Below are 70,793 nucleotides of genomic sequence, written 5' to 3' on the forward strand. Positions count from 1 at the left end.
GTTTGGGAGCTGCCGATGCCAGCAGGTACAACAGCAGGGAAAAGCCACCTCCCAAAAACACTCAGCATCCTGACTGCTGAAACAAGAAACGTGGCGGCAAGCTGATAGGGGCAAACAAAGAGCTCTCTGTGTGCCTGCTCAGGGCATCTGCAGCCTCCCCAGGTACAAGCCATCGTAGCTGCAGGGAGTGTTTTAGCCCAGGAAGGCAGCTGAAAAAACAGCATTGCAACCACAGCCTGGGAATTCACATTCACTCTTTAAAAGATGTTTTTAGCCGAGGTTGGATTTCTTTCTCTCCTGCTCCGCTTGAAGAAATTGCACAGCCTGCACTTATTTATTATGGTTCATATATAAAGCCCTGTTTTTCTTCTGCCTGGTGATGTTTCACAGCTATTTGCCACACTGCCAGAGCAGTGAGCTTGCTCCAAGGCTGTCACCAAAAGAGGGAGGTTTGTGGTGAGGAAGGTCCCCTGCCCACAGGGAGGAGGGTGGGCCACCGTTGCCTTCTCCACCTGCCACACCCACCTTCCTTCTCCACCAGCTTTGCAGGGCTCCCCTTGGTGCCCAATCTCCCTCCTTGCCTGGGGACGTGGTTCACCCTCTAGGTCACTTCCCAGCAACCGGGACTGGCAAGTCCAGTTCTCCAGGACTCTTCCACCATCCCTGTCCCCAGGCCCATGGCAGGAGCACCCCAGGTCTAGCCCACCCCCCAGCATCCTCAGTGATGTCTACAGTGCTTCGAAACCACCAGGGAATGCCAAGGATTGTTTTATGGCTCCCGGGACTTGTAGACAAGAAGGGAAAGGCTGGCGGTGGCCATACTTCATCCCTTGTACCATGCTGGCATGGTCTTTCTCAAATTTCATGGCTCTGAATTGGGTGAATTCCACAACCTCTTTTGTCCAAGTCTTTCAATGACTGTAACTCCTATATAATTCCCCCCCCCTTTTTTTTCCTTCTTTATTATTAGTGTCATCATTATCATACTCTGCTAAGGAATAAGTCTGTAAGAAGATAAATTAAGGAAATCACTTCAGACTCTTTGTAAATTAAAATCACAACCAAAGGGAGAGAACACCCTCCTCCTTGAGAGCTCCCAGTATTGTTCTGAACCAGCGGGGAAGAAGTACAAGCTGTTTCTCAAGGCTCAACGTAGTCTGGTCTACAGGCATGTTCGCATCCAGGCCGGGTGTCGCCACAGGCCTTTGAACAAGTCACCTTTTTGTTTCACGTCCTATCTGACTCCTCAGAGGCTTATTCATTCAAATGGAAGAGCAGGCTGTGCTCATATGGCACAACTGAGCTCTATCAAGGCTAAAGCTCAGAAATGCCACATTGAAGTAATAGCCAGTAACAAATGCTGCAAGAAGAGGAGGAGAAGGCTGTATTGCATCCTCCCACGCACCTTTGCCTTCATCCCAGATTTTGCTCATATAACAGGTCCATCCTCTTGCCACTGATGGCCTCCTTTCTCCCCATGCCAACATGGCTCCCCATGCCAACAAGGCTGCGTCCTTGGGGAGATACCTGGCTTTTCAGCAGCCAAACCCCAGCAACCAGAGTTCATTACAGCATCACAGACTCCACCAAAGAGCCTCAGCATTTCTCTGAAGAGCTAAAAAAACAAAATGCAAGGAGCTCGGAGGAAATTAGACAAGTTGAAAGTCTAACGATAATAAAAAAATGTTTCTATAAATATATTAGCAGCAAAAGGAGAGCCAAGGAGAATCTCCATCCTTTATTGGATGCGGGGGGAAGTATAGTGACAAAGGATGAGGAAAAGGCTAAGGTATTTAATGCCTTCTTTGTCTCAGTAAGATCAGTTCTTCTTGGGGTACCCAGTCCCTGAGCTGCAAAGACAGGAACAGGGAGCAGAATGAAGCCTTCATAATCCAAAGTAAAAAGGTCAGTGATTTTCTACACAACTTGGACATACACAAGTGTATGGGACCAGGTGGGATATTCCCAATGGGGCTAAGGGAGCTAGCAGAAGTTCTCACCAAGCCACTTTCCACCATGTATCAATGGTCCTGGCTAACCAGGGCGATCCCAGTTGACTGAAGGTTAGCAAATGTAATGCTCATCTAAAACAAGGGCCAGAAGAAGGCTCTGGGGAACTTCAGGCCTGTCAGTCAGACCTCAGTGCCAGGGAACGTTATGGAGCAGATCATCCTGACTGCCATCACGTGGCACATACAGGACAACCAGGTGACCAGGCCCAGTCAGCTTGGGTTTATGAAAGGCAGGTCCTGCTTGACTAACCTGATCTCCTTCTATGACAAGGTGACCCGCTTAGTGGATGAGGGAACAGCTGTGGACGTTGTCTACCTAGACTTCAGTAAAGCCTTTGACACCATTTCTCTCAGCATTCTCCTGGAGAAATTGGCTGCTCATGGCTTGGATGGGTGCACTCTTTGCTGGGTAAAAAAACTGGCTGGACGGCCGAGCCCAGAGTGGTGAATGGAGTTAGCTCCAGCTGGTGGCTGGTCACAAGTGGTGCTCCCCAGGCTCAGTGTTGGGGCCAGTTCTGTTTAATATCTTTGTCAATGATCTGGACAAGGGGGTTGCGTGAACCCTCAGTAAGTCTGCAGAGAGCACCAAGTTGGGCGGAGTGTTGATCTGCTCGATGGCAGGAAGGCTCTGCAGATCTGGATGGGCTGGATCGATGGGCTGAGGTCAACTGTATGAGGTTTAACAAGGCCAAGTGCCGGGTCCTGCCCTTGGGTCACACCAACCCCAGGCAACGCTCCAGGCCTGGGGCAGAGGGGCTGGGAAGTGCCCGGCGGAGAAGGCCCTGGGGGTGCGGGCTGACAGCCGGCTGGGCATGAGCCAGCAGTGCCCAGGGGGCCAAGGAGGCCACCAGCCCCCGGGCTTGTGTCAGCACTGGGGTGGCCAGCAGGAGCCGGGCAGGGATGGGGCCCCTGTGCTCGGCCCTGGGGAGGCCCCACCTCGAATGCTGGGCTCAGGTTTGGGCCCCTCGGGACAAGAAGGCCCTTGAGGGGCTGGAGCGTGTCCAGAGAAGGGCAGCGGGGCTGGGGCAGGGTCTGGAGCACAAGTGTGCTGGGGGGCGGCTGGGGGGGTTTAGCCTGGAGAAGAGGGGGCTGAGGGGAGCCCTTCTCGCTCTCTGCAGCTGCCTGAGAGGGGCTGGAGTGAGGGGGGGGCTGGTCTCTGCTCCCAAGTCACCAGTGACAGGACGGGAGGAAACGGCCTCAAGCTGCATCAGGGGAGGTTTAGGCTGGATATTAGGAAAAATCACTTCACCCAAAGGGTTGTCAAGCACTGGAACAGGCTGCCCACCTGTTCAAGTGGTTGAGTCACCATCCCTGGAGGTGTTTGAAAGATGTGTAGATGCAATGCGTGGGGACATGGTTTAGTGGTGGACTTGGCAGCATTAGTTTAACAGTTGGGCTTGATGATATTAAAGGTCTTTTCCAACCTAAATGATTCTATGATTCTATGAAAGCTTGAGGCTTTCCTTTCAAAGCTTGAGAAATTATTTACCATGTGGGTTTAGTTTCCTTAATACTCTTTGAGATGCATGGCACACATTTCTGGTAAGACCTCTTTACTTACAGAGTAACCACCGGCCATTTGATTACATGTAAATTACCATATAGTGATAAGATGATCACATGATTAGCAGTGGGATAATGAAGCCTGGAAAGTACAATGTAATTGGCAGCTAAACACAGTGTAATTTTTTTATTCTTTAACTCAAATTGCAATTTACTCAGTCATTAAGCTTGGACAACTCTATATTCTGGAGGAACAGCATGTGATTTACTGAGCAATGCAATATTTGAGTAACTCCCTAGGGTGGCTCCACAAAGACAAACAGCTTTGCATAAAACTTGAGGTCCCAGCCTTACTCACAGAAGAGTTACATGATGCCTACATCTCCTCCTGCCTGCAACCGCGGCCGATACCCAGCGTGAGCTCCCAGGGTAGCACCGCATCCCATTTTGGCTGTGTCTAACCCAGTATTCATGAAACTCAGTTCTTGCAAGCAGAAGACAATAAAAGCAGAGACAGCTGAAGGAAGGACACTGCGTTGCAGACAGCACTGGGGTAGCCGCAGCAGATACCATCCCCCGGGTCCCACCAGCCGTGGGACGGCTAGTTGGGAGCATCACCTGTGAAGGGACTCTACTAATCCTACTCACATTCTGCCCCTTTGCAGGTGTCCCTAGCTCTCTGGTGCACAGGAGGCCACCAACGCTGCCAGCCACGCGTTGGCAGTGCCGCTGCTGCAGCCAGATGAGCGGCTGCTGGTGAGGCGGTCAGGGGATACCTCCTCAGTTCGTGCCCAGGACCTGGCCATGTTGCTCCCTGGGGTGGCCACGGCTCACCAGCCACACGGAGGAGACCTTTCTGCTGGCCTTCCCAGATGCAATCTCTTTATTTCGCTGGAGCTGATTTATCCATCTTGTTTCCAGTCTGCAAAGCATCCGCATCCTCCCCTCCTTCGCTGAGACTGGGACACGGCCCCGCACCTCTCCTGGGCCAGACATCCCCCACCGACCCCATCTGCGTGGGAACGGGGGGGCAGCTCCACCTCCACGAGGGCCATCCGGTGCCACCCCAGCACCCCCCTGCGTTCCCAAGGTCGCTTCTAAATCTGCCTCAATGAGAAAGTGGCCCCAAGAGAGCATCTCCCTTGGAGACGGGTCGGGTGGGAAGGACCTGGGGGACCCAGAGAGTTCTGTAGCAGAGAAGTACACAGTCCCAGGCACAGCCGTCTCAAGCTCAGCCCATCACCACCACACAGCCTCCCCCATTGGGATGTTGTACCTCCTGTGGTACACCATAAATAAATTAAATCAAATTTATGGACATCAAGCAGAAAGAACAAAAAAAAACCAACCCCAAAATCAAAAATAAAATTTTTAAAAAGGTGGGGGGGTCCCTTGCCATTGAGGCCATGTGGTACTTATTAGACATAAATCGGCACACAAGAATAGGAAAGCATAGCTGGGTAGGGATTATTTTTTTCTTCTTAGCGACACAGCTTTGGACACCTACCTATAATCCCTCCCACACGCATACCGGCATTCCCACACATTCACACCCACATTCTCAGTTGCTGACACACAGGTATACCTCTTTTTTTTTAATTAGAATTACTTTTAATTAAAAATATATGTAAATTATATAGAGTGTGCACAGCTTGGAGAGGGGAAAAAAAAAAAAAAAAAAGAAGAAAAGAAAGCAAACTTCCGTTTCCATAAAAATTTTAACCCCTTTGAATCAGCTGCTTTGCTGGCTTTGTGACATGCTATGAGTTATTTGAACTCCCATGTATAAATAAATAGTACCAGGAAATTTTACACCTGAAAAATTCTGCAGTGGACATTTTTACTTACAGACATTTGCTTTTCCTTCTCTTCTCGCCTCCCCCACTCCCAGCCTCCCATGATCGTTTTCTGCTCCTTTTAAACACATTTACTTAATATCTCACTTAACACACCCAGACCAGTATCCCTCTTTCTTTTTTTTTTTTTTGAGAGAGAGGAAGAAAAAGAACGCACAATAAAATGAAAGTCTAGGATTGCAAACAAGCGTCATCATCATTTTTATGAGCAAAGATTTTCCTTTCACTGTCTGCATCCTCTCCCCCCACCCCTCCTCCCCTCGCAGCTGGCTCAGAGCCTCGCTTTCCACATGCTGGTAAAAATTCAGCAGGAGACAAGCTGTGGATGTTTTCAAGTTTGAAAGGTACCCCACGCTTCCATCAGAGACAGCTGATGGACCGGGAAAGACTGGGAGATGGGAAGGAAAGAAGAGCTAGAGAAATACACGCAAGTGGGAAAGGAGATGAGTTTATGGGGCTTGTTCCTGCAGAGATGTGTTTTGGGGCATTTGTAAGGAAACACGGCACCCTGCAGGGAGCGGTTTCACTCTGGGCGAGGTAGGTACCTGCTTTTCTTATCTGTGGGTTCATAATACCTCTTTCCATTGAAAAGTAACAACAATAATACTAATTAAAAAAAAAAAGAAACACCACTCCAAAATCCACCCTTGGTAAAAAAGGGTTGGTGTCTTTTTTTTTTTTTTTTTTGAGAAAATTGAAAGAAAATATATATATTATTATTTATTATATAACATCGTCAACATCAACACCACAAAAAAAGTAACATCCTAGTTGTTTTCGTTCAAGCACTCTGTCTGTGTTGAGAAAGGCAGCAGGAGGTTCGTGTCCCCTGGAGATCAAAAAGAGCAGGAGGGCAGCGGGGGGACGAGGGCTCGGGGCTGGCGGTGGCAGCAACACAAACTGGGTCGGGACTGTGGCGGGGCAGAAGTGTGCCGATCTGCTGATTTTTCTTTCGAAACAAAAGAAAAAGGGGGGAGCAAGTCACACCAAGGCCGATGACTATTTCATCTGTGGTTTCAACCAGTGTCCATCCCTCTCGAGTGCTATCAGTGAACATTCAGTTAAAGGAGTCTTGCAAAATACTCTCGCTTTTATTATCGACACGGTATTTTTTCCTTTTCCTTTTCCCTTTTTTTTTATTTTTTCATGGCTAATGCTCTTGCACGTTTCTGACCACCTTGTTAGCTGTTCTCGCTCCACTCTGGCACCATGCCCACGCCATGGACCGAGTGGTACTGGTGGGGCGAAAGGGTTCGAGGCACGCCGTGGGAATACAGGAACTCTGTGGGCTGCAAGCTGCTGGGGGGGGACTGGATGCCGGTTTGAGGTCCACACTGCCGGACGATGGGTTGGTGAGAAACCGAGGTTTGGTGCTGAAACATGCTATGGGTATCTCCTATTTGGGGGGAGGTATGGTTGGCCACACTGCTGAGCCGGGGCATAAGCGGCCCCGAGGTGAAGTGGGCAGAGAAATGCTGGTAGGGTAACCTGTCCATTGGCTGCATGGCAGACACTGTGCAACTGCTGTAGGATGGCACGCTCGGCCACGTGTTACAGCTGATGTCTTCTAGGCTGGGCACGGGGTCCGTGGGGGGAGCAGAGCTGGCATACATACATGCTTGGCGCTGGGCTGATTCAGTCCTGTACGAAGTGTTCAGTCCCTGCTGCTGGGGGTAACTGGACCTGTAGAAAGGATCCTCTTCTGCCGGAGAAGTTTCCATGTAGGGCTTCTTGTAGGGATGCTCAGTGGTGGAACATTCCTCATCTGTTGGGAGAGAAAACTCCTGGTAGCGAACAACAATACTATGCCCTCGGCTGAACCTCCCTCTCCACGATCTTTGTTTTACCGAGGACACAGTCTGCACAGAGCTGATCTGGGCACTTCTCGTGGTTATGCCAGTGTAAATCCAGATCCCTCCCTTGGAACTGATCTGAATCGATTCTGCTGAAACCAAGTCTTGCACTTGGCCCTGTCTGCTGGGCTGGGGAAGGCATTAGCTAGGAGCTCTGGGAGGAAAACCAAGGCTATAAGATGCTGGAGGGATCCTGGGGCTTAGCTTGCTTGCTGATATCCACTGCACACCCCCACACCACCAACACCCTCCTGTCCTTTCTGCTGCCGGTGCTTTGAGAGAGGAGGAACATCTGCCTGCAGATACAGTGCACCTAACAGAGGTCCCCACTCCCAACACAGAGGCTCAGGGCTAATGCTCTTAACTAAAAGCCTTTACAGTGATATACTTTCACGATAAATGAGACAAAAATGGAGATCACAATAAAAATCCTTCTGGGAGAGCATCAGCGATGGCACAGTTGAGACAATCAGATTTGGAGTTTTACGGCCCCGTTCTTTAGCTGTGCCAAGGCAGCTGGGCACATAAATCCAGGCAGGGCTGTGTGCTCTGTGCTGGAGCCAAGTGTAACAAAGAAAAGTAAATTTCACAGCTAGAAACAAAGCACAGCTTGCAGAGCCTTTTGTTCCCTGCAGCACTCCGAGCCAACAGAGGGAAGGAGATAAACAATTTAGGTGAAATCTCTAGGGTGAATCAAAATGAATAAATGAATATGCACTTATTTATTCGTTTGCAGGGTCATCAAATGAAATCCAGCTCTGCTGGAATGGATGGCAAAGTTCCCAGGGATGAGCACTTCACCAAGAGATTTTAAGGACAGTGAGGCAAGGGAAGGGGAGCTTTTTCTGACCCAGATTAACTTTGCTGCTGCTTCAAGAACAAGATTCCTGGTGCAGGCAGAAAAACATCCCACTTTGCTTAAAGTGCTCTTGGCTGCACCCTTTCAAAGGGTAAAATTTGAAAGAATACTGCAAGAAATGGCCCTTTTCAAATTTTCTCAACCAACATGTTTCGACCTGCAATTTTTTTCAACCCCAGAATACAAAGGAAAAAAAAAATAAAACAGGTCCACGGAAAAGAGGACTAAAAGCATCTGGCCCCCAAGAAGAACTTGCAAAAACACAGGTGTTGCTGCTCCAATGCCAGTGCCCACGTCTCGCCTTCAGGAGGTGCAGATGGGCAGTGCAGGCACCTTTTGTTTCTCGTAAACGTGCACACGTGCGTACCCTTATTACTATAAAAAGCCATGTGCTTTCTTCTAGAAGCTGAACCCACCCTGCTTGTAAAATAACCCATTACTCCCACTCAGGTGTCTACCAGGTCTAGCTGAAACAACTGCTGTTGTTGGTCTTCTTCACCTGACAACCCCAGAAAACATCAGGTACTGAAGTACACACCATGGGGACTTTCCCCTTGGTGTCCTTTGACTTTGTAACAGCAGCTGCCCATAAATTCAGCTGGAGAGGCAGAGTTCCGTTTCATGTTTTCTTCCTGGCAAGAGCAGAACCTGGCTCCTCAGTCCCAGCAGTGCAGAGGCCTGATAATCAAGTTCTCCTCCTCCTCCTCTGCCTTCTCTTAAATGGGGACAGAAAGTAGGATGGGATAAGCAAGCGATGCAATCACATCTTTAAAACAGCTGAAACAGCCGACGGAGGCAAAAGTGCAGCACTCTCCTTCATCCTGATCAGGTTCATTTTATACGGGGGAGGTGGAGAGAACGTAGCCCCCTGAAAGACAAAAGCTGGAAGCACAGGTCTAAGCTTCCCCCTGGGCACGGGTCTAACACAGGAGGTACATCTGGAAGAACAGCCTGAGCTCTAGCTTTTACAGACAGCCTAAAAGTTTTGGATCCCTAATCCACCACTGAGTAATAAGAACACTAGGGTGGAAAAACAATGTCTTGTAAAATGAAGCATTGTTCTACTAATAAAGTTTTCAGCATTAAACCGCATTACTCTGCTGGCACTAGGAATCATTGGCTTGGGGTTTGACTGTTTACTTTATATTTATTTTTTTCAATATACAACACAAAACAGTCAAACTCTGTTTTTCCGTTGTGTAAAAAAATGCCCCTGACTTACAACCTGAGGTTGTTGATTTTTCCATTTAGCCCAGACATTTCACTGCCTGTCACAGCCCAGCCAAGTAGAGCCGCAGTTACGGATCCGCTTCCAGAATTGATTGCAGGTGAAGAGAGAAAAACAGAAACAATCGGCATTTCAGTGGAAACTCTATAGGTGCCACCTCTCCTTCTGTCAGCTCTCGCAATCGCTCTGCTGGCCTCTACAGCCAGGCTCACTGGGGGTGTGTGTGGAAAGGGCACCATCATGCCAGGTTTTAGATGTGGAAGGACACCGTACCCATCTCCAAAGAGGACATAGTCACTAACAAAGGATTACAGCCTGCCCTAATGGCTCCTGCCTGCCCTCTGGCCCCTCTTCCTGATGATTTTGCCATCTATGTAACCTCAAAGTGCTGGAGAGGGAAGAAAGCAGTCAATCTTCATCATCAGATGGGATGATGCAGCCCAGAGATCCTCAGCTGGTGCCAGCTGATGAATTTACACTGGTCCAGGCTCTCTAGTCTGATCTGGCATTGCCCCATCACGCCTCGGAGAGGAGACCAGAGAGCACAGAGCAGGTGAAGTGCATCCCCACGGTGCGCAAAACAGATCTGGGGGCGGGAAGGGGACATCTTCAAGTAAGAAAATGGCAAAAGGAGGACATGTCAGACAGAGATCTCACACAGTCCTGAAGGCTGCAGTGTGAAGTCATCCCCACCTGCTCTGGAGCCTGGACAGCATGTCCCAAGGCCATAAACCTCTTTCTGAGGGTCCTCTCACCTCTTCAGCATCAGCATAAGGAGAACATAGGAGGTAACCATCTGGTCTGCTCTGGGTTTGATTCTTGATGTTGGTTCCTGATAAGCACTTCATTGTCCTTTCCCTGTTGTCACTGAGCCTTAGGAGGTTCTGGGCACCTCTGGGAGGTGCTGACCATCCTCCACGTTTGTTGCTGTTCTTGGAAGCCAAAAGTAGCGATCAACTCTTGTGACCAGCCCCTCAATACTGAGCAAACCTCAAAAAGCAAGAAGTTCTGCCAAGCGAGGGAAGCTGCCAGCACTTGGGAGAAGCTGCTCCGAAGTGGATCCAAGGAAAACGGAGCCTGCAGAATGGGGTGGAAACTGGCTCCCTCACAAGGAATTTGATGATCTATCTAATGAAGGAGCTTGAGTGAGAGCATAAGCAGTTCCAAGATTTCCGGTATTTACTACTTCCAGCTGGGTTGTAAATACCACACAAATGGCTTTTTAAATGGAATTTTCCCAATTCCAAGATTAGGGCCATCCAGAATGAAATGCAAACATGTACAATCTCCGGATTTCAGGGCGCACTGGGCTCACCTCTGCCCCTGGTGTAAATCAGGAAAGCTCCTTTCCAATTCATTACAATCAGCTCCCCAAGGCAATGAAGAACAGGACCCAACTGTTTTAGTTTTTAAAGCTCACCCACACTTCCAGGGCATTGCAATAGGTTCATCCTGACTTTGTGAGGAAGACACAATGGGTGATTATTACCAACACTGTTGTTTTATCCAGTCTGGTTTCTAGTACAAATTTAACATGAGCTTGAACAGCTAATCACAGCGTGCAAAACTGACGAGGGTTGTCAAAGGAGAAAAGAAAAAGGCAGGTTCAATCAAAACGAGCATCCCTAAAGCAGATGTACATCTTAGGACATGAAACCTAAGACATGCTAGTTATTTCAGCAATCGCAGAGTTTGCAGTATGGCTGTGTTACATTGCAGGGGAACACAACAGAAAGGGTTGTGGGCCAGAGACAACCCAACACCAAAAGCTGGAACCTCTTCCAGAGGCAGGGAGTTTCCAGCACTGCCTGCGGAGGCACAGGAGGCACCTTCTGATGGGAGAGCAGGATGCTTATATGAAGCTGCTGAAACTACAGTGCCACAAGCAGTGTGGCTGCACAGCAAAATCTGGGTGCACACCAGCCTCCCGAGTATCTCCCCACCATGCAGGCAGGATCTTCTTCACCATCAGTGCCCCAGCAGCCACCTTGCTCTGGGTTCCACTACATCTGCCCAAGCTGCAAACACCCCCAGCTGCAGCATAGCTCAAGCCTTGGCCAACCCATTACATCTCCTAACATCAGCAGGATGAGCAGCACGTCCTCTGAGAAGACATCCCATGTTTGACTTTTGTCCTACAGATTCTTTGAGTGAAACAAAAGCTGGGTGGGATGAGGGAGAAATCGGTTCAATTGACAAAGAGGTCTACCCACCCTAAGAGCACCTGTTCTTGTGGAGAAGGGGGAAAGGCATTGCTGTATCTCCGTATCTCCACTGACCCCAGCAGAGCAGGAAGGAGATGAAAGACACATTCTTCCCCACAGGCAGGGTCATGTCCAAGTTAGGTGGCTGAAGGATATGATCCTCACTGGTTGGAGTCGGTGGATTTTGCCACGTCCCTCTTCTCCCTCTGAGTGCCAACATGACAACTTTTACAATCTCCCCAGGGAGAGGCTGTTCCAGTTGCCTCCTGTTCAGTATCACAGGCATCCCAGAAATCTGCCAAGTGGTCGAGATTGTGTAAGGCTGGGAGGAGCAGAGGGGTAGAGGGATGGCTTTTCAGTTCACAGGAAGTCTGAGAGAGGAGGATAACACAAGGGAAAACAAGCCCCAATGCCCTAACTGGGATGTGGAGCTAGAATGAAAGACAGAAATTAAGCTGCCTGCTGGTAAGTCCTTTTGGGCTTCTCCAAGCACAAAAATGAGAGAGGGAAAGGTGGACAACAACCAGAAAAAAGGCAAAGCTCTAACTGGTCTTTGTTGAGGCCTAAAAATCCACATCAAGAACAGAGGCCACTTCTTGGTAGGATACAGGATTGGAGTTAATCCACCCTGTCAAGACCAATGTCTTTGTGAAATACCACAAGCAATCTCAGTGTGGAGCTGGGATACAACGCAGGATGATTCTTGCCTTGAGGACTGCCATTCCCCAGCCTTCAGCATGTTCAGAAGGTGCCTGGAGCAGCGACCCCATTGCACCACGCTGGGGCCATTCCCAATGCTGTGACCCTGCACTGCTGCCCAGGCATCAGGAATTGCCAGGTTTGGGACTCTGAGATGTGTCCTCCCTTCCTTCCCCACCCAGAAGAGCATCAGCTCCCTGAAACAGAGGAGCCTTCAGAGATAACATTCCCTTGCAGGCCGGCTGCTCTCCCCTAATGTAACTCCATATCAGATCTCCAGAGTGAATCCATCTTGACTTGACAGCTAAGAACAACACTGTCAACCACAGAACTAAATCTTTGTCTTAGGTCACCAAGGAAGTAGAAGTTGAATAAGGTGCCTTTGAGTTGTTCAAATAGAGACCTATTCTTAACTGAGCCTAAACCAAGACTTGACCTCCTGATTAAAAAGGATGCAGAGAAACATCACAAGATGTGAAAGCTGGAAGGAGCCATATCTGAGGGACCATCTTGGAAAAGAGTGGTGGTATTTGCTACAGAAGATACAGACACCAGCTGGTCTCAAACGCAGTCAAATTGCCCTCTGCCCCTGTGAGCACTTATCCATAACTGCAGCCTTGAGAAAAGGAAATAATCCATTTGAGATAAACCCTACACTGACTGAGAAGGAGTCAATGTTTGAGGAGTTGATGATCCCACTAAATCAATAATACTTCCAGTCCAGAAAACAGACAGAGGTGCATTAGGAGTGAGCATGCTCTTGCTTTTATGTTTTCTTAGATGCTGAGGCTTGTTAAAAGTTATGCAGAGAAGTAGGAAAGCAGCAAAGCTGTGAGGGGAAGCTTAATATTTCACTCAGAAAGGAGAGAAAAGGAAGAAAAAGAGGGATATTCTAGGTAAGGTTGTTTTCCCAAGTTCAGTAAAGATCCTTGGTTGGTGCTAGAAGGAAGTGCCATGCTCAGTCTGAGTCTGAGATGAAACCTTGGGTCACATTCTGATTTATCTGAACAGAATTGCTCATCTCTAGTGACTTTTTTTTAATTAATTTCACTTTGCAAAGAGCTGCTTGGCAGCTTATGGTGGCTCTCTGTTTCCCATTAACTTTGTGTTTCTTTTCTTTAAGCCCTGGTGGCTGTTTTCGATTTACTAGATGCATGGGGAGGGGGTAAAAGGCACAGGGAGGAAAGCAGAGATTCAGGCTCCCGAGACGTACAGCTTCACGGAAGAAGCCGGTGGTATCGGACAGGACACTGCTTCTCTTTGATTAAAGCATTTGGCGGCTTTGATAAAAGACCCTTAACTGCTTGTGCCACTCAAGCCATCATAGAGATAATGAGGGGCCATCAGCCGTACAGACAAGGACTTGCTTTGCCAGTCTCCTGCACTTTCGCAAGGGCCACGCAGGCCAAAAGGGGCCGGGGAGCTTATTACAGGGTAGATAGTCGTCTCTCTTGTGACAATAAGAGGAAGTGAGATAATTGGGGGATTGAGGGAAACCACCCATGGAGACACCACTTAGCGGGAATCCCAAAACTGGAAGGAAACCTCTGTTGATTCCTTATCACATTACAATGTGGAGGCGAATGATGAATTGCCCTCCAGTGCGGGGACGCGCAAGCGGTCAGAGATTGTCCAAAGGGTTTGTTGCCATTTGGGCAGGCTTGTTTTGGTTAGTTTTTGCAAAGGGGAAGAGGAGCAGTGAAAGCTCTGCTCCCAGGGCAAAGGGGCACCGAGGACGACTCGCAGGCTGAGGAATGCCAAGGGCGAACAGTACCTGCCTCGCCATCGCCAACAGCGGGGCTTTGGAGCAACCCAGCTGTGTCCCAAAACCTCACAGCCACAGTCCCACACCAGCACGGGGGTAGCAATGGTCACACACCCCATCTCTGACTGTAGGGAACAATCTGGGAGGCCACTGCAACTCCTTATTCCCCACCTTACAGCTAGCAGCCAGTCTAGCATCACTATTTCCAATCACAGCTTTACTGCGCTCTGTACGAGCACGAGGGTTGCCTGGTCACAGCTGGAACGGTCAGAAAATGACGCCACTGTTTTCTGCTGTTTGGCTCAACCTCACATCAGGATTTATCAACTTTTTTTGTTCCGCTTATATACCTGTACATAGCACACATGATGTTACAACATTCAGGGGATTCACCAAGGATGCAAGAGGTCTCTCCACTGCCCTCCTGCCTCATCTGCCAGCACTTCCCAGCTTCCGCTACCTTAGACTGTGTGTCTACACTGCACATCCCAGAGCCCCAGGGGTTCCTTTACTAAAAATAATGACATACAGCTGACTGATAGGACCATGCAGGGAAGCAGGAGGGACCTGCTGTGGGGAGAGTTTACTGGGCTGAGGAAATTCTTGGTGCATTCAAATACCATGGTGCATGCTGATTCCTGTTAGCTTTTCCTATGCAATGTAGACTAAATCCTGAGAAAAGGGAAGAGGGGTAGGAAGTAAAAATCTCCTGCCCACCCTAGGGGGTTGCCTTCAGCCCCAGAAATTCCTTATTTTCTTCTAAGTGTCTGGGGTGGAGCTGATCTGAGGTTATTGCTACCTGAGTCCTACAAGTGTTTCTGCACCTCATCATTCCCATTGCTTTGGGAGAGGAAGGGAGAGACTGCAAACTGCTCACTCCCACCTGAGAACAATTATCCCATCAATATCATGGGGCTCTTCGCACCAGGACGAGCTGAACTGTCAGTGTAAAGTCCTCACAGTTTTATCCCTCAAGCTCTGTCAAAGCAGGTCAGTCACACCAGAGGGGAACGAACATGGATATCGTGATTTTCAATCCCACACCCTGTTCATCAGACTGAGCATTTAGGTGGAATTGCTTTCTGCATACAGACAACTGTCTCCCAAATGTGAGACTCTCAGTTAAAAACTGCAAAATCCAAGCTGTCAAGGTGTCTCCACTTGGAGATTAACCCTGTCTGTGGGGCTATGGAGACAGATAAGTCATCTTTATCTCCAGAACCAGTTATCTTTCTGAATGTGGATTCAATTTGGGTGGAAGGTACTGCCACCTCTCCAAACAGCTCTCTCCCAGCCTGGCAGCAGAGATGGGGTTTTAAGCTGAGGTGAGAGGAGTTTCCCAGCCCAGCCTGGGGGAACCGCCCACATCCAGCACAAAACCCTCATCCCTTGCTCATCCTCAAGTGTCACCATAAAGCAGGCTGGGGTTGTCCAGCCTGTGGGCAAGGGGAAACATCAGAAAACAACGCTGACAGTCATGTTAGGAAGGGGAAAGCCACGTAGCAAGCACTGAGCGGGGAGCAGCCAAGGCCTGACCTTTTCTCTTGGTGCAGTGGTAGATCTGGCTGTGCTCCTGGGAGATCGGGTAGGGGTTGGCAGGCGGTAGCAGGTCCTGGGAGGTGCTCGACACCCCGTTCTCACACTGGTACTGGGAGCCCAGGTTGGAGGAGGCAGAAAGGACCCTGGTCTCGCCACTGAAGGGGCTGTGATTCGAGGACACTTTTTGTCTCACTGTGCTCCTGGGAACAACCGGGTACTCTTTACTAAAAGCAAAGGAACAAAAAAAAACACACAAGACAGAAAAGCAATCAATTAATAAATAGATCAGTGAATTAATAAATGAAGGCAGCACATTAGTGTCATGGTGTTTGTTTAGACTTTCAGGGAAACAGAGACTTCCCTCCCAGGAGGCTGCAGCCCTGTCACTCTTTATCGGTGCTGCACTCTTTCACTTTCCTTTTAGTATCTTTCCCTTTAGATTCGTGCCTCTTCCACCACAACTGCTATTTTACACCCATACATCAAACAGATATATGCAGTTATAGCAAAATACATAAGATTTATATTTACTTATCATGATAGCATTTATTAATTATATCCTATTTATACTGCATATCCGGATGTGCATTCGCATGCAAATAAAAACCTCATTTCTGCCAAGCTGACTTGGAGATGGATTAAATATTTAGGTCTACATTTTCCCCTTATGGTAGTTGTCCCCATTCCTTTTCCCCAGGGTCTGCCACCCTGCTTGTCCTGGATGGGGGATCCCTGAACCAGAGAGCAAGCTCCACTCCAGAGTGCTCAGAAAAGAGAAATAAATAACTTTCTCTTTAGAGAAAGACCTGATGCACACCAGAGCCGCGCGCCTCAGCAGAGCCAGGCTGGGAGGGTGAGCACTGATGGAAAGCCTGGTTTGTTCCCTTGCTCTGAAATCTGGTCTGACGCAGGGATGCTTTGCCAACACGGACTGGAAAACCCCTCTCCTACAAGACCGTACAGTCTGTTTTGGAGACATTTCTCCAAGCACATCAGCAATGTGGCCAGACAAGATGATTCCTGCTCTGCAGGGGGGAGAATGGAAGCGTAGTAGGGGGTCTCGGAGATTTCAGGCGAGGTGCAAGCCTCCTCCTGGGCTGTCTCCAAGAAAGGGAGCTGGGTGCTCCCTGAACCCAAGGAGTTGCTAAAAGAGCATAAAGTTGCATAAAGAGCAGGTAGTACAGCAGCACCTCACAAAGTGCCACCAGGCTGAGAGCCCCCACGATCCGGAGCCCAGGTTCCAACACAAGCTTGTTTCTTTGAGGCTATAACCATTGGAGCAAGCTGGCTTTGAGGTATCCTACTCACCTTCCCAAAATCATTATGCTGGAGCAAGGACAGCTCCTTAAACCTCACCAACAAGCTCACCTGGCCACTTACACATGGAGGAGGGGCACTGAATCTCCAATTACGCCCCTTAGAGAGGATCTATCACTGTAGCAACTCATAACTTATTTATGAAATTTAACAATACCAATTATATAAACCTACTCACAGCAGGGAGCTTTCATCCAAACCATCGCTCTGGTGGCTGCCAGAAACATCAGCAACCAAGCTGTAATGGAGGCAAAACTCACCCAGGAGCTGAAAACCAAGTAAATGTGTCTCTCACTGTGCCACAAAAGCTTTCCACACCCTGGGCACTGGTAGCTTGCCAAGCAGAGCCTATTCCAAAGGTGGGGTTTCTTCCCCTGGAAGCCCGGCAGCTCCTCCCTGCAGGGCCAGCAGGAGCATGGCTTTCCACCTACTTGGGCTGGCTGACCCCAAGTTTCCCAGAACTGAAGTCCAGAATGTGCATGAGAAAAAAAAGAGAGCAGGACTGGGAGGAAGCAGAGACTTATCCCTCAGATGCACAAGACAGCAATGGACACTAGGGTAGGTGGTGAGCTTCAGAGGACCTCTCTACCTGTGGACACCCAGCATGAGCCTTTCCACCCCAGGAGCTCTTGCTGGAGGGCAGCTTTGGTGGCTTTTCAGGAACATCAAAAGCTATGGCCTTCAAACCTTCTAAGTTCTAGGGGGACTCCCAGCCCTACCAGGTCCCAGTTTTGAGCTGCCTGCTCCTGCCACGCTCCACCTTCACACAGGGATTGTTATGGAAATAGTACCAGCATGACACCCCAAAGCTGCATCCCCACCATGTTTCCCTTCCAAGGAGACAAGCCACAGGGAGGTGACACATGGAACTTGCCCTTAGCTCTCCTCCCTAGTGAGAGGCTGCTGCACAGATTGGCTGGTTTCTTCTTCCTCAGGTCCAACGCCTCCACCCTCCATCTCCTCCAAGAAATGACAGAGCCTTTTTTTTTTCTCCCTCCAGCAGGGTACCTGTGAGCTACGGTGAAGGAGGAGGAGGGACATACCATGGCATGATGCCACATCATGTTCTCTGTGGCTCTTTTGGAGGATGTAGAGATGACTGCTGTCACAGTTTCTCCCTGCTCCAGTGGGGAAAGAATTGGACGTCTCTTTGGGAGTATCGTCGTCTCCCCATTCACACATGGGATTAGATCTGTGTGAGGGTTTCTTACAGTAAGTTCTCAGGGTAGCTCAGAGGGACCCCATCAACATCAGACCTTCACTGTACAAGGCACCACACAAACACTAAAAAGCAATGCCCATCCCAGATATTCTCACTTGAATCTACAATTTCTCTGTCTCAGTGAAGAACTCAGAAGGGGAAAATTTAACAACATGATAGGTTTTTCTTGTTAAATAATATTTCCTTTCCATAAGGGCGCTGTATGCTTGAAACAGCAATATTTTTACCCTGAAGTGCCAGCACAGGTGATGTCAGGATCCCACACTCCTGTTGCACACTGGGGACCAAATTCCTTTCAGACTGCATTTCCCAGGGGACATGACAGCCTCCATGGCCATAAGAGAGGACCATGGTCCTCTGCGGGAGACATGGCAGGAGCGGGGAGCCACACGCAGGAGGGAACAGGTTGGAGACACCAAGTTTCCAACCAGCAGTTCCCAGGAGGTACTGCAATGACTACTCTCCAGACTGAAATATTTCCATTTCAGTCAAAACACATTGGGTGCTATTTTTGCCAAAAAATCAACTATTTGAGGAGGGAGAGGAAGGAAAGTATTTTCTAACTAAATATCCAAAATATTCTCTTTCTTTCACTTTGCCATTTTCCTATAAACAATCTCTGTTTCTGTTATCTCTGTGTTTCTACCTTTTACTTCCTTATAGAAGCGGAGCTTTAATAAAGAAATATCTTTGGTACTTTGTAAAGCAACAGTCGTCTCGAAATATTTATACTGTTTCCTGAGCCCACTCAATATGCAGTGTACGTACACAGCTACCATTTTAGTTTGTCCTTCAGTCTTCAAAAATGTATCAGATTCTTTTTTCTTTTTCAGGGCCTAAAAGTCACTATTGCCAAAATAGCTGGTCATAATCCCGTGCCACAGTTTAATGGAATGAAAGGTTTTGTTCACCACTGGCACAAAATGACTGGTGCGTCCAGAAATTTTGCTGTCCAAAAAAATTGCAGTGAAGTAAGGAGGGGAAAAAAGTGTTAAAGTCTGACTTATGCTGGCAATATAGGAAATTGTCCACACAGCAAGGAAGAGACTTTTGTTCCTGGGCCAGAATGTGAGTTACAGTTTTACATGGGGCTGTTAATGGATTACATTTTTTTTACATTAAAAATTGTAAAATTAGAATTAAAAAAAAGTTGGTTGGGGAAAGAATTTACAAGGAAGGAAGCTGTCATTGGTCTATTTAAAGTCTGTTGGAGGCTAATGATGAATATTCAGTTACTGTAGCGGGTCTATTACAATAGCAGAGGGGGACTGGGAGGAAGCGGGGACCCACATGGAGGAAGGTGCTGTACAGTCTCTGCACCATCAGGCTTCCAGCTGAAGGGCCACCAGGAGAGAATATTACTTTGATTTTCATTAGAGCTTGGGGGAAGAAATCAGGGACGAGGTCCAACTCTATAGCGAAGGCGCTCCATCCTGAAGTCTGGACTCCATTCTTAACTCCCACCTGGCTAGATGTTTCCCAGACCCATAGGAGTGGACACCAGCTCTTCATTGCTGTTTCCTAATAGCACACACATTCCTCTTTAGAGTTCATCATATAACTCCAACCCTACAGATCAGGCCTTACAAGTGGATCCTTCCTGCGTTTGTGAGTGCTTCCATCAAACTCAGGCCTCTGCCAGGTGCCATTAGCAAACTTGGTCCCGTTTTCACATCTCATGACATCTTCCCTCTCCCCTGGCCAAACAATGCCCTCACCATGACAAATTTAGGGGCTCTGTAAGACCACTTATGCCACAAATTCATATCTAGCAAAGGATTCAAAGGAGCAAATTCAAGAAGGTTTTGTAATCTCAGAGCTGGAAACCCTGTTGGTCTCTGCAAACTAATAAAAAGTGTGGAAAAATTATAAATACAGACCTTCACAGAGCAGTCCACTTTCTTGCTTATCACTACACTGTAAGAGAGTAATAATTTTCAATGTATTTACATGTGCAGACTTGAAGATTCCTGAGGTACCAGCCAATGCTTAGTAAATGCAGCTGCCAGACAAAAAACTTGTTAAAAATCTCTTTTAAGATCCACGGTTTCTAACCAGGAAGCACCAAAGCATCCAACTCCTACTGGCCCTAAGTAAATTATTTTAGAAGATACTTCTGATATTTCTACTACAAAGCCTTATATACCAAGGCTCTCCAGAGCTGCTGTAGCTCATGGTAACAAGGCTTCAAAAGACCTATTAAATGTCAGGCCCTGAGGGTCATACTGATGCCTGTTCAAGGTCAAGATGAGGCATGATACAGCAGAGGATTTCCCTGTGGTTAGCTGCTGCCATGTTCTTCCAGCATTCTCTGAAACCCCCGAGCCAGGCAATGTCTAGATCTTGTTCATGATGGCAATTCCTAGCCTAAAGCCTGACCAAAGGTATATCAGTGGCCAAACACGGTGTTTCCCCTCCACTCTTTCCAAATTGCCAGGTTTTAACTCCTCCTTGGCCAGTCACTCTGAAAGGACAAATGTTTGCTGTCCTATCAGTCCTGTCCCCTCCACCTACCCAGTGCCCGTGGATACAGAGGTGCAGAATCAAACCCCAGTTCCAGATGTGCAAATATAACTCAAAGGTATTTGGGTTTATATTTCCCAGGCCACCAATTGCTGTCCTTCCTGTTGAGACTCTAGAGTGGGAAATAAATGGAAGACAGCCATAACAGATACAGAAAGAGGAAGAGAAAAAAAGTGACTGGAATTAATATACCATCTCGCAGGAAAAAAATAACCCAGAAAATGATTGTTAATGTGCATTCATTTCAGCTTATTTCCAGCATATTGAAATAAAATTGAACCACTCTCAAGAGTGGAGAGTCTAAAGTGGATAATGCACCAGGAAAGGACTCAGTGGGAGAAGAACTCCTGAGTACTTCCTTCAGTCTTATCTCAGATGAAATATGAGCTCTCCCTGCATGGGGACTGCAGGCCAGCCCCACAGAAAATAACACCCTATACTGGATGCCTAGTAATACAAGTCAAAATGTCCACTGAGAAATACAGGAGGCTGTTCACTGCAGCATGCTCTGCCAGCATATCAAATGTCCTGATCTTCTTGCCAGAATGGGAAGAGGTCAGATAACCCTGGTTTGGGTGCATGCATGGCATGTTAACCACCAGTGCTCCTAATACTCATCTGAGCGCTGCAGCCCGAAGAGATCACTGCAACAAACCTGAGAACCAGCAGTGAAAAGAACCACCTAGACATCCAGAGCTATCATTATCAGGCAAATAAAAAGATAGACTCCCACAGAGAAATACTGTTGTGCTTGTTGGAGTAAGAGCAACATGAGCGGAGATGGAGAATGGATGTCGGCCAACAGAGACAGCACCAGCATCCAGTCATGTTGGGCTGAGCTTCTGTAGGTCGGGCCCTGCTGGACAGATCCCCCAAAGAAGGGGCAACGGAGGAAATCACAGCTACCCAGTGTTTCTTGAGCTGACTTTCTCATTTTAAAAGAGGTTTCCACTGGGGCTTTGACCAGGAAACTTTCCTCAAGGACATTTGCTGGAGGAAAGCCTCATCTCTCCAACAGATGTTATAACTCTAAGTCTCACACTGAAAAGGTTTCAGACAGCATGTGGCTCTTGGGATATTTCAGTGGCGAACATGGGAGATGAAAGTGGATGTAAATACACAATGAGAAGATGCGAGCAGAGTGAGGTCATTTACAGTGGACCAAGATCTACTTGCATTAGTCAGACCGATGCCTATCAGTCCAACATGTTGTCAGCATGCCAGGGTAGACAACCCTTTTGGAGCCCAGAGGCTCATTCATTTATTCTACTGACACCCCAAAATGCACTGTCTTCTCCATTATGCCAGCTCTGAATCATGGTACAGATTTTAGATGTTTTGTGTTCAGCCCAGCTTCTGTTCTCAGTTACACCAGGCAATCTTTGGAATAATTCCTTTGGAGCCAGGATGATTACCGTGGATTAATGCCAAAGGCAGCAAACTACAGCTCATGATCTTTGATGGAGAAAACATATACATAATGTCGAAATACACTGCCACTCTTCTTTGTCAAGTGGATCATTCTGGATCTTTGTCTCGCTTTGAAAGGGCCCATGATACCCATCAAGGGAGCTAAGAGCCACCCTTTCACGTAATCATTGTTCCTCTCAAAAGCTTTCCCAATAAGAAGCTTCAAGGACTAAATTGCATTAATTTGAACGAACAGTAACTAGGGTCTGAGACTTCCAGAAGCCCTTCAGCACCCATAATAACCACTGAAGACAATGGGAGTTGCAGATGATCAGGAAAAACTGGTTAAAGGGCTTAACAGAATTACTCTTTTACAGTTCTCTAGCCCCAGACCCACAAACATTTCTCCCCTGCTGTCTTTTGGCAGTCACAGACTAAAAAATAAAAGCTATGACTTGCATGCAACCCCCCAAGTCACCCAATAACTATGGTTTATTAGTACGGCTCCATTGACTCTCATGCATGGGGAATTTTAAGGGCAAAGCCCAATACTGGCATCTGCAATACAGATCTCATCATCCCTCTGCATAAGCTTCACCCTCTGCAGATTTCTGCTGCGTGTTTTGCTCTTGCTCTCCACATCAAATTCCTCTTGGCACAAGTGGAAGTTCTAAGCAGAGACAAAAGGAATTTTTACAGTACAGAGGGGCAAGAGATCCAAAAGGAATACTTTGCCTAAAATTCCCAGCATCACAACTACATAATTTCTACCTGATTTATGTTTTTCAATTGCAGCATGACCACAGGATACAGATGCAGTATAACTCACATCCCTCTACACATTTTCCTCTAGTTTCCTCCCTTTTTTTTTTTAATCAAGGAAATAACAAATTTTATTTCATGCTCAAAAACTTGAAAACTTTAAAAAACCTTTTCTCCCAGAGCACTCATCCTGCCAAAGAAACTGCTAAAGTGGTCCCGTGTGTCTCAGGAAAGAAAGCCAATGGAGGGAAAATGAACATGTATCAGAAGTCTGTGTTCACTGGAATCTGAATCTCTCTGGAGCTCATGGCTATTCTTTTTGAATGAAATCATCTGCTGCTGAAAGTCTTTAATATCACTACTGAATTAAGTTTCCTACCTGGACAGCTTATTAACTTTTTCTTCTGGGAAATAGGAGGAGAAAAACCAACTCAGAGGCCTTGTGTAGGAGAAAGCCACAGAGAGGGATGGACTTGCAGAGACATCCCCATCCACCCTGCAAAGCTCCTGTCCCCGGAGGCCACTCAGGCCAACGCGCTGCTTGTGCTTGGCCAGAGCATACGGAGGCAAGCAGAGATGGAGGGAGAGTCCTCAACAAGGCACATGAGACCTCGCTCTGAGCTCACTTTTGGCACTGGAAATGGTCTTTCTTCCCTGCCTCATCTTCCTTCCTCTCAGTCACAACCATTTGCCAAGGGTAGGTGTTCAAGGGGAGAATCATCAGGCCAAGTCTCCACTGGCACCTAGACCTAATGCTACCTCACCCCACTGCAAGACTTGCTCTGAGGTGAGTGAAATCATTTTCAACCCAGCACACTGGTCTCCCTGCCATGCTCTGACAGCCAAAGGTGCAAAGGACACCACCAGAGCGGGCCAGGTGGCAATTCTTTCTATGAGGATGGGCTTTATCTCATGTAATTTTAGCTATTCAAAAGGCAGGCGCCTACTCTAAGCCAATCATTCAGACTCTGCAGGTGAGCCAGGCAGTGGGGAGGGCTCCCCACCCACCCTGCTAGCCATGGGCTGCGCTCTCAAAGGAAAGCAGCTTTGCTCTGCGGAAGCGCCCACCAAGCTCTGCTTTGTGCAGAGGGAGCCTAGACACCAGCCCAGCCTGGGGACACCGCTTCTAGACCGCATCTTCAGCCACCGCACACTTACTCCCATCTGATCCAAGCCCCACGCAACAAGTTAGGAGATGAAGGTTTAGTGCTGGAAGCACATCTTCACCAGGGCTCAGGCCGCCAAGGCTGCTCCGAGGCACTGCAGGTGCAGGGGGATGAGCAGAGAGACATGCTTTGGCCGCAGCTGGGGCCAGCTTTCCCCAAAAATGGGATGCCGAAGCCAGCTCGCGCACCCGGCTGGGTCAGCGCTGCCTCTCAGCCTTGCCTGCTGGGGTGTGCTTCTCCCACCCAGGGCTGCTTTCAGCTAGGAGATGCCCCTCTGCAACAGCCCTACGCAGGGAATTAAGAAATATTTGAGATTAAAATAAAGAAAACATAGAGGTGGCGAGGCTTTCCTCAGCATGACAAATTCATTCCTCCCATGGCTATAGCCCCTAATGAGATGATCAGTGACCTGATGAATGTCAGGTCACCAGTTTCTGGTACAAAAGGCTGTGCACCGTTTTAAAAAAGTGTGCTTTTTCCAGCTACTTTTTTTCTATAAGGAAGGAATAGCACTAAAAATACGTCCCACCATATTCTCCAAGGGCATAAAAAGACATCACTCCCATAAAGCCGAGATAGACTTACTTATACGTGCCAGCTGGGGAGTGGGTCTGTCACTGGGAAACAATTTCGCTACCTATGCACACACACACTTATTTATATATTAAAATATATTTAATTATATTTTAATATAGATTTGTATGTTAAGCCTATCTAAATCTACAAAGGTAGGTCATACTTCTCTAACATACTCAATCCTGAATGGCTCTTTATCTTATACGTGCAGTTTGGGGTTTTTATATATCGTTTATTTTACATATGTTTTCATAGTTATATAATTTTTTATATATTCAGATATATATAAAAAACCACAAAGGTGGGTGCATATTTGTCTAATATTTTCAACCTTGAATGGGTCTTTATTTTACTATAATAATCTTATCCTGCTTTCCCTTAAGAAATTACATCTTTGTAAAGGTCCGTACGGTCATTTCTATGCTATCAGTACAGAGAAGTTATTAAGGAAGTGAGCATCAGAAGTTATCCTGAAAAGACAACGCTGTGGATTTTAACCCTTTCGACCCTGCCAGCTCTAAGTCAGTGTATTTATATATTCCAAGTGTTTCTGTTCACTGTCTCATCGACTATGGCCGCAGGCCCGCATATAAAATGCCAAGCAATTTTTAGCACAAGCTCAGCATGGCTAGATGCCATGCTCTTCATATGGCATGAAGCCCTTCTAATAGTCTTCACTGTTTTACCTCCTCCCCCCCTGCTCCAGGAAAACCCACGATGAATGTAAACCTTCAAATCTTTCCATTGACTGTAATGAAAGGGTAGTTTAGCAGCAAAAATGTGCGGGGTACATCGTTACTCAAGTTCCAGTAGAGGTTGGGAGGCTGGCACGGAGGGAGGCGGGGAAAAGCTATTTCAAGTGGTAGTGCACCCGTAAATAAATAAATATTGACATATTATGCCAGGATCTGTGCTGTCATTGGAAAGGGCAGGCAGGGAACACAGGGCACATTCAGAAGACCACAGAGATTATTTAGATTGAGTAAGTGTTATATTTTTTTTATATATGTGTGTGTATATATATGCTTTTCTGGGTCTGAGCCTGAAAATGTTTGTACACAGACATACATTTGCCCGTTTGAGCAGGGTTACGGGTGTAAGCGCTTGCAAGGATTACAGGCATTATTTGTTACCCGCCGGCGTGACTTGCACGTCTATGGAGAGCCATGCTCAGGTCACCAGCTACGGCAACCAGAAGAGACTCCTGCATCTGCAGCAGCATCTGCACTCCAGGCTGCAGTGACCACCTACAGGTGGCTCCCGGGCGGGTGGCGGAGAGACCCCTCCCAGCAGAAGGTCACAACGCAGGTCCCTACAGCCCTCCACTGAGAGCCAGCTCTGCTGGGCCCAAAGAATAAGGGATCTGAGTCACTCCTGCCCTCCTGGATGGAAAATGCTATATTGAGCACCTACATCTGTCTTAGGTATAATCATGGGTATGGCACTGTTCCTGCAAAACATTTGCACCAGGAAGCGACTTGACACATGGATGAAGTTCCAAGTAAAGTGAGAGGCATGAAGTTAATTACCAGCAGGACCTGACATTTAGAAAAGGACTTTAAACAGCGTTTAGGCTTGATTTTCAGCTTAAGTACTTACATCCAAAACTGAGATTCAAAAAGACCTCTTCAGCCGCCTGGGCCTGAAGATCCCAATATTTTCTAATACCTTCCTTCTTCAACCTGAAACCACCACACCTATGCCTTTGCTCTGCACATCCAGAGCCAACCAGGCAAACAATCCCCTCCTGCCAAAGACCCTCCGAAAGCCAGAAACCAGCACAACACAGGTCTCTACACCAAGATCTCCAGAGGCATCTGGAGCACGCTTAGCAAACCTGCTCCCTGAACAAGGCTGTGAGCTTTGTCTTTAAAGTACTGCCACCTGGGGAAAAAAAAATAACCAACAGCTTTTCTGCAGTAGCCTGATGACCAGAGCTTCTGAAAGCTAGTCCAAGCCTTTTGTTGCTTTAAACAGGTTTAAGCCCACATGCGGCCGCAGAGACATCTGTTTAGCACAAAGACAGAGGTTGTTGTGGATAGGGACATGTCAGAAAGAAATACAAGGTCCCTGCAGCCAAAAGGACAACCCACAGTGAGATCCTGCCTCTGTAACCCAGCAGTTAAGGCATTGACCTTGGGGTGGGAAGTCCTGCATTTTGGCCCCACGTCCTGGTGATATTTCAACAGCTTGATGTAAAATGCGTAAGCAGGTGCCAGAGAAGGGATTGCCACTAAGTCCTGGCTTAGCTCCAGCCACAAGTGACATGCAAAGCAAAGCCCAGGCGGCTCTCACGGTCCTGAGCGGGTCCCCACGACGGAGGCAAGCATTACCTCTGCATCCTGGACATCCTGTGGAGCTCCATGTCATCGCTGCCGCGGAAACCTTTCGCAAAGGGGTTGTTCTCAATCTTTAACTGGGTGATCTGAAAGGGAGGAAATGCAATGGGTTCATCGCAAGTCCAAGGCATGGCCTGGGAGAGAGGGGATATTTTTTATTAAACCCAAGCCAACAGGGATATGGGGGGGAAACACAGCTTTCTGAAACTCAAGTCATCCTTCAGCTCAGGCACTGACCACTCCAGATGGGCCTTCCTCTAGATCTCTCCACTGGAGAAATATCTCCTTTCAACAACCTCTCGCCTCTCTCAGGCTTGTCCCATAACTAACACGTGGGACTACACACACACACACAAATTTCTTTCTGGAGGAAATCTACTTTCTTAGAGTTACTTACTTTCTTTTTCCTGTTGGGACAGAAAGGGCTGCACCGGCCAGAGGGCCAGGGATGGAAGTCATATTGTCTGAACAAATCCCACTGACACCAACAAATATTTGCTCATCAAAGTCCAGCCATGATGAAAACCTTACCCCTCAGACCCTGGATCCTCTCACTCAGACCGATAAGGCTCACGCCTTCTGTATTTCCTACCTGCTAAACCCCAGGTGTTCTGCATCTGAAATCCTTCCCTCACCAGCCACCCGCCTGTAAGCGCTGCATGGACTAACTTACCTAAGGTACTTGGAGGACAACTCCACCACTGACCATCGTGCCCTGGAGGAACCTTTGTCTCCCCATTAATTCTAGAAGGAATTAAGAGGGACTAGTTCGCTCGCTTAGTTGGTTACCTTCGGCCTCAAAAGTTTGCTGGGATGAATCCCCCTCAGACTCCTAACTTTGGTCCTCTTACAACATCAAAGTTAAACACTCAAAGCAGCTGCTGTACAGAACATACCCTTAGCCAGAGCAACTGTGTGGCTCAGAGAGGTGCAACCCTCTCCTCCACATACCTCTCCTGAGGGCTTAGGGGAGTAGGTTTTCTCAAGCCAGGGGTTGTCATTTAAGCAAATGTTAACTGTGGACCTGCAACACCCTCAAATGCCCAGGTGATCTTGTACAAATTCACTCTGCCATGCCGAATTTAATGCAAATGCTTTGGTGTCTTTGCAGAGCAAGCCTGAGTCTGGATCAGCTGTGATCTAGATGCAGTGCCCTAATATTCAGGCAGAAGAGGCGATAGTTCCCCTTCTCTCTCGCCACCACTGCCTGGCAGTCCGAGCCCCCAGCCAGGAGTCAGGAGAGCCACCTGAATTTGCCCAGGAGGAGAGACAACCCTGTGTTTGCTGTGGGAGGAACTTCACGCGCCCACCGCATTTTATGGAAACACTGTCCTTCCTTCCTATTGAAAGTTGGCCAACGGGAAGGAAAGAGATCAAGATTAATGGTGGGAGAACAGAGAGAGGTTCATGTTCACCAAGTCAAGCACGCACAACTGGAGCCACCTCTTTGCCAAAATTCAAAGAGAAAAATCTGGCTCAGCTAGTGTCAATAGCAAACCCCGCCAGGTGTCTGCACGACCAGATTATTTTGCTATTTTCTTGTCTCATAGCATATTTTTTTTCCAAAGGCCATTTGTTTATTTGTCATTTTTGCCTAATTCAGCCCCAAATCTCACACAAAGACCCCATCACCCCTACGCTTGTCCCATGGGGCATTCCTATTAAATCAGGACCTAACTTAATACGCAAACAGGGCATTGTGCTTTTTTTGTCACACGTTTCAGGTTTCAAAGAGAAGGGAGAACAAACAATCTGTTTGGTCCAATTTGCCATTTGAGCCATTCTGTAGTGGTAAAATGGGGGCAAGTTTTATAATTAAAAGCCCTGAATGATTAGACAACCACCTGTGCATATTGCAAAGAAACTGCCCACCAGTTTCCACCGGCGAGGTGGTGGCACTGCTATAATGAATAATAGGCATTATTCAACTTTTTGAATGTTTCTATGCAATTTGCATTCTGAAGCACACTAAATGTACGAGTTGTCCTCACTTGCTGAACCCAATGGCAATATTTGCTTGCATAAGCGAGGTCCTTTACTGAGTAAGGATTTACAGTATTGGCACTAGCACACAAATGTACAAGGGCCGGATTCATCCCAACCTAACCGAAGGCATTTTAACCAAGGTGCCTGCACTGGGAACCTCATCTCCCAGCGTTCCTGCTGGAATCAATGGAGGGAGATGGGAACTGCCAGAGGGCACTGGGGCTCTGAGGTGGGTAGCGTTGCATTCACAGGTCCCCCAATGCCCTCCGTTCACCAGAGAAGGAGCCATCAGCATGCTAGCCCCTAATTTAAGGACCTCAGATGAATGCCCTGTTTGATGAATCAAGCCTTTAATCACCCACAAAATGTTGGACAAAATATCGTATGGGACCTCACCTTGCAAATACATAGCTTTATGAGTAGAGAAGTCCCCTAAACCTCATTAGGAAGACTCGTACAAGCAAAGGTATTAACATATGTGTTGGTGGTAGAAAGCCCCAAGTGAAACATGGCTCACTTCAGCCTCCTTAAAATTAGAGATCTGCTAGATTAAAGGCATCTAGAAACCAGGGACTAGAGAAGGTTTCAAATTAGGTCTCAGCTCTCTGGTGTACCCTTCAGATGGATTTCAGCAGGAACTTTCAGAGCAAAGTTTCCCTAGAGGTTAAGTCATGGCATCAGCCCTAGCACTGAGCCAGGAGAGTCCAAGCCAGATTTAAGAAAACCGTACACAACAAAACAGAAAATAGAGAAAAAGCTGCTGAATCCCTGCTTTAGAAAACAACCTGTGGAAGTTATTTTGTTTGGCCAGCTTTTGTCTGACTTACAAACTATTTCAGGGGTGGAAAAGCAAACAAATGGGTGGAAATAACCTCCTTCTGCATCAACTTTGCCATAACGAAACTCGGTTTAATTGACTGTAACTCTTGGGGGGGGGGGGGGGGAGAAGTGCTGTCAGAAAGTCAAATCACAATCACATCATGAAAAATAAAAAAAATACAACGTCCTGCAAGGTCATTAAGACAGAATGCCCAGGGCTAGATTATATAGCACAGATTCAATAAAACTGTAGGGCTTTGGTTATGTATTTGTTACTGAAAGAAACTGATGGCAAAGTTTGCTTCTGCCCACTGATTCCTAGAGCTGCTGCAGACCCTTCTGAGACAAGAGCTTTCCAGGGTGAAGCCTTCCAGATTTACACTTTTCAGGGCTTGTCTGACCTAAGGGTTCATCTTCACTTTAACGGGAAGCGACAGTTCCCAATGAAATCTCAGCACCGCTCCTCTGCAGTCCTTTCTCTGGGCTAACTGACCACAAAGCACTTCTGCTGAGACATTTCCAATGGCATCTTTAGCTTTGCATCCAGTTAGGTTGAAGAAAGACACTTTACTATTTTTTTTTATTGCACAGCCCTGTATTTATATAGGTACACGTGTCTACAGGTTCATGCATCAATACTGTTATGGCCAGGGTCAAAACTACTGCTTAGTATCACTTTTTGTCAAGCACTTGCCATAATAAGATTTTTCTCAATTGCTTCTAACTTTACAAAACTTTGTTAATGCTGAAATGTTCCACACCAGATATATGTCCTGGGCTCCTTTTTATTTACCTATTTTACTACCAATCAGTCCCACTTTTTTTGAGCACTTCAGCTAAGGGAAAACACACCGCCCTGACCCTCTTGGGCTTTTGTGTCCTAAAGGCTGGGCATTTTGGAAAAGGGGCTTCATGTGTCTGCAAGGGGGGATCCTTCATTTCTGAGCTCTTTTCTTGTGAAAATCTGCCCCACTTGGACAACTTAAAAGCCTGAGTGGGGAAAAAAAATCACCATTCAGGTCACCCCATTCAGTGATGAAGAGGTTGGGGTGATTAACCTTGAGCTGAGCACGCAGGGACCTCCCTGGGCCTCCCCATGCTGTGGGGATACATGCTGTCCCTGCTCTGCAGGTGACCGTGATCCTGCTCAGCGTGGCAGAGGTGGGCCAGGAGCACCCCTGCCACTGCTGTAGCTGGCTGTGCTGGGAGCAACTGGGAGGCTGGGCTTCAGGCTTGAAAGCACAGAGCCTTTTTCTTTTGCACTCTCACGTACCCCAGGTGGAAACCAAGTCAGCGTGAAGGAGGAAGCCAAACCAGAGCAGTGGGAAAGAAAGAAACAGATGAAGACAAGGTGCCTGCTGAGGCTACATACATCTGGCTGGGCCCAGCAGAGGAGCTGGATGGGGAGCGGGAACTTGGAGCCCAAGTTAAAGGCCAGGGGAAGGGGGGGCTGCTGGCAGCGGGGAGAAGATGCCGAACCCAGAAGCCAGTGAAGGAAATGGGAGGGACTGAAAGCCAGTGGCTGGTTGGAGGTACTGGTGTGAGACAGAGGGGCTCATTGAAGAGGCTGTTGGCTGAACTGGGAGACAAGAACGGAGGATGAGAAGAGACAGACTTTGCACAGTGTTGGGTGGGGGGAAGGAGGAGGTTCAGGAGGCGGGATTGAGGCTGGGGAGAGATAGGGTGTCTTTGCAGAGCTTGGGGAGGGAGGTCTGGATTGAGGACTGAAAGGGGCCGGGGGCTCAGGGCTGGCTGAACACCCTGTCCCGGGGCTGGCAGGGAGGCAGGGAAAAGACTGAGGACAAAGGGGCAGAGGGAGACAGGCCTGGTTCAGACACAGGCTGTGAAGGACACAAGACCTCTTGAAGGAAACACTCGCCCACCAAAGCCTGGGAGAGGACTAAGCATTTGAGAGTAGAGATGCGAGAAGGCCCAGAGAGGGTCAGTGAAAGGAGAAGAGCTCCCTGCAGTCCCCGAACGACCGAGGACTGCACAGAAGCCACCAGTCCTGGTGATGAAGAGGAGATACATGGTCTCGCTTAGCCCCAGGGAGCCCTACCTCGCGCAGTGCTTGGGGGACCCCCCTTTGGAAAGGAGCCTGCCCTGAGCAAGGACAGAGGCTGCCCCTTCTTGGTGGGAAGACACAGGGCCAATGGCCCCAGGCTGGCAGGGAGAGTTTGGGGGACACAGCCCTGCAGGACTGCTCTGGGGGACTGGCCCAGGTCCAGTCTCTGCACAGGGGCGCTCCATGGGATGCTAGCCACACATTGGTGGCCTCTGCTGAAATGATGGAGATGGCTACCTGCAACCAAAGACAAGGAGAACTGAGCTCTCAGGGAAAAACATCCCAAGTTCAAGGACCTGTCTGCTTCCAGCAGCAGCTACCCCTACACAGACCTGCTAGATGCCTCGACAGAGTGGCAAAAGGCCACATGCTCGGAGGAGAGCCGCAAAGTCAGCTCTCCAAAATTTGGCAGGGTAGAACACCGGTTGATTTGGCCAACTTAACAGCGCTCTTTTAATGCAGGGGTCTTTTCTGGGGTTGGGATGAACCTTTCTATTCAGAAAACCCTCCCAGCATGTGTGTCTGTGCCCACTGGCTCTCTGGGAGAGCACCAGATTAGTCTTCAGCCAAGCCCTTCCCTGGCTCTCCACATCTCTACGGTGCACGTAGCATTTCTGGGTGCCTATAGCATCCCATCTGGGGCTGGTGTTTCCTTAAAAGAATATGGGCTACCAAGAATTGTTAAACAACTTAGACAAAAAAATATCAGCATAAAACTGGATATCCTGAGGGGGAAAAACTAATATAAAGCCCAAGTCCAGCTAACAGGGAAAGTAGGTTGTAAAAATTAATGAGAATAATTGTTGTGAATTCTTGCTTTTGAAAGAACCCTCGTGAGGGCAGAACCTTAATTATTTCTGTCTATTAGGGTTCATTTCCTGGTCCTAAGCAGAGAGCTAGTACCTAATAAATATGAGCTAGTAGCACAATGATTTAAGCTACAGCAAAATGGTACTTAACTGTAGGGGAAGTTAATATCTGGGAATCAGCCTGATTGCAAGCACCCATTGTGTAAATGGCAAGGAAATGAAATGTGCATGTGACCTATTTTAACACCTCAATATTTCTGGGGCATTTTTTCAGGGTTGCAGAGAGGGGGGAGGTGGTCAACTGAGCTGCTGACAACTGCACTGAAAACTTTACCAAAAATTTTCTTCATAGCTTAAGCCTCCTTTTGGGGAGTAGGGCTGGGAAAGGGGGGATCCCAATGTGCTTAAATACCTTTTCAGGCTGTCTAAAATATCAGGGGAAATAAGCACAAGCCGTACATTGGGATTGCAGCTGTGCTATTGAAATACATTGACAGATCTGAAATCGGGCAGGTATTTCTATAAGCTGTGTAAGCATAGGCTCAAATGCATTTGTGGGCAAGTCATGCAATTAATACTGTAATATAATTCACCTATACGTAGCTCTTGAACCTAAACCACATGGACATATAAATTTGTTTGTGTGTGTATATGTATGCATGTGTGTTTAAAATACATAGGTGTATAAAAACTGTGTGCAAAATATGTTGGTGTATACAAACTGTGTGTGATTGTGCTGGTAGGAAGAGTTTCATGAAGGATATGCTACAGGTGATGGGTGGAAGTGAGAGAGAGATGGCTGTAAATGGGAAAAAATAGGTACTGCACTGACAAAGAGATGTGGGGATGGACAGGCAGAGCCTCCCTGGGGAGCTTGATGCAGATGGACACAGACCAGGGGGACTACGATCATTCACGGCAAGGGGAAGCGCAGTCTGCACTGCAACATGAAGATATGTTTTGCCAAGCAGCACCTCAGCTGTGAAAGCTGAACTCAGGTTTCTGCCTGTGGAAAAGACCCCACTTGCCACTCAACTCAGCTGAAGGATGTTACCCCTTCTGCACAGCCAGCATCGGCAACAGCATCAGCTGCACATCGCCTCAGCCCTGGTATTATTATCCATCTGCGCTGGGGCAAGCTACAAATTTTATTCCCTTCCCTGGAGGGAGATGCCATTTAGGGTAGATCATTCCCTGGTTTATTTTTATGGCTCTATCTTTCTCAGTTGGGTCTTTATCTTGGGGCTACAGCCACTCTTTATTTGTTCCCCCAAAGATTCAGTGCAGCAAGAGGAGGAATGTGTCTGTTGGGGAGGGGGGAAGGGATGTAAATGTATGTAAAATGTGTAGGGGGGTGTGTAAAATGTGTAGCGGTGTCTGTGTGCGGGTGCATGTGTCTGCTGGGATGCAAGCGCATGTGTGTCTGTAGGGATTCATGCGTTTGTCAGTGCGTATGTTTTGACAGAGACGGATATGCAGATGTCATTTCTTATCAACCAGATGTTGTTGATTTACAATCAAATATTCCTGCTCCTCCTAATATGGCAGTTTTCCCAAACTACTGTACTTACATCTTTCTGCTTTGCATTTGTTTTATTTGCATGATAATTTTTTTTCTATAAAACAGTCCTATTTTTCTTCAAAGGAAAGCAGTTAAATTCAGGTCTGTTTTCTCATAGGGAAATGCCTCTAAAGCAAGCAGTGTGTCCCGTTTTATTAACTCCCAGTTCTATTAATATTATATTCTTTCTCCGAATCCATCAAGCAGAATTTAAGCTTGATTTTATAGCATCCACAGCGGAGTTATAATTTAAGGCATAATTTGGCGAGGACTCAATTTGGATTCAGTTTGCTTGTCCTGGTTGTGCCAACAGCTCCTATTTTAAAGGGCAGGGAAGTATTTTCTTTTCTCCCTAGTTACGGTGAAACACTCTTTCTTCTCCAGCCTACCTCTGCTCTCTGCGTCTCCCTTGCCAACTGATGGATGGAGGAAATGCATCCATTTCGCACAGGTTTAGGAGCTTCCTACTTACACCTCCAGGAAATCATCCCGGATTTGTCCGGGGTGTTAAATGACCTTTCTCCGTTTGAAAAAACTAGCACATGATTTCACTCTGTCAAGCGCAAAGGAGCCATCCTACCTGCCCGTAAGTACCAGTAAAAGCTTGTAGCAATCGCTTTCTATGCCATTTCGTGAGGAATTTGCTTTTTTTCCAAAGGAAAATTGGCTTTTCATGGAGCTCTGCCCTAGAGAGGGGCTATCGGGATCTGCGGGCAGTGGTGAGGGGCAGTCAGTGAAAGGCATCGCTAAATACATCTGCTGAGACCTACCCCAGCCCTGAGCCTTCCTCCTCCTCGCTCCTTGCTGGGTGGGGAAGCCCAAAAGCCAAGCAAGGAAAGGAGAGGGGCAGCAGCCCTGCGGTGGGGTCCCCCCAGGTGGGCAGCGGAGGTGGCCGGCAGCGGGAACCCTCGCGTGTCCACCCAGCAGCCCTCCCAAGAAAAACTTATTTGATATGTATTTGTTTTGCTTGGGCAGGCGGGGAACTGATTTTGGGTGCAGAGCCTCCCTTTCCTTCCAGGGCCTCCTCACTGCCAACCCTGCAGCCCCCCACCGACCTCCCCGCAGGGCCCTCTGAGGAGCGGCCGGGGCAGGAGGCCTTCCCCAAACAAAGGGCCGGAGCACGGCCAGCCCGGGTTATCAGCGCCCCGGCCGCGGAGGGGAGCGCCGGGCTCCCTTCTCCAGATTACAAGGCTTTGACCGATGCGGGGGAAAGAAGATAAAGCCAATTTCCTCGGTTGGTCGTCTCCTCTCTGAGCAAACCATCCTGTTGAGCTAATTCCTCCTCGGCTCGCCCTAAGCCCTGTCTTTAGACGCTTTGTCTGTGTCGCCAGGAATAACAGAGGGGATGGGATGGGTGTGTGGTGAGAGGAAAGGGTAAGGGGGGAAAAGAAGGGGGAGGGAGAGAAAAAAGGAGAAAAAAGGAGAAAGGGGGGGAAGGAAAATATAAGGAGAAAGGGGGGGGAAGGAAAATAAGAGGAAAGGGGTGGGGGAGGAAAAGAAGGAGAAAGGGGAGCCAAGGCCCTCAGGAGAAGGGAAGGCGAGGGGATGAAGTCTGCTGGTATGAGGGCCCAGCCCCTCACCTTGTGGTTTTGGTAAGAGGTGACGGCAATGAAGGCAGTCTCCGGGAAGACGTGGGTGCAGAAGGCGGTGTTCTTGGATCCAAAACCGTTGTTCTCGTCTGCTTTCACGATGTGGAGCCGCGGCTGGTATTTGTGCATGGAGTTCAGGATGATCTGGGCAAGGGCAGAAGGAGAGGACATTCCGTGGGAATGGAGGGGGCACAGCGCGGCGCAACACCCCACCCCCTGCCCAGGGATGGGGAGAAGAGGAAGAAAAGACAGGGGGCCACAGGTTTTTTAATCCCCTTCCCCAAAATCTTCTCCCTCTTCAGGGGTCCCCCAGACGGGCTGGTTTAGGTGCTGGGGTGAGGGGACATATCTCAAAAAACCTCCTCTCCAAACAAGGAGCCCATCAGGACCAGGTGATGCTGTGAATCGTAGCTCCTTACCTGCTGCCCCCCCACCCTCTGTCAGCCCTGGGCTGTGCTGCTGGTCCCCCACAACGCCGCCGGGGCGGGTGGGGGGGGGTGGACACTGGGGCTGCTCCCCCAGCCTGCACTGGGACCCTGAACCTGCTGCTGGTGGTGGGGTCTCCGTCTTTCCAGGCCCTTCACAGCCCACAGAACCTCCCAGCTCACCACCACGATGGCTGGGGCATCTCGAGCCCCCTCCCAGGAGGGCAAAGGGGCAAGAAGGGGGGATGGAAGGGGAGGGCCGGGGGGATTCCGTGTGCCCACCACCAGCCAGAGGATGGCAGAGGAGGGTGCGGGGTGGGGGGAGGGGAAGCGCTGTGGTCAAGATAAAAAGCGGTCCCTGCTCGGTACCCGGTTAATCTCGGGAGAAGGTGGCGGGGGAGGGCGGCGGGGGGCCGCTCGGTCACGATAATGACTGCCGGACCCTGGCGACAGCGAGACGCAGCGCGCCCCGCCGCCGCCTCCCCCGTCCCGGGGGTTTAAGCAAATTGCTTTGACATCCAGGAAAATCGTAGACATCAACGGTGAACGATCTAATGGGGTTTAATTTCATTACAGCGACTCTAATTGAGAGACTCCTGGTGCAACATCTCCTCTGAAGTCCCTTATTGTCCCCTCAGCGCCTTTGGTTTGTTTAGAGGGAGTTTTCCCCAAAGCCGCCTGCTCGCAGCGGGGGATGCCTCTTCCCCCCCTCCCCATCCCCCCGCCCCGGGACTGCTCCCCAAAACCAGCCCGGGGGGTGGGAAGGATCCCCCCCCAGCTGTGCTGCTGCCGGGTCCCCGCTCTCCCCTCCCGCTTCCCAGGGGAGCGGGGAAGGTCCTGATCCCTGGAAAGCAGCCCTGGCGAACTGCTTTGCCACCAGCTCAAGGCAATATTAAAATAAAATAAAAAAATATTAAAAAGGGGGAAAAAAACCCAATGAACCCCCCCCAACCGGAGGCGAAAGGAGCCCTCATAAAAAGATGCTCAGCTTTGGGGTGGGCTGGGGGCTCGGCTGGCTGCTCTGCCCTGCAGCCCCCCCTGCTTCTCAGCGACCAGGTGGGCGGGGGTTTAATAGCACAAGATTTGTTATTAAAAAGCGAATTTTTAAAAAAAAAAAAAAAAGGAACTTGGGGAAAAAAATGAAACTGAGGTGTTGAAATTAGACTGGAGAAAAATACGCTCTTGGAAAGGGATGGCGGGATCTGGATTCGCATACCCGCTTAAGTAATTATATATTTTTTTTAATAGATATATATATTATTCATACATGCACATATATATTTGCTCAGAGGAACAGACATCTTTGGAGACCTTCGAAGGAGGGCTGCTTCTGGCTGCAGAATTCACACACGCTTTCACGGCCCCACGAGTCTAGCAAAGACCTTTTTATGCCCAAGAAGCTCTAGCAGGATTTCAATTTTTTTATCGTCTTTAATTAATGTTGCTTTTTTTTTTGGGGGGGGGGGGGGGGGGGGGAGGGGAGAGTGTCGAGGGATCCACACGGGTTTGGGTCCTATTCCTCGAATAATTACTCCTGATTGCTTTTACCTGTTAGCCAAATTCACGGAGGTAACGAGCAGGTTTTAACGCTCCGAGGCTCGCCATGAGGTTAAAGCCTGGTAGCTAACGGCTCGGTTAAGCCGGGGCGTTCGGCCCACTCGCGGGCTCCAGGCCCCGGGGGTCTGCGATCAGTTCGCACACAGTCCTGCGAAATAGCCCATTTTTAAGGTTTATTCTTCAGTTTTTTGGGGGAGTGTCCTTCATTGCGATTCCTCCCACCCTCTCAGGGAAGAGGATAACACCCCACCAACACAACGGATTTGGGGATGGATGACATTTCCATGACCTTGGTGGTGCTGGCAGTGGTGGCCATGCGTGGGTGAGGGCCACGCCGTGGGAGAGGGCCGTGAGCACGCGTGGGGCCTCCCAGCAGCCCTCCGCGGGCGCGGTGCCCTTCTCCCTCCCCCGGTACTTACATGTCCGAAAGGGTCGAGGTGGTTGTTGGTGAGTTTGAGCTTCTGGAATGAAACCAGCTGCCTCATCCAGTGCGCGCCGGTGGCCGGGGAGTCGGGGTGCACGTACAGCCGCCCGGGCATGGCCGGCTCTGCCTTCCCTGTCACCGACCTGCGTGGGAACAGAGGCACTGAGCCCCGGGCGGGGGGGGGCCTCCCGTGGGCTCCTGTACCCCTTCCATCCCCTCCAGCCGGGTCCCTCCCGTTGGTTCCTGCTCTCCCATCCACCCCATCCCCCCCCCACAGCGGGGTTCCTCCCGTGGGTTCCTGCTCCCACATCCACACACCTCCGTGGGGTCCCTCCCACTCAGGGATCCCCGTAGGCGGAGGCAACGCGGTGCCGGACGGTCACGCCGTGCTTGGGGAGAAAAGGCATTTACAAACCCCGCTCGGGGAATTAACTGAGCTCTCTGGCACCTTTCCCGTCGGAGACGGCTCTTGCTGTTTCCCCGTTTAACCCCATCCTTCCCCCCCTCCCTAATTACCGGCAGCCGAGCCAGGAGCAAAGGACCAGCACACCGATCCTTAAAGATTTTCCTGCCCGGAGATATTCCTTTCCTTAATATAATTAAACTATCGGCTCCACAAGAATCAATAATCTCATCATCAAGCAGAATTAGAGCTATCTTTAGCTAATTGCGAAAGACTTTTCTCCTTTTCTTGACGCGTTTCTCCCCCAAGGACAATGGGAGCCCCCCGAGAGGCTCAGGTGAAGCCCCTGCAGCCCAGCAGGGCGGGGAAAGGCGGCCGAACCGCTGATTCAAGGGGATCCCCCAACCTGCGCTGCCCGGGTTTGGCCAGCCCCGAAATCCCGACCCAGAGCTCCCCTCCCTCCCCTTTCCCCCACGCGTGCATACCATTTATTATCTGCAAATTTGTATCTGTGGTCATCCGCTGGTACAATATCCATCAACAGGATGTATTTAGTTTTTGGATTGAGTCCAGTGACCTTCACTTTGTAACTGGGGAACATACGCCTATAAAAATATATATATACACATAAACATAAAAGCGGAGAAAGGAAAGTTTTCCAAGGTGGTTTTGTGTGTGTTTGGGGGGGAGGGCGGGGGGCTGTCGTTTAAGAGAAGGACAACGCCACGCTTTCGGGTGGACCTTCCTGAAAGGCTGTGGCAGAGGTGGGGTGCACCCTTCGCCTGGGGTGCGGGAGAGGTTTGGGTGCCGCAGGGTACCGCTCCGGGTCCCAGCTGAGGCGAAACAGGCGACTTATCCGGGTAGAATCGTAATTACGAGGCTGGCGGGGTTTTTATTCACCTACTCGTATGCCTGCTCCTCTATTCATATTTTTGTTATTATTTTGTTTCGTCAAGACTTTGACTCTCCCTTCTTCGAACAAATCTGGTCGGGAGGACTTTTGGAAGCAAGTTACTTCCCTCTTTACATAAACCGCTGGAACAGGAGGGGAGATTGCCAAAAAAAAAAGTAAATATATATTTATAGAAATATATATATTTAAAATACATACATTTCAACCATCCCGATGTGTATCAATGGTTCTATGTGCAGATATGAAAAAAAATCCCTACGCACACTCAGGTGTGACACCAAGTCTGTGTGAAGCCATACGGGGTACAGAGACATCAGCAAATACACCTGACAAATACTTGGAAACTCTCAGATACACACTGAGGACAGGGGCTTTTCGAAATATTTTCCATTACTGCAAGGCAGGGACTTAAAACACTGATGTTATTTTAGTTTGAGCTTTCCAAATATTTTAAAATAAGCAGACGAAAATGTATCCCTGGACTTAAAATACGCATAAACAAAAACTCCACACCTCTAAAAATACGGCACGCCGAGGCTGGGCTCTTATCTCCGCGATAGGGCACCGGGCGGGGTTTTAATTCAGTTGTAAAAAGCTGGGATGGGGGTGTGAAAAAAAATAAACCGCTACCAACGAAGGAAGCGGGGGTTTAACTTTAACTTTTTAAGGGAGAAGAAACCAAATTCCACCTGAAGAATGATCTGTAACTCCATCGAAAACACCTGACCAGCAAGAACACGGACTTCTCCAACATGGGGAATTATATAAATAAGGAAACGTATCCCGTATCTCCCCTAAAGCCCCTGCACTGTAAATGTCTATTTTATTGCTCTCTAGATGAGATTTCTGTCCACTGCGATATTTGTTTGAAATTTCTGCAAGGTGGTTTATGTCTCCCTCCGTGCGCTGCTTCTTTTTTTTTCCTTCCCCCTGTGAACTCGGGTTTTCGGGAGGTCCCTCTGCTTCCCCAGCCCGTGTCCCGGCATGGGGCTGCGGGGGTCGGCAGGACCCCCACCCCCAGCAGCTTCCCTCCCTCCGGACACTTTATCCCCCCCACTTTGTACCACGTCCTCCCGGACACAAAACCCTTTTTAAATCCGATTTTTCCAGCAGCAAAGAGGTTCAAGGGGAAAGCGAGCCGCGATCTATCCGCTGCAAACTTCATACAACCAGCTCGATATTTTTTTTTTCTCCCTCTTCAGGCAAATTTTGGAAGACCACAACAAATGCCAGACGACAGAGCAAAATGAAAGTTTGACTCCGCGTTGTTTGTTGTGCCCTCGCAATCTAAAGCTACCGCTATTTCTACGCGCGGAGGGGTTTTCCCCCCTCCTTCCTCCGAGAATTTTAATTCAAAATCACAACGAAAAGAGCCTCTCTCGGGCTGCCCCCAGTTTGCTGACGGGACTGGAAAGACTATTTTACTGGTTCTCGCTGGCTTAGGCACTCTTCAATTTAATCCTCCAACGTATTAATATTAAGGATAATGTTAAATCGCCTCAAACGCGCTCAAATATACCCGCGTACACATATAAACATCTACGGGTCGGGTTTACTAAGCCGGTCATGGAATCGATTACGCCCAGTCCCAATAAAGTTGGATTTGCAAGGCTGTATATTTTTCTACACACCCACGCAAACACACCCATATAGAAGCGTGTGTCTGGACGCTGTTAGACCCGCGTGCTATTTATTTGCGGACACATCCATCTATGCAGCTAAACAGCTTTGCTATCAGCGTATAACCAGTAGCCTAAGACCGCATATACTTTTAAATGGGGCGGTGTGGGTGTTCTGGATATATTCGCCTCAGTGTGAGCAAAATAAATAAACTGCTGTAAACTGCGGAAGGCATTGCAAAATTGCAAAAGGGCCTAGCTGCTCCTTTAATTTAAAGTAATGATAATGGTAATGGTAAATAACAATAATACCAACAACGAAATCGCCCAGCGAGCTGCTCTAAACAAGGTTAGGTTTTGGCCAAGCGGCTGCAACTCGCGTTCGCCTGGAGAGTTTCCAAAGGCCTTGAAATTGGGATTAACGATCCAACTGTTCTGGTTAAGAAAGAAGCCAGAAGAAACAATTTCTTCCGAATTCATCCTCGCAGGGAGGGCTCTCCGCACGCCCGGCCCCGCCGAGCCACCGCCGGGCAGGGCTCTGCGGGCGCTCCCGGGGCCCTGGCACACAGACACGCGTGGCGGGGGGGGACTCGCACACAAGAGGCACGACCGCACCAATGTCAGGGAGAGCGGGGCCGCGGCCACGCACCCCCACCCACGCGTGTCCCACCCCCCTCCCCGTAGGCAGTCGGCCGCCCACCCCCCCGCAAACACGCATAAACGAGGCAGATCCAGCCACGCAGGCGGACGGGGGTCGTGTGCCCCCCCGCTCTTACCTCCCGGCCTTTGTTATGATCATCTCCGTCCCCACTTCGTGAAATTTCAGCCACAGCTCCCGTTCGTGCAAAAACACTTTGATCCCCTCCATGCCCTGCGAGGGAGGAAGGCACACGCCGTCAGCCCCCAGAGGTGCGCGGCAGCCGGGGAGGGGGCGGCGGGGACCCCACGGCCCCGGCGGGGAGCTGGGACGGAAAGGGCCGGGCGATGGGGGCCGGAGCTCGGGCCATTCCCGGGAAAATCCAGCCGCTTGTATATTTGCAAAACCGGGGAAAATGGGATTTCAGGCCGGAGCCCGGGGATGCTGGTCAAGGGGGGGCCCGGGGCAGGATCCTGCCGGTTTCGGGGCTCCCGGGAAGGCGTGGGAAGAGCAGGGGGCTCCCGGAGCCGGCTCCAGCCCGCACCCTCCCAGCGCTTCGGCCCAGCTCCTCTCCAGAGCCAGCCGGAGGAGATTTACACCGTCCGATGAGCCATTTACATCCGCCGGCTCCGCTTCTGCGGGCTGGAGCGGCGTGGGGTGTCACCCCTGCTCCCCTCGACCGCTCCTTTTGTCCCCCCCGGCCCACACCCCACAAGGCCTGCTGGCAGCGGGGCCCTGCCAGCCCCACGCCCGGCCCCGCAGAGGCCGTGGCGGGGAGAATACACCCCCCCCACCGTGGGGAGGGGGAGCACGGTGGAGCCCCCCAAGGCAAGCCCATGTTCCCCCCACTGAAAATGGAGCCGAAGCACCCCCGCCAAACGCATCGGGGGCGGGTGGGGGATGTGGGGGTGTATTTTCTAAATGCTCACGGTGGCCCCGAGCCCCAGGACCGGCGGGACAAGCCCGGTACCGGTACCCACGCCGGCCCCGCCGTGCCTCCAGCCCGCACCCCCGTGGGTGGCAGCCGCAGCAGGCGGAGGGTTCCCCCCGTGGGTTTACCTGCCAGGGGACAAGCGGGGCTCTCCGGAGGGGCTCCGCAGCCGCTGAAGGCGAAGCGATCTCGGTGGAAAAGCCCCTCTGCCCGCCTTCCCCCCGCTCCCTCCTGGGCTGCCCCGAGCCGGCGGGGGCCGAGCGCCGTGGGACGGCTCCCGGCACCGCCCGGCCCGGCTGGGCAAGGCCCCGGCGGCGGGGAAGGAGAAGCCGAGGGGTGGCCTGGCCCGCCGCCGCCGCGGCCTGCTCTCCTCAGCAGCGCGGAGGTCCGCCGGGAGCTGCGGCCGGCGCGTCCCGCATGGGAGCCCACGCGTGCCCCGGCAACACGCGGCACCCGGGGTTTTTTTTTTGGGGGGGGGGGGCGAGGGCTGATGGAGGGTATGAAGGGCACTCCAGGGTGCGCCTGGCCCCACGCGTGACACCCCCACCTGCCCTCAGGGCCCGTTGCGCGGGTGCAAGCAGAGCTGCGTATGCATGAGTGGGGCCGTATCTGCGTGGGCACACGTGCGCCCGCGTGTCCAAGGGGTACGTATATATATTTATACCTTACACAAATACGCGCGGGCATCGCAAATATATCCACGCGCGCGTAGCTGTCCGTGCGCGTGTGCATTTGCACGCTCACGGGTGGACGTCTGGGTGTGCGCCGGCCGCCGCGTCAGCGGGTGCCTCTCTGCGGTGTTTTGGGTGCTTTTCCGTGCGTGCCCCTCCATGCACCCCAATATTCACGCGTGTGCTTCCCCACAGGTTTAGCACTTGAACACGACCCCAGATAACGCTGAAGCAGGGTGAGGCCCACGGTCAGGCGAGATTTTTCACTCCTGTGGGGCCTAAAGTGACTTATCACCACCCAGAGCAGCAGCAGGCACCCAGCTGGGCTGGTATTTTGGGGGGAAAACGCAGAAAAAGGGAGGAAAAGAGGGAGGGGGAGAGAAAGTAGAGCATGGGTCCTTACCTGCTGGGTGAAGGCTGCTTGGGGCGAGGTGGGGGACTTGCTGGTGGCCCCCAGCTGAGTGTCCTGCTTGGCTTCAGCCTGGAGCTCTTTGGCCTCCGAGTCTGCCGGCGTGGTTGGGAGCCCAAAGCCTTCCTCGCTATCCGCCATGTTACGAGCTTCCTTCGCTGAATCCCCCACTGCAGGCACACATCGGGGAGAGAGCAGAGATAAGAGACGCATAAGTCAATGCTGACGTTTAATAAAATATATATAAATATATATATATACACATATGTAACGGGGAGCGAGCCGGGGCGCTAGGCAGGGCTGCCCGACAAACCCGCACTGCCCACAACTCACTTCCAGCTGTCCGGGGAGGGAACAAGGCCCTTTAACTTTGGGAGAGGGAGAAATAAAGACTTTTATTTATTATCGCAGCCCGCAAGGGATGATAGGATTTGGGGGGGAGGGGGGGGAGGGAGGGAGGAGAAGGGGGAGGCGGTATTATTAAATGCATCTTTCGGAAAAGGTAAACAGCGTATTTTAGGTCTGTCTGGTAGGAGACGGGGAGCAAAGCACCGGGGGACAGTGGACCGGCCAACTTATCACACAAGTGACTCTGGAGGTCAGGGGTCCGGGGGGGGCAGAGCCTCCCCCCCCAGCCTTGAACACCTCCAGTTCCCCCGGGCTCGCTGTGGCCGAGGGGGCTGAAAGCCCCCAGCTTTTCTCCCAGGGAACTGGGAGCTTTCACCCCACTCCAGTTCCAACCAGGCAAACGCCAGCGACACACGAGGGCCCCTGTATAACCCGATTTTCAAAGAAAATTCAACTTCTTGCACCCCTACTGAAAAAAAAAATAAAAAGAAAAGAAAAAGCCTTTTCTCCCCCCCAGCCCGGACCGTTGCGAGTAAAGCAAAGGATGGACAAGATAATTAAAATATAAAAGTGCAAATAAATCAATAAGTCGAGACACTGTGCAAGGTAACACACACTCAGGCTGGTGAACCGGGGGTTGGAATTGGGGCTGAAGTGAGCTGAGCCGTAACATTTAGAGTCAAACTGCACCAGCAGAGAAAACGAGCTTAAAAAATACACAGTTTACATCTGATGCGAGTAACCACAGTAAGTTTTAAAGGCAGTATTTTGACGTAGCTTTAACGGCTGTATCAGGAATGGTAAAAGTTTCAAAGCAGCACCAAAAAAAAAAAAAAAAGATAAAAGCAATTGAATTATCTGTTAGTTTTTTGTTCTCAAGGAATTTAGAGTTTTAGTAGCTTTAAAAAAATATCTTTTGCATGTTTCAAAGAAGAGGATTCATTTTTGAAAGGCCAACCATATGGAGGCAATATTGGTTTTAAGTACATGAGAGTGTTTTGAAATGAGTTCTTCTCCCTGCAACAATATTTAAAAGCCTTTTAAACAACAACAAAAAAAAAAAAAAGAGGGGGAAAAAAAAAGGCAATTCTCCTTTAAATGCGGAGGAAAATTGGGAAGGGGGGGGAGAGAAAATTATCTTCCCTGCTAGTGGTGGGGAATATATACATACACGTCTATATAATTTAAAAGGACAAAAAGCAAAGGGACTCCAGGTCCACACCTCTGGAGCGAAAGATCGTGCAGAGAAAGGGCCCGTGCCCCCCTCCCCCCCTCCCCAAAGGCTCTTTTCCCACCGCGCACCGGCCAGGCGCCTGGCACCAAGGGGCTGAGGGGCAAAGCCAAACCGCTACGAGCGCGGAAAGTGCGCCGAGGGGAGCGGGAGCGGGGCTGCGGGGGGCTGCGGGAGCCGCTGACCCGGGCCCGGGCACAGCCCGCGGGGGCAGAGCCGCAGCTCCAGGGACCATTTAAGGCTTTTTTTCTTCCCCTCCTCCTCTTTTTCTTTTTTTTTTTTTTTCCCTGGACATTTTTTTTTCCTTGCTGCAGCTTGGAAAGTGCCGGTTATTCATTTTTTAATCGATTTCCCTCCAGCTTGGAGCTGTTATTCCCCCTGAGCTGGCAAAGTTAGGAGGGAGGGCGAGGAGGGGGGAAAAAAAAAAATAAAGCGTGTTTATTAAAACAAAGAGGGACCCAGCTATGGCAGCCCGCTCCAGCGAGCCTCCCCGGTGTCCTCCGCTTCGAGCCATAATTAAGCAGATATACAAATAATAATAATAAAGGGGAGGGAATGAAAGCAAAAAATAACGCAACAATTAAGAGCAATTGGCGATCCGTGGCTTCTAATTTTTTTCCCCTTTAAAGAGCTTCTGAGAAGAAATGGAGCTTGACAGAACCAGGCCGCAGTGGCCGTATGAAAAATGCATCTTGCCTTGCTAAAGTAGCACCAAGTGGGTTTGCAGGAGGGGAGGGAAAAAAGGGGGGGGTGGGAGAAAATAAAAACCCCCTACCCCCTGCTTTTGTCCACTTCGCCCCGGCCCCCCCAGCCCCACACACCGCCGCGGGAGCTCTGGGAGAGCAGCCCCCCCCTTTCCCCTGCACCCCACGTCTCCCGAGGCCTCGCAGCTCCTCGGCAAAGACGATTTGTGTCTAACAATGCCCCCAGCCAGCCACTTTCTCTCTCCCTCGGCAGCACACCCGGACACACAGACTACAGACACCGACGGACATACATGGCAACGGAAGAGCTGTTACCTTGCTTGTTGAATTCCATGCAATCAATGCATCTCCATACATATAATGTATGTCTATATTTTCCCCCTTTGCAATGGAAATTACAATGGGATCAGGCTTCTCGTGTGCATATTTCCTTTTATTTATTTATTTGCGGATCAGCATGTGAAAACCCAGCCTGGAAGAAAAAAATCTATCCAATGCAAGCCTGCTTGCCTGCTTCTCTCTCTCTCTCTCTCTCTGCCCTGCTCTCTCCAAACACTTCCAGGTTGTCAGACGCACTAGAAAGGATCCTGAGACCAAGATAAAGCCCCCACCCCCACCCCTTTCTCAGCCTGATCTGGAAGGTACAGTTTTCCCCACCCCACTCTTTCTACTTCCCACTTTAAAATAAATAAAAAAATAATAATAGTAATACAAAAAAGAGGGAGAGGACGAAAGAGAGGAAAAAGAAAACAGCACCCCCTTAAAAAAAATTTTTAAAAAAAGATTAAAAAAAAAAGTGGCGGGCGGGCGGGCTGGCAATCGCCGCTCCTCCGGGCAGGTTCCGGCGCTGCCGCCGTGGCTGCGCGGAGCCGGGCGCGGAGCGGAGCGCGGAGGTGACGTGGGCTCGTCCAGCTCCGTTCGCCAAGTGCCGGGACCCACTGCCCAACCAGCTGGGATCCTGCTCCGGAGAGACTCACTCTCATACAGCCCTCCCCCCCCGCCCCCTCCCTCCCCCCCCCCAAAAAACCCCCCCTCCTTTTCCAGCCTATTTTTCTGGCCGGCAAACAAGAACAAGGCACAAAGACAATCATCAAACTCCCCAGCAACCCTCCCCCTCTCCCCTACCTCCTTCCCTGCTCCCTCCCTCCCTCCGTCTTCCATCCATCTCTCCCAACCAAAGAGAAAATTCAGCGCCTGGGAATATCCCCACACCCCCTCCCCTCCCTCACCCCTTTAAATAAATCGTTGGGTCCGGTAACCTCGCACCACCCCCGCCCCCCCCCCCCCCCCCCCCGCCCTCAAAGGCAGTCTAGAGGTGTGGATTTAAACCCAGCTCTATATTTGCTGGTGCTCACAGAGGCCTTTTATTGGGGGGGTGAGGGGGGATCCCCCCCAGATGGACTCGCCTAACGGGTATAACGTTGGGGGGCGGAAGGGGGGGGGGATGAAACGCTGCGGAGTGGGACTGAAAGCCAAGGGAAGGTGAACCCCAGGGTGTGTGCATGGGGTTGTGGCCCTTGTCCCCGCTTCTGGAAGCATCCAGGATCTTTCCCCGACCCTTCCTCATCCTCTTCCTCACCCTTGGCAGCGCTACCCGGCCGGCGGCTCGGCTGCCCCACGGCCCCGGGCCGCAGCCCCCCGGAGCTCTTTTGCTGTGCTCAAATAATCAAACCGTCAGCGAGAGCGGGGATGTGGCTTTATCTGCATCTTCCTTCGCTCCCTCTCGCTCCCTTTTTTTTTTTTTTAATGTATTATTTGGAGGGTAAAGTTGAATAGGTCAGCGCAGGGTAAACAGCCTCCCTGTCGCATTCTGCAGGCTGAAGAGAACCAGATTGGCGAGGCGGATTTTTGATAAGACTGGGAATAAATGGCATGGTTTAGATCTGCTCTGCCCACCCTTCTCCTCCTCCTCCTGCCCCCACCCCTCTTCTCGTCGGTCTCCCATCGCGTGTCCGTCCCCCCCCCCGTCCGTCCCCCCCCCAAATCGTTCGCTTTTTTCTGCCTTTCGGTCATTTCTCTTGCATTTCGCGGAAGTTTTCAGCAAATCCACCCGTGCCCCCAGCTCCCCCAGGGCGCGATAACACCGGAGCCCTCTGAAAGTTTGAGGTGAGGAAGGGAAAAGCCTGGGGGTGAGCGGCTGATCGGGGAGGGGGGTGCGCGTGTGGGTGTAGTTTGGCGTCTCCCAGCCCCTCTCCGTATGCACGCCAGTTCGACCAGCCGCTTGAGAAGAAACAGCCAACAGCAAACGGTTGCAAATAAGAATAATAAAATAACTGCACTTGTAGCCGCAAAGAATAAGCCAGAGAACGCTACTTAAACAAACAGAAGAAAGCTCGTCCCATATTTCATTATTTTTAGAGGGGAAAAGAGCCGTGGAGCCCTTCCAAACCCAAACAAACGAGGGAAACGGGCGGTTCTTCCCCGGCGGGCGGCGGGAGCAGCCCCGGCCCCAGCCTTGCGGCGAGCGGGCGGCGGGCGGCTCCTGCGAAGCCCTTCCCAACGCGCGGGAGCTGCTCCGGAAAGTGCAAATCGGGGAGGAAACCCCTCAAGAATAAAGCAGGGGCTCACCGTGCTGCCGATGCTGGGCGCTGCGGGGAAGGACCGCCGAGCGCGGCCGCGGTGGCTGCAGCCGCCCCGCACCGCCCGGGTGCCGGGCAGCATCCCCCAAAGCGTTCAGCTCGCCCGAAAGAAGAGGGTTTTCCCCTCAAAAACTAAATGAAAGCAGCGAGGAGAAAGGTTCCTCGCAGCTGCTAGCGAGAGAGAACACGAGCTTCCCTCCCCTCGCCGGAAAGAAAGGGAAAAGTGAAAATCTCTGAAGTTTGTAAGAGCGAACCCGAGCCCGGCCGCTGCCTGGGAAAGCACTCACCTCTCCACTGCCAAACTAGCTCTCAAACACCTTGAAGACAAGTTGAAAACGATGCAAATAAATCGAATTTATTTCCGGCTGCAGGTTGGGGGGGGAGTGAAGAAGGAGGACAAAAAAAAAAAAAAAAAGGCGGCTGGGAAAAGGACGGCAAGTCCCGGCTCTGTAGGACTGTAATGTCAAGGTGAAGGAGCCTTCCAGCTAGAAGCCGATTTGTGGTCTCAGACAAATTAAATATTACTGTTTATTACCAGCCATACTCCAATAAAATAAAGAGAGTTCAAGGCGATAGCTGCTATCTCACGAGCTTTGCTCCTATAGGACACGGAGACGTCACCAACCACGCAACTGGCCTATTCTGTCATGGTTGACTGCAGCAGTAATGGAAGGTTAATTTGTATTATTCTCTTTTTAAAGCCCTATCAGTAAGATTCCTACTTTTTTTTTCCTCCCCCCGCAAAGAAATCCTTTCCGTGTCATGCAAAATACAGCGAGGCTCTGTGCGTGCAACCACTATCTATATACAGTTGCGTGTGTGTATATATACACGTAAATATATATATTCACACGCCGAGACACATAACGCATATGTATATACGCGGGTGCGAGGAGGTATATATCGTATAAGCGGCTATCAGCCAAGCAGACGCGGAATCGCTGGGAACTCTAGGAAAACCCACTCTTTCTTGGAAGTGAAAAGGGGGAACCAGTAGAAAAGCTCCCGCTTCACGGGGAGCTGCCCAGTTAATCCAGCGGGATTGGCATTTCTCAGCTTAATTTGTTGTGGGTTGTTTTTTTTTTTTTTAATAATGTTATTAGGGTGAGCAGGAAACTTGTCAGATGAAGGCTCCGGCGTCTCTGGAAGCAAGCACGCCCCGCTATATATAGTAAATGATAACCTGATTCTTTGCACAGATTCAAGTGTGCTTCGGGAACCAATTATTTGCTCTGATTAAAAAAAAAAAAAAAAAAAGGTAGTAAATCGAGGCGATTATTTGCCAAATGAGATTGACAAGGAAAAAAAAAAACAACCCCCCAAATCCCTCCAAGCACAGCCAGTGGCTGCAGAGGAGCCGCCAGCGCTTCCCCACGTCCCAGCGCCTTCCCCCCCTCTCTCCTAGCGCTCCCTTAACCTGGAGGGATTTGGGGGTCCACCCGCGGCCGCTGCAGAAAGATCCCGAAAAAAAAAAAACCCCGATGCTAAAAACGTTGTTTCCTCCAACAGAAAAAGAGAGGAGGAGGAAGAGGAGGAGGAAAAATAGGGAGAGAGAAAATAAAGAGCAACACCTAAGAAAGAGCGAGAAGTTCCTGCAGGAGCTGGATTCTGCGGAGGGTGAGTATTCCCAGGCAGGGACCCCCAGCCCTGCTCCGGCCCAGGGGGCTGCAGGCAGCATTCCCCTCCCGGAGCACTGCCTGGATTTACCCGGTGTCCCCAGGCTGAGCTCTCCCCACCACCACCGAGCTCTGCAGACACTCAGGAGAAACCAGGCCCTTGGCAAAAAGCACCAGCAAGGATGGGGGGAAAAGAAAAAGAGGGGGATTGGGGAGAAAAAGCACACACACCCCCCCCTTTGCTCTGATTTGCCCCGGTGCAGCGCTGGATGCGGCCGTGCCTCTCAGCTCAGGATCCCCCCAAATAGCCGGGGTGGCGGGAAAAACTCCACGGAGGACGGCCGTGCACTTTGCAACGCTTTCTCCTGCGGGGAGCCAGGCTGGGACTGACTGCCCGGGGTTGCTGGGACTGCCAGAGCAGGATACGACCTTCCTGCTGAAGGCTGGCACCAGAATCAGGAATAAAAGCCTCTCCCCGCACCCGACCCCCATTCCCCCCGCAGTGCCCCCTGAGCTCCCCCGAGGCGCCTGCAGCCGGGGGACGGGGATCCGCTCGCCCGGCCTCCGAGCCGAGCCCAGGAGCGCCGGGGTCCTGCCGCTGCTGGGCCCCAGACGCCGCCCGGTACGGAGGAGGACGAGCAGGAGGAAGGCTAGCACACGTATGCGTGCAGATGTGTAGGTCGATATAGGCGTGGGAGTGCATACGTGCACATACGTGAGTCTGGACACACGCACAGTTTGCAAACGCGCACACACGCACGATGCCTTCTCCTTGCTCAAAGCGTTTAAGCAAGTTTTGCGAACGTGCAACATAAACGCACGAGCGCAGAGATAAATAGACACGCGTGCGATATACGTGCCTGTTCATATACGTGTATCTACGCAGCCACACGCGCGCGCCACAAAATCGCCTGTGCGTGGATCTGCGGGTGATGAGATGGTCCCGCACCCTCGCCCAGCAGCACCTCTGCAAGCGCCAGCCCCCCGCCCCCCGCCCGCGGTACGCGCGTGGGAATGCCTACATTTCACCCACGCTCTACGCGCGGGTTTTGGGTGCGCACGAGCATGGGTCTGCCCCCACCCCCCGCCCAGCTCGGTGCGGGTGCGTGCAAACCTGCGCGCACCCAAAGCCCGGGCGAGGGGACACATGTGCGCACACCGCCTACACGCCGTGCGCCACACATATATATATATTATATATAAGTTCCCGCATGCATAGAAACACCAGGTGTCCATCAGCAGCCACGGACCCGAACACCCACGCGGCGGGCACTTACCTACGTGGGTGTGGGGGTGCGTGGCTGCTTGCAAGGACACCCCGAGCCCTCCGCAGCCCCTCCGGGCTCGATCCCTGTTGCTCAGCTCCTCGCAGCAGTCAGGAGCGCAGGATCAGGCCCGCGCAGCCCGGCCCCCGCTGCCCATCCCGGGGGCCTCAGGCCGCGGGGAGCCCCCGTTTTTGGGGGCCGCATGGCCGGAGCCCTGTGCAGCCCCTCTGCCCTCTCGCTACCTTTGGAGGGTGTCACTCGCCCTGGAGGTTTCTCCTTACGGATTTTACCCTGGAGAGGTGGAGGGAGGGGGGGGTGGCCGGGGTGCTGGCTCGCAGTGGGGTCGAGGTGTCAGCAGAAAGAAATAGTGCCGAGCATGAACTCACTCCCCCCCACCCCCCCCGCCCCCGCACACCCTTTAAAAATCACTTCTTGGGGCGGCTGAACCAAATCGAAAAGCTTTTTGCGTTCCGCCGGCAGCCGGCGGCTCCTCGGCACCCTCCCTGCCCAGGGACAGGCTGCCCGCGGCTTCGAGAGCATCCACACTTCGGCATTTGGGGCTTTCTAGCCCTCTTCCCCCCCCGCCTCCTCCCCCAGTATTTAGCTCCCCCATAGCAGGGGTATATTCCCCCCCCCCCCCTTCCATTTTTAGGTGATTTATTTCCCCTCTCCGACCAGTTCTCTTTTATTTCTATCTCCCTTTTGTTGGCCGCGTACCCGCTTTGGCGGAATACGCACCTGGGAGAAAACAAGTATTTTAAATACTGGTCCGGTCACTTGTTGGGGTTTGGGTTGGTGGGGTTTCTTTCTTAATTTATTTTTCCCTAAATTGCTGGCTCAGCGACTGACTGCATTGATTTGAGGGTTTATCAGCAAGATGTTTGTCTCAAAGTAACGCCAATACAGTTCTCCTCCCGTCAGTATTTCCATTACAAAACCCTGCATTTAGTGGTCTAGAATTTGTATACTTAGACGAGCCTTCGGGGGTGAATACCTGGGTCGAGCTTTTCTTTTTCTTTCTTTATTTTTTTAATTACAGGTGAACAGCATTTTTCTTTTAAAGTTTGTGGTTTCGGGTCCTTTTTTCCCGCCCTTCTGACTACTTAAAAAAAAAAAAAAAGTTTGCAATTAAAACTCGCTCCCCGCTCCCTCCAGCCCATTAATTTCCCAGGCGAACTCCAGGCTTTAAACCAGTGACGAAAATGAAAAATAAGGAGCCGGGCAGAGGCAGGGCGGCAGAGCGCTGTCCTTCGGAGCCTCCCACGCGTGCCCGTGGGGTGGAAGTCCCTTCTTCTCCCAGATGGCAAGGGGGGTGGAGACGAGAGGCTCCCAAAGCCAAGCTAGGGACATCCCTGGAGCAAAAGGGATCTATTCTCTCTCCCCTCCCTGCCTCCAAAAAGGAATCTCCCCCAGAATTAACTGCAGCCCGGGGGAGCCGGGGCTCGACCCCCTCCCCAGATTTTCCCGTGGGCACAAGTGCTGCCCAGGGCAAGGGGGAATTAGGCTACATTTCTCTTTGCCCTCCTCCCCTCTCAGGGAGCCAGTCCAGGCGATCTTTTGGCGCAGGGTGCCAGGCCCCCCCCGGGCAATGGCGGATGCTCCCGATGGAGAGGGGCGCGCTGTCGATGCCGGAGTGGGAAGGCTAATCTGCCTTTGCCAAACAGGGTGTCAATCAGGGCGTTATCTCGGCCCGAAAGAGAAAATAAAAGCAGATAAGGCCTTCGTTCTCGCCCTGGGAAGAAAGCTAATGGGGGCAAGAGGGGGAAAGTCTTCAGCGCCCCGCTCCTCTCCCTGCTAGTGATCTTGCAATGACCTTGAAGGGGGAGCTGGGGGGCGGGATGGAGCGGGGGGGGGGGGGGGCCCGGGGGGGGGGAGAGGAGCCCGAACCGAAAGGTTTTCGATAAATCGCTGAAAAAAGGCTGCACAAGCGACACCTGTAATTTCTCTCCCCCGCCCCGGAGAGACAAGCCCTTAGAGGGGAGGGGGCAGCCCGGGGCACCCACCCAGCTCCCTCAGCTCGGCAAACTTTCTTTCTCCCTTTCTTTTCAATCATTTTTCTTTCTCTCTTTGCTCGCTCTTTTCTTTCTTTCTTTCTTTCTTTCTTTCTTTCTTTCTTTCTTTCTTTCTTTCTTTCTTTCTTTCTTTCTTTCTTTCTTTCTTTCTTTCTTTCTTTCTTTCTTTCTTTCTTTCTTTCTTTCTTTCTTTCTTTCTTTCTTTCTTTCTTTCTTTCTTTCTTTCTTTCTTTCCCGTTTCCCCCCATTTTCTATTTTCTTCCCCCCCCGTTCCCTTTCTTTCCCCTCCCCTAAATAACGGAGAGTGAAAGCTCAGCCGAGGCCGGCCGATCTGTTATAACCGTATTATCCTTTACATTCACAGGATAACCACAAATTTCGGGAGCCGGAGGCGCTCCCAGGCAGGCGGGGCGGGGGAGGCTGCGCCCCGCAACCCAGCTCCGCGGACGGGAACCGCGTTAACGTGGGTTCGTGCGGTGTCACAAGCATCCTAAAAAACATCGGGGAGGGGCGACATACAGATTATGTGAATCACCTAAACAGGTCCTGAAAAGTTGTTTTTTTTGTTGTCTTCAAAAACTCAGTGCAAAAAAATATCCACAGGCGGAAGAAAAGAGAGCATTTTCCCACCTCTAGGGACTTGCCTCTTGGGCCAGGGCTAGATGAGGCCGCAGTCTTAGGAAGAGAAATCTGTTTCCCAGGGGCAGAGCCCCACGAGGGTGCGGGGAAATACCAGCCGCGGGCCCGGCCGCATCCTGCTGCCCGCAGCGCAGCGGCTCTGACCCTGCGGGTTGCAGGTAGCTTTCCCGGAGTGTTTTTTTTCCACGCAAACAGAGGTGGGGAACGGGGCTGAGCGTTTGGATGAGAATAAATGCTGGTGTCGGCACTCGGTTTTGTGAACCCGATTTTCTATGTGCCCCCCATCTATACATCGTTATAGGTACCTGTTCCACGTACATTAAGGGTTCGCGCTGGATACGTGCTTGTCTGTTTTGTTCGAGGTGGAGGAGTGGTTGTGGGCACAGAAGATCGTGCTTGCACGGGTTTGAGAAAATATTAAGAGCTCATTTCGTGCCTGACTAGTTGGTTTTTGGGGTTTTTTTGACAGCGCCGTGTTTACCTGCCGCGGTGCGCGTCTGCAGGCTGCCGGCGCGGGGGCAGCGGGGTTAATGCCTCTGCGAGTACAATTTGTGGTACTGTACGCTTGGAAATCGTTTGTTTCCAACGAATAATTCTTTTTAGGGGAAAGGAGCCCTCAAACCTCCGCGCAAAACCCTCCCTCGGGGGAGCCCGGAGCCCGGGCGGTACCTGCGGGGCCCAGCCCGGTTCCCCCCGCCCCGGCTGCCGGGCGCAGGAGCCGCCAGCCTCCCCGCTCCGGGGGCCGGGGTAGCCGCCGTCCAAGACAATGCCTATTTTCTGTCATTAATAACTCGTTTCTTTCTTTTTTTTTTTTTTTTTTAAATCTCGTTTGGATCCAAGATTGGTTTTTATGATTCAGTTGGACAAGACGGAACACATGTTAGTTTAAGCAGGTTCATGAAATAGCTGTAAATCAAATAAAGTTTACGAGTTTAGCAGGAAATACTGAAAAGATGAAGAAAAAAAAAAATCCGCCGAGGCAGAGACCAGCAGGCTAAAATAGTTGGTGGAGTTTTGTCCTGCTCTGTGTTTCTCTCTGTTCTCTTGTGCATCTTGCCGATTAAAGGCCTCGAGACCCCGTGTTGGCGCCAAGTGGCATGTTATTAATCAGTTATCCCTAGGTTCAGTCCACATAAGAGAGAAATTTAATCACCAGAAACCAGACCCGACATAAAAGAGAAATCTAAAATCAATTCCCGCCCGTCGCCCCCCTCCCTCCCCACCTCCGAAGCGATCAGAACAAGCAGAAGCAATCAAGATCTCGCTCCTTCTCCCTCTTAATTGCCACGGGAGAACTGCAAATTTCGCCGAGCTTTAGCCCGAAGATCATGGGGGGGGGGGGGGATAATTAAATTTAAAAAATGAAAGAAAAAACCCAACCCAAAACCCAAGGACCCGCCACCACCACGCAACAAGTTTGTCCTTGATCTCGCTATAAAAACGTGATGGGAGAGAAATATTCCAGGCGGAGCCTTTTATAATGGAAAGTGGCGGGAGGTGTGGGGGGTGGATCACATTTGTCGCTGTTAAAATGATCTTTGAAAGCTCCCAGGGCTCGTTGGGGAGGGGTCCCCCCATCCCAGATGCCGGTGAGGGTATCCAGCCCCCCCCCGGCCTCTGCCTCCTTCCCCCAGCCCAGGTTCTACTCGGAGACGGCAATGCTGGGAGGGGGTCTCTCTCCCAAAAGGGGGGTGTGCGTGTGCCCATGGGAGCTGAGCGCTTCCTTCGGGCATAACCCGACCCACTAGCACTGCCCTCCCCCCCCCCCCCCCCCGCGAGGTGTTTTGGGTGCAAATGCCCAGGTTTGGGTTGGGCCCCGTGGGCAGGAGCAGGAATCCTCGGCCCTTCTTGTCTCCGTGCTGGGGCAGCGGCGAGGGTCCTTCCTCTGGGAAGGGACCGGGGTTGACAGCAGGGTAGAAGGGACCCAAATATCTCATTCCCTCCCCAAAAAGCCCGACGGGAAAGCGGAGGGCGGCGGGGATCTGCCCGCGCAGCCGCGGGAGGCACCTGGACTCGGACCCGCAGCTCCCACGCGTGTTTTGCGTGGGAGTACTCTCCCCGCGCCGGGCTTGCCGCCGGGCACGGCTGGCGGGTCGCGGTTGTCCCTCGGCTGCGGCTCAGAGCCGTGAAGGGCACACGGGGGAGGCGGGCGGCCGCCCCGGGGCTATATTTGGAAAAGAATTTGGAAACTCTTCCAGCAAATCTGTGCGAAAGGTACCGGCCCGGTGGGAGAGGCGGCCCCGGGGGCTGCCCCTGCCCCTGAGCCTCTCCACGCTCCGGGGCCGCCCCGGTGGCAGCATCCTGCTCCCCGCGCGCGTGTTTATTCCTCGAAAGAGAAACGACGCCAGAAAAAAATTCTGGTTCAAACCTTTGCCTGCCCAAACCCGGGGAGAGGCACTTTAGCCCCCGGTCGATCCCCACCCACGAGAGCCAAGGTTTAAGCAAACGCCGTCATCCTGTGTGGGTTAAAGCTTCGTCGAGAGGCTCTAACTTTGTGCCAGCCAGATTTACTTGTTCTGCCTTTAAAAAAAAGAAAATAGCGGGGTGGGGGGTGTTCCTGAGGACCTCGACCTTGGGGGGACAAGGGCCGAGGTTGAGCCGCCACCTCTCCACACTGCTCCCACCCCGAGGCCCCATCGAGCAAACCTGCCTGGAGTATTTTAACGAAAACCGTATTTTCCCCCACATTTTTCTCTCCACCAGCACGCCCCAAAAAACCCAGAAAACATTTATTTGATTTAGGTTGTCTGATGGGCTGGGTTTTGTTTTGTTTTGGGTTTGCGTTTTTTTTTTCTTCCCCCCTCCACGCTCTATCTGATCGTTTTCCTACAGCCCAAATAGACTGGAAACCACAGACAAAATAATCAAAGTGCAGCATGTTTTCCCACAGTAGGAATGCATGTTAGCACTCTCTCCACGTCTTGATCCTCCGTTTGCGTGTGGGTATCCAGACGGAGATGCGTTCAGGGCGGATCCTGCACAGATGCAGAATGCGTTTGAGTGTCCAGAAAACACCCACGGATGTGTCAGCCCACGGCCTCGGGGCGAGGATGGCTGCCTGGATCCGAGTATTTCGATTTAACGAGGGAAGATGCGTGCACAAATAGGGGTAGAGCCGACTTCTACCCACTCTCATCGGTGTATTTGTCCGCACCCCGTGGTTTCGCGCTAAGGAGACCCGTGGGCACAGCACCCATCGGTGCCCGTGGGTGCTCCTTCCCTGCTCAGGCCATCGGCGTTGCCTTAATAACTCATCTGCTTCTCTGTCCCCTGGCTGAGCCCCCACCGCTCCTGCACGACAACGGGGAAAAGGGTGGAAAATAAGAGGGAAAGGCAAGATTTTAGGAAGGAGCGGGTCCTACGGGTGGAGGCTGCGGCAAGGGGAGCGGCTGTGCCGCAGGGGGAAGAGGGGAGAGGGCTCGTTCTCCAGCAGAAAACGGTTTTCCAAAAAACCCTCGCTGTCAAGCACATCCCTGACTCCTCCTTTGCCTGCGGAGCGGCCCCGCTCCCCCCTCCCGGCTCCCGCAGCTGGGCGGCGTAGGTAGCTCCAGATAAGTGAAAGTGGTATTTTTATAGGCTGATAAAAGAGACTTATCTCGGCTTTCCTGAATCTGACAAAGATTCCCTAATTGGTCATTTGCCCACAGCAGCCTCCCCCCAGCCCGGGGCCAGGCAGACGCTATTTTCAGCCTCCAAAGGGGGTGTCGCGGCCCCGGGCCCCCGCTCCCGGGGCTGTTCCCTTCCCACATCCTCCGCGATCGCTTCCCCTCCTTCCCACCCACCCGCACACGCCGAGGCTGGGGCAGGCGGGGAAGCGCCGCATCCCCGGACAAGGGCAGAGCTGCCGGCTCGGCCCCGCCACGGCCCCCCGCACGCCCCGGGGGGATCGGGCCTCGGGGAGAGTTTCCCAGCCCCGTCCCCCCCGCAGGAATCATTCCCTCGGGACTGCCCACGAAGGGGGGCTTATCACCCCGCAGCCTGCTCCCACTAACCACCCTCCATGTCTTGGCTGAGAGTGCCCACAAACTGCTTACTAGGTCTTTTTTTGTGACACCAAGTACATTTTACCATCTGGAGAAAACCTCCCTATCACATACAAATACGCCTTCAAGCAGGGCAAAATCTCACTCCTACGGACGGGTGACGAGTGGAGACGCACAGTTTTGCACTGACCCTGACTCATCCAACCCACCTGGTGCTGAAATTAAATGGAAATTTAATCCATGGGATTAAATACAAACAGCAGAACAGGGTCACCCCCTTTCTCCCATGGCTTCCCAGGGAGCCTGGGTCCCCCCAAAACACACTACGACCATCTTGCTGCCAGCCCCAGCTCTGCTCCATGCATCAGCTGAGATTTCCCCCCCCCCCCCCCCCAATGCATTTTAGTCACCAGGCTACCAAAAAACCCCACCAAAGCATAGAGAAAACATTTCTGAACACCCAGACCTTGCAGCCAGCTTGGATCACAAGCCTAGAAGTGAGCCGGAAAGTCTCCTGCTAAATTTATTTCTCATTTTCCTTTCTTTTTCTTTCTTTTTTTTTTTTTTTTTCCTGGGGAAGGGGGAAGGGACTTGGGGATTAACAGCCCATCTGACCTACCAGTGCTGTACGCACATGAATCAAACACAATCAAAGGCCCCAGTGTCAGCATTAGCTTGACCCCTACGACTGGCTTGGGGCTTGGTGCACAGCGAGGCCTGTTCTGGCCAGAGCAACATGAACCTTCCCCCAGGTTATTAATGCCTGCCGAGGACTCTGCCCGGCCTGGCCAAGCCCGTCGGGTTGGGGTTACAGCCACCTCAGCCGCCCCGGGGTGCAGGGCCTGTGGCTATGGACCCAGCTCTGCCCCGCTATGGCAGGATGGTCCTGCTTGGCTGAGTCAAAACAGCTCTCACTGCTTTAAACCATCCAACAAAAATCATGGAGAGAAGGAAGGCAGTAGGGTTCTGGAGGTTTGTTTTGGTTTTCTTTTCCTTCTGCTCAACTCTTTAGCCTTTCCGTGACTATTTTGGTATGATTTCCCTCAAGTGGTTTTGGAAGGAGAAGCAGCCGTTCACATCCCACCAGACCCTCTACAGCCAGCAGTGTGGGGCAAGGCCAGGCCCCATGGGAAGGGGCACAGTCCCAGCCCTGCCATGCAGTGATCTGGGACCCGCATCCCAGCGGATGTGCTCCAGACCTGGCCTTGAGGCTCAGCAGGTAGAATTGAGCTTTATTAAAGCCCAGGCAAATGCCCTATGGCATCTTCAGAAAGAGGAGTGGCACCTGAGCACATCCTTTAATATTTTTTGTCTCACAGAGTGGAACAAAGAGCAGCACATCAGTTAGTTCCCAAACCAGATCTCCAACAGGAGAGCTTTTTGTCTGTAGGAGCTGATTGATTTCAATACGAGTATTTCAGACAATATCCCGTGACCTGCCTTTTCAGTGAACTCTTCCCACACCCAAAAAGGGCACACAAATTAGCAAGTGATCGTCAGGAGGGAAAGCCATGCCACCCTGGCTCTGCAGGAGCGGTCTCCGAAGGGGGTGTACACAGTCCTGTCCAAGTTTCAAGCTCACCCTCCATTCAATGTCATTTTTAATGGAAATAGTGCAACTTCCTCTTCTCCTCACGTAGTCCAATCTGGGCTATTTTTATTTCTTTCATGCACGCTTTAACTTATCATTGACTTTTGCTTTTAACCTGCTCCTTCCAAATAGATATAAATAAAATCCTCCTATTAAAAAAAAAATAGATGCCAACACTCTCTCAGCAACACTTGGCTCTTCAACTTTAACAGGTAGGCTGTCATTAAATCTTGTTTTATTTTTTGTAACGACAACTGGATGAGCAAGGGCTTATGTGGGAAATGCCGGTGGGAGCTGGGCAGGGGTCTGGTGGGTGGGAGGGCTGGCACCCAGCTCGAAGCATGGACTGCAACTCCTCCTGGCTTTCTCCAGGCATAAGACAGAAGCCTGCAGCAAGGCTTCTGTCAAACTCAAGCTGCCAGAAAGCTCAGCATACTCAGAAATCAGCCTGAGCTTCCTGAGAGTGAATTGAGAGGAGGGGCTGGCCTTGATACATCCTCCCAGAGCACATTCAGGGCCAGGAAGAATTGTGAAGTTGCAGTTGCTTGAATGAGTTGCCCTGTCTTGGATCATCACTGCTGGTCAGCCAGGCATGCTGGAAACACCACTGCTGCTCACTGTGCTCCCTCTGCCAAAGGTTTTCTGCCACCAGAGTTCAGAGGAGCAGCACACTGCTGGATTACAAACTGCAGCCACTGCCCAGGCTGCCTGCGAGCCGCCTTCCTGGGTGGAAGGGGCTCCTCAGCACAGCCAGAACAGAGACAAGGTCACTGGGATGGAGCAGGGAGGACAGATCCACCCATGGCAAACACCGCGGTTGCAGGGCTAAGAACTTACCCTAAGGAAGTCCCTAGCCAGTGTCCTCCCTGCGCCACCTTGCTCTCCCATGGCTGCGCCTAGGAGTGCTCTGCAGCACCCATGGAGCTGGAAATATTAGTTCCACTCATGTGTCACTGTTGTCATGACACAGTCATGGGACAAGATCAAGAGAGTTAGGTGTCCACTTCAATTTCACCGGGATGCAAAAACCTACATTTCGGACAGCTTTTTGAAACCCTGGGAGTAGGAGTTATTGCTCATCCTATTCGGTAGTCTCTGAGCTGGTTCGGTGGTGTTGGTGCAGTCCCTAGTGCATGAGTGTCCTTATTACACTGAGCGGTCTCAGGGCCAGCAGCACGTCCCATGCTCGCAGACAGTCCCCAAGCAGTACCCTGGGGAGACGGGTCATGTCAGCCCTGATCCCCCCCACCCAGTAGACCCATCTCTGGGTCTCAGACACCAGGCAGGAGCGTGGAAACTCCAAGAACTCTGTGCACTTTTGGAGGATTTTTTGAACAACTGTGGACCTATCTGTAAAATGACGGGGTAGTCTGATGTCTTTCATGATGACAGTACTAAGGTCTTGGGTAAGACGAATACTCTGGGATTCCGTGGTGGGCTCATCCACCCTGGAAATGGGGGGCTTCAGCACCACACAACTTTGCAAAGGGATGTAAGAGAACAAGTGAGCATGTATTAATTCCCTCCCAGTCCCTCTCTTAATTCTATCCAGAGCACAGAGCTGGCTGCCTTAGTAAGGCTGGAAACTCAGCAGCCCTCTAATTTGGGTAAGTCTTACTGGCAAACACTCTAAAATCCATCTGCTCCTGCAGACACAGTTAAACTGCAGCCTAGATAGCTCTCACTGCAATTGCTGCCATAACCAAGAGCAGAAAGTCGAATCAAAGGGAACGGAGATGGAAAAGAGAGAAACTGGGTTGGGGCTGCAGGAAACAGAAGCAAATTTGCCTTGAGAACAAGTCCTTCAGTATCCGTTAGTTGGATTTAAGTGGTACTTAGGACTTTTACAAGCCCTGTGCATCAGAGAGAATTTCATCGGAGGCAGAGAGTAGCTGCATTATGCTAAATCAGCCACGATGGATGTACCAACCCTGAGCAAGGTTCCTCAGGCCAGGACCTTGAGTAAACCTTCCAAAAATCTTTGTCTTGCTTTCAAAAGCCTGAGGTTGATTATCAGCCATAAATCCAGTATACCACAGCTGTCTGGGGACTCTGGCAAGAAAAAAAAAAGCAGCTCCAGCTAAGTAATACCTCTTTCCCCAAGAAACCTGGGGTATCTACAGAGGGTCCTCCATCTAGCACCGGTCAGGTTGCAGTGGGATGGCGGTACCTCACTCATTGCAGAGTCTCTGCAAAAAACTATAGCCTTTCCATTTCTCCTTCTACGGGAAGTCCTTAGCACACATTTGGCGCAGTTTACAGGATGATGATGACAATGTGTTTCTCCTAAATAAAATCCATTTTTAAAGAGTACATGTGCAATTACTTTGGGTTTTGGCCTGTATTCAGGAAAGAATTTCCCCTCGGGTCAGATTTGGCAGGGACTGGTAAGGTTTTCTTGCTTTCCTCTGTAGGGTGGGCCATGGTCCACTTCCTAAGATCATCTGGACATTTTCACCTAACAATTTCCCTGCTACTGCTGGGACCCGGGACACTGGCAATGCCCTTGATCTCTCCTGCATGTTCAAGTTTTTGTGGCTTTTGTTCTTTTGTACTAACGGTCTTAAATTTGTTATAGGGTGTTGGGAAGTGTTTTATGGCCTGCGGCGTATACAGTGGATGTTCTGGGGACCCCTCTAGCTTAAGCGGCTATTACATGGTCACCTGTAATTGTGAGTGCCTGTACTTGATGAGGCAGGTGGTCCCTCCTCATGCTCTGTCACCCCTCCCTTATCTTCCAGTAGCAGGGATCTGACATCCGACTACTAGGCAATTACACACCCAGTATAGTCACGTGTGATATCTCCCCTTTCTCTTGTTTTAAGTGTGATGCTTATAAACCAGGGTGATAGGGGATATTAGGATAATAAACAAGGTGGAAGTCCTGGGACTGCGAAATCATGAAACCTGGGCTCTGCTCCTGTCATGCTACTAACCGATTGCGTGGGACCCTTCCGTCCTTCCCACCAGCTCGATTAGGCATTTAGACCACGCTGGTTACCCCAGGCTCCTTCTGAAGTCAGAAGAAAGATGTTTTATCTAGTCCTAAGATACCTCCCTGCAACAGTAGTGTTGACTTGCCCCTAACCATCCGCCAGTAACAAAGAGAGCCTAAACAACCAACCGTCTGCTTTTTAGATCTCTTGGCCCTGCTGAATACATGCGATGAGGTTAGCGCTGCGAGTCTGGCCTTGGCTGATTCTCCAGCACTCCTACAGAACAGGTGACAAGGACAGATCCATCCATGTTAAGTACAAGATCTTTGAAACCGGACAGGGCACAAAGCGGTACAGCACGATGCTTCCCACTCTGTGACACAGGGTACGTATTTGGGTACGTGTTTCATCCCTGGTTATATTATTAAGGTCTCCATGCAGACACAGTAGGATAGATACTGCTGTTGCCCTGGTCATTTCCAAGAGGGGAAGGTAAGAGATGTGCTGCACAGCAGCTCAGTCCTAAATTGCGAAATTTCAGCCTAGGCAAAAACGATGCCCTGGGATGAGGAATACTTTACGGATGAGGCATCATCCTGAAGCTCACTTCTGCCTGATCTGAGTTCTTCTGCTACTCATGTCTCATCTGCCTCTCACAGACAGCAGCAATTTTGTTTAAAGCATATCATGCTCCTTTAGACCCCAGCACTTCCCCACCCAGCGAGCACACAGACAGCTTCAAGATCATCTCCAGAAACACAAAATACCCAATGGACAGAACTGCTGGTACTAAGCCACAGGGCTTGCTCAGGATCAAGGAGGTCTGTGTGCTCAAGTCCTTGGCCGTGTCCTGAGCTCCACTTCTACAAACACACCCTTCACAGCTGGGAAATCTGGTCCGAAACTGGTAACAGAAACACCCCCCCTGCTACCAGATCCAATGTGCAGCACAGATACGTTTCCCCCTAATACTCCAAAGAGAAAAACAAACAAGATACAAATGCCAAAACATTAACTACTCCCCAAATTACTCAGACTACTGCTAATTAGTATAAATTTACAGCAGCTGCACTACTGGAAGTGAGCTCAGACCTTAGCCCTGGAAATTACTAGGGAGTATAATTTTCTACAGTTTTTCTGAACTTATAGAAATCTACAGGAATGTTCCAATATACTAACTAACTTCATCAGCATTTCTAAGCCTTCTTTATTCTGCTCATACTGGGGTAACCATGAAGCTCACAGGCATGAAATCCACAAATGCATTCCCTCTCAAAGACTCCTGTACACAGCAAGTTCAGCGATGTGTGTCCAGAGAACCACATAGGAGAGGGTGTGGAGCCCTGTAGCCTGATTTCTTACACCTCGTTCATCAGCTCTTACTGATCAGCACAGATCAATGTTGAGGGCTTTGGAGGTGTTCATCGTGTTTGGATTTCGTTTCTCAGTTTCCTGGTGGAATTACTGAGCAGTGATTTTCTGTGTGCATTATGAAGGCTTGGTCTCAGCAGAATACAATGCAATGCATTTTTCTGGCTACTCTGCTCTCGTGAGACCCCACCTGGAGTACTGCATCCAGCTCTGGGGCCCCCAGCATAAGGACATGGACCTGTTGGAGTGAGACCAGAGGAGCGCCACGAAGATGATCAGAGGGCTGGAGCACCTCTCCTATGAAGACAGGCTGAGAGAGTTGGAGTTGTTCAACTTGGAGAAGACCCTGGGGAGACCTTATAGCAGCCCTCCAGGACCTGAAGGGAACCTACAAGAAAGCTGGAGAAGGACTTTTTACAAGGGCATGTAGTGATAGGATAAGGGGTAATGGCCGTAAACTGAAAAAACTGAAAAACACTGGAACAGGTCGCCCAGAGAAGTTGTGGATGCCCCATCCTTGGAAGTGTTCAAGGCTGGGCTGGATGGGGCTTCGAGCAACCTGGTCTAGTGGAAGGTGGCCCTGACCACGGCAGAAGGACTGGGACTAGATGATCTTTCAGGTCACTTCCAACTCAAACCATTCTATGGCTTTAAAACAACCTCTGGACCTGTTTGTCACTTCTTCGGAAAGGTGGTCTGGGAAATACCAGCCTTGAGTACCAACCTGAGTTTGCAGCATCCATTAGGCCCTGCTATCATCCACCTGCCTTAGCATCTACATGTCTCAGCAAGACCGCAGAGCTTCTGCAGTAATTAAAATACTACTATTAATCTAATACAGCATTGACTAGCTGATTATTTTGCTACATTGAGTCACCAACTATTACAATCTAGCAGACGTTCCTCCCTGATCCCACTTCCCACTCCAGACTGGAGATAAGATCATAAATAGCTTATGTGCACTTAAAGAATGGATACTACAGTAACAGCAGGTAGACAGACAGGTAGACAGGCAGACACAATGATAAGCCATACATCTGGCATGTAAGTATCATGGCAGTGGAATTACCATTCCCCAGCCAAGTTTCACGCTTTGGGGAGTTGTTTTGACATGCTGTCAATGCCACACCAGAATAACCTGATTTATTTCCCTTGTTCTCTTTGAAAAGGTCTATTTGGTGCCATTTATTTTGCACTCACTTACTCGCCATCCTATCAGGAGGCGGGAGGTCAGTGGGGTCACTCCTAAGAGAGTATCACATTCTGTACAGAATAGAGAAAATGCTCTAAGTTAGCGGGAAGGGAAGAATTCATGCTGGGGCCTCCTTTCAGCCTCTGCTCTCCCACAGTGGACTCGTATCCCTCTTCCCACATCCTTGCTCTTCCTTTCAAATGGAAAAGCCAGTACTGCTTTTGCTGCTATCCCACCAGCAGCAATCCTGCCCCCCAAAGAGCCTGCTTCAGTTTTGCTTCATTTGCACCTCCACTGAGCCTTGGCTGGGAATTCTCAGGACTCCCATCTCAATTCGTCCTCCCTGTATCACACAATAAAATCCTTTAGTCTTTTCTGTCTTTGTGTATAAAATAGATGTCAAGTCCCAAATGGCTATAAGAGGGACTGAAGTCACAGCAGTAGGCAGGAGAGGGATTCACTGCTCATTTCAACAGGGGTCGTTACAATGGACCAAAGCATTTTTAGGCATAAAGTGTATGGTGAATACTCATATTGGTGTATACACACTCGTAAACACAGCACTCGTGCCTGGTGCCCAGTTCACGTGTCAGCTGTCATGCTGGTTTTGCTCTGATATAGCAAACCCTACATCCCTCCAAGCCCACCTCAACCAGGCAAGAAACACTGTTTGGCAAGAGCTACCCATGCAGGGATGACTGCTTCTGCCCTACAGAAGTAAAAAATTGTTGTGAGAACAGATCTGCTGCTGAGACACTTTGAACCCACAAACCATTGCAGCAAAAGTAGACTTGTAGATCAAAATGCAGTAACTTCAAAGGCAGACAGCACAAGAGAGAAACCACGAGTATGTGACCCTTTTTTTCTTCTGGAATGTGACGTGGATGGGGAAGGCTGGCACAGGAGTAGAAATAGTCAGAGCCTGATGGATCCGTCTGTGGCAGAAGGAGCAGCCGAGGGAAGCAGAGAGCACAGGCAACGGTCCAAGCCACTTGACTTCAACAGAAGCTCAGACCTGCTCGGTAGCCAGGGAGGATCTCCCTCCCGCTGAATAACACCTGTTTTATCACTGCCTCCCGCACACAACTAGCCTTTTGCACTCTTTTCTCAACTGTTACATCAGTCAGGAATATCGCCTGCACGTCCTACAAGTGCAGCCAAAGCTCTAGCAGGACAATTTTAACCAGAGACTCTTCAGCTGGCACCTTTGCTTTGTTTAGTTCATTAGTTGGGGAACATCTAAGCTTGGTACTAGGGGGTGACTGGCCTAGGCATTAGATCATGGAATAACACGAGCTCCGTGTGCAGCTGAAAGCCAACACTTGACACCTGCCTTCTTCCATCTTCACAGCCTGGTACTTTTGCTGCTCCAGCCTACAGGCCTCCATTCAGTTAATCACCCTCACACTTGATAGCTACTGCCTGGCCAGCTGTCCTGATGTTTCCAAACACGTGAACCCACTCCCCTGGTCCTCTATGCAGACGAATGAGCGTTGCACTCGCCACATTGTGTGTGTCGCAGAAATCAGGAGAGCTCTGGAAGAATTAAGTATGGTTGAGATAAGCATGGAGATGAAGTATAGACATTTATGCAAAGGTCTCCTTCCCCGCAGGCTGAGCCAGCAGCAAAAGAGAAGAGGCAACCTTGTTGTCTCAAAAAAATAATAATAATAATAAAAAAAGCAGCTAACAGTCTAAAATAGTAAGCAAATGCTATTAAGAATAATAATAGCACCCCAGAAGTTGCAATCAAAGAATCCAGGATCATGATCTAAGGTAACATAGCCACAAAGTCCAAGGGAAAAGAGGGAGATATTTCTAGCAAGCACACTGCAGAATTCCCTCTGGAAACGCAGACGGGTTTCCTTCATTTCCTCTTAAGCTTTTGCTGAAATATCAAACAGCACAAAAGCCCCCTATTTGCACTGAGAACACAACTGTTGAGTGCATAAGCTCTCTCCACATCGCATTAGGCACATTTCCATTCAGCAACCAGCCTCTTTCGACTCCTGTTCCTATTTTGAAAAAGAGAGAAATCTGAACCGAGGAGCTGGTTTTGACAGTCCTTTATTTGCAAAGCTGCTTGTCTTTCAAAGGCATTTTAGCTAGAAAACTTCACCGAACGAGAAAGAAAAGCTCTCACCAATTCCTGCATCTGTCTAGAGCAGACTTCCCCAGAGGAGGGACGGGGCTCGTCGAGAAGGCTCTCCTCCTGCTCCCTGCTGACATGCCCTCTTTTCCCTTTCCCACTATTCAGTCTGAGCTCTTCCACATCCTTATTATTTAAAATCCAGCTGCTTTTCCAGTCTTTACTACCCAGACCTGTCTCCTCTTCCACTCACAGAGGGCTTCTCCCAGAGCTGCATGAGGACCATTTTCTATTCCACGTGTTCCCCTTAAATTGACGTAGTAGCTAGAAACAAAACAAAAAAGGAGGAAGAATGGCAGATGAGCTCATAGGTGAGCTTTTGGGCCATAAATAGAACCAAGACTTAAAACCAATGCTGTAAAACAGAGAAAGCCTGAGGGAGAACTGGGCAGCTTTTCTCACTGATTCACTGGCCAAGGAGCAGGAGGGGATGATGGCCACATCATGATAAATCGCCTGGTTGAGATCCCAAAACTGGGCTCTTGGAGAGGAGTGTTGAATAAATACTTCAATGCCCTTCTTCATTGCTTTTTTTTTTTTTTTGTCACCATGTTGTAGTTACCTTAAATGAAGTGTGCGCAGGAATTAGTAAATAATGCTTTCCTTTGTTAACCTTTCTGTCTGCTTTTTGCTGCTCTACCAAGACCCGACACCCTCCAAAACAAACAGAAATATGTGAATAAATAGACTTCGTCAGCCCCACAAGGTGTTGAAACAAGAGTGGTGCAAAAAGGCTCAGTCATGTTAGCCTGATGGGTAGGAGAGAACATCCCCAGACTTCCCTTTGCAGGATCTTTTATGGTAGCAATCGATACTGTGGGACTACAAGATTTGCAAGAACTTTCCACGTGCAATTTTGTATGATTTTCTGCAACTCGGAGGCTGTGCCCTGCTTCCTGCAGTACAGCAGGGCTGATAAAACTCTCAGAGGGAGCATACACGTAACGCTGCTAGCAGTGTTCAAACTATTTACCTTGGACTGTTTGGGATCCACAGAGGACATCCTAGTAGTCTGAGCAGGGGCGCCTGGCTTGTTACCTTGTTTTAAGCCTTGCTGACATGTGCTGAAGTGTATAATCGAGGCAGCTAAAACAGCATAGCCTGCTTTCCTAATGTATTTCTGTGAAGGCAAATACTGCTATAGGGACATCATGGGCCCAGGCGTGGAAGGAGGTGGGGTGTGAGGTCACTCACGGCTGAGAAGCTGCCTCAAGATTCCCTTCCCCGTTAAATCATGGGTTGGTGGAGAAGCAGCAATAAGAAGAATGGTCAAAAGGGTGATGGCATGAGCATGGGCCAGCCCCTGGGTCCTGCGATAAGAGAAGAAGGGACCGCTGGATATTCGCCTGCCCTCTTACAGGATGACAACATCTCCTGAGAGCACAGCAGTGTGCTGGATGCATGGTGTATCTCAGCCCTACAAAGGAGAAGACACCCGCACTCCACCTGACCTTGGGGAAAGCTGGAGAGTCTCCTGCCATGAGCCCTCACCCTCCCGGTGGCTCTTCAGCCCACTTTACCCTTGGGCTTTGCCCACCTCCAGCTCCCAGGGGCCAGCGGGGCCCTGAGCCCCTGCTGCAGGGTGCATGGCTGGGGAGCTGGGCTAGCACCAAAACTGCTTCATGTGGGGCTTTTTTCCTCCCTCTCCCCACTTTGTATTTCCATCACAGTCCCATTTCTTGCCAGTTTGTTCTTCCCTGCAGGGAAGAAAAGGGGAAAAAGGGAGTTTCATGCCCAAACCCCAAGGTCCTTCCAAGAACTTTCTCCTGCTGCAGAAAGTCCCTTCATCATCCCTAAGATTAACATGAAAGCAGCTGAGGTTAATATCAGAGAAGCCAAACTATAAACTGAGAATTACGCTTTAGCCTAAATAAATCATCACCTTCGAGGCCGGGTCTGTGGCCGGGCAGGGAGAGGAGGAGGGGAAGGCTCCGGGGAGCGCTGGGACCCCCCGGGGGCTGAGAACGAGGGATGTGGTGTGCCAGGGCTGAGCACGCGCAGGCCTCATCCAGCTCGCTGGGACCATCCTCCTTGGTGCTACCCAGGGGAGTCTGCCTTGCTTTCGGGGGCTTCCTGGAGGGACCCCAGCCTTCAGCAGCCCTAAGCTGCTCGGCAGAGCTCCCCCCCACCACCCCGGGGCCGCTTCCTCTCTCCCTGCGGGAAATGCCCCTCTAATGATTCCCCTGCCTCCCTGCTCTGCAGTTTGTCAGGCCTGCTTGACTTCAAGCCATCCTGCATCTGTTTCGCCTAGAGAGCTGCGCTCGCCTACATTTTAATAAACCCTATAATTTACACATTTCCCTCATACCCTGTAATTTCACCACCCCGAGACACAGCAAAGGGAGAAAGCGCAGAGCTGGGAGCGTTTGCGGAAAGCACTGCCAGAGAATCAAGAAGTAAGTAGAGGGCTTAAATCTGCAGCAGTAAAATAATCCAGGGGAGGGAGCCAACAATGACTGAAAAATAAACATCTCCCCCTGCAAAAGCCCACACCAGCCCTGCTCCTCGCAAGCCGGCGCTGCCAAGAGATCGGGTGCGCTGGGAAACGCGCCTGGGGACTCCAGGAAAGCAAAAAAAATTGATGTGGGTTATATGGACCCCTTTTATAAGGCAACTGTTAGCGGTAACTAAGTTTAAATTTATATGTTCAATAAAGTCTCTTTTTCTCCCCCCTTCCAAGCGCCAGGACCACTCGAGGAAGCCGACACACGCTTCCCATTTGAAAATGTGTTATTTGACCATTTTTATTCTCTGCTTTTGTTCTCGGGGCTGCAGCCTCTCCAAAGGCGAGGGGGGGCATTTCTGCGCCAAGATCAAAGCGGCCCTGTGTATACACACACTCGCGCAAATTATGTATTTGTGATCAAGTAACGCGGCATCAGGAAAAGCTAGGCGGGCATGTGGGAGAGTGAGATATTTACACAGGCCTGGCCAGAGGCAGAGGCATTATTTTAAGTGTTTTTCGCTGGTGCCAAGTCATCTGTTCACATATACGTGTGCACGCGTAAAGATGATGGAGAGACCAGCTCGCCAGAGCCAGGAAATTCAGCATTAACCCCGCAATTCTCCAACATATCCTGCCCGGACTCCTGACACCCTGCAAACCTGTGTGTCCCCGCACTTTGCTTGTGTCACAGTGATGGCACAGTTCGGGGTCCCTGTCATGGCGAGTCACGATTGTGTGTGAGCTGGGACCACTCTGCAACGCATGTCGGCCCTTCTTGCTTCCCCAGAGCAGCTTTATAGCCTACATAAAGGAATATATATATTTCCCCTATAAAGACACAGCTTAACCAAAGGATCTCAGATTCTTTAGCATCAGGGGAAATACATACACCAAAAAAAAAAAAAAAAGAAAGAAAAAAAGAAAGAAAGAAAAAAACAAGGAAAAAAGATAAGAAATCTGGGCTGTGCTGCGGGCTCCCCAAATGGGAAATGAAATGCTGCTGCTTGAGTTTTGGGGCAGGAAGGGTAAAAAGTAGAGAATGAGGAGATAGGGCCAAGGGATGGGGGATCCGCTGGGACC

At 50.5% G+C, this 70,793-nt stretch overlaps 1 protein-coding gene across 4 annotated transcripts; it reads right to left on the reverse strand.

Moving 5' to 3' along the window:
* Positions 1–4,913: 4,913 nt before the first annotated feature.
* On the reverse strand, positions 4,914–51,665 carry TBX5 (T-box transcription factor 5). Of its 4 annotated transcripts, XM_064466389.1 has the most exons (10): positions 46,250–47,022; positions 43,646–43,821; positions 41,780–41,874; positions 38,957–39,076; positions 38,064–38,211; positions 35,654–35,806; positions 26,828–26,919; positions 15,516–15,742; positions 6,987–7,136; positions 4,914–6,320 (listed from the first exon to the last, which is right to left on the reverse strand). In XM_064466389.1, coding segments are annotated over exons 1-10 (1,182 nt in total). In that variant the 5' UTR covers positions 46,269–47,022; the 3' UTR covers positions 4,914–6,318. The 4 variants fall into 4 exon arrangements, with proteins under 4 accessions (XP_064322459.1, XP_064322457.1, XP_064322458.1 ...); XM_064466387.1 differs by lacking the exon at positions 46,250–47,022 and adding an exon at positions 51,407–51,665 and having other exon boundaries at positions 4,914–7,136; XM_064466388.1 differs by lacking the exon at positions 46,250–47,022 and adding an exon at positions 48,801–49,186 and having other exon boundaries at positions 4,914–7,136.
* Between the last annotated feature and the right edge of the window lie 19,128 nt (positions 51,666–70,793).

Source organism: Phalacrocorax carbo, chromosome 15 (assembly GCF_963921805.1).
Source record: "Phalacrocorax carbo chromosome 15, bPhaCar2.1, whole genome shotgun sequence".
Classification (NCBI taxonomy): domain Eukaryota; kingdom Metazoa; phylum Chordata; class Aves; order Suliformes; family Phalacrocoracidae; genus Phalacrocorax; species Phalacrocorax carbo.

Excerpts from the sequence above, each read along its gene's own strand:
- TBX5 (XM_064466386.1), bottom strand. Across the intron at positions 41,875-43,645 it reads AAGCAGCCTTCACCCAGCAG|GGCATGGAGGGGATCAAAGT; the intron begins GTAAGGACCCAT and ends CCTCCCTCGCAG. Across the intron at positions 38,212-38,956 it reads AAATTTGCAGATAATAAATG|GTCGGTGACAGGGAAGGCAG; the intron begins GTATGCACGCGT and ends GTTCCCACGCAG.